This window comes from Lathamus discolor, chromosome 1, assembly GCF_037157495.1.
Source record: "Lathamus discolor isolate bLatDis1 chromosome 1, bLatDis1.hap1, whole genome shotgun sequence".
In the NCBI taxonomy this organism is placed as follows: Eukaryota; Metazoa; Chordata; class Aves; order Psittaciformes; family Psittacidae; genus Lathamus; species Lathamus discolor.
This window is the reverse complement of record NC_088884.1, coordinates 32472383-32544471: the sequence shown is the minus strand read 5'-3', so window position 1 is coordinate 32544471 and position 72089 is coordinate 32472383. Positions and strand designations below refer to the sequence as shown.

Sequence of the window (72089 nt, the reverse complement as noted above, 5' to 3'; positions counted from 1 at the left end):
TCAGCCTAATAAGTAGAGATAAACTTAGGCACACGGTCCCTTTTGGGTTATCTTCACTTCTCATGGGCACCTGTAAAGGACTGTTAGCAGCAGCTGCCTAAAAGTAGGTGCAATGTAAATGCTGAAGCTGAGATTAGACTACACCTTTTGTAACTCTGTTAACTTGTTGCCGCTTCCAAGGCTGTTTTCTGTCTTCCAGATTTTATGCCAACTTGATTCTTTGGGATCAGTCCAAACTCAGTGCAAATTCTCTTCATTTTCTGACAAGTTGTTACTGTTCGATGTTCTTCCTCATCATTCTCAGGACAGAAGCCCATGACTGCAGAATGCAAATTCTTCTTATCAGTATTTTCTACTCCATCATCAATATCCCTCCTGTATTCAGTTCTTCCTTCCTGTGCTTTTATCTTTGCCAAGGACTAAAAAAGAATCATTCCTGTTCTGTGGAAACATTAGGTTTTTTCCTTAGTGTCTTGCAATACCAAGGAATTATTGTAGCCTTACATGCTCTTTTTGCTTGCATGTACTTTTTATTAGTTACAAGTAGAGATTTTTTTTAAATTTGTAAACTAGCATGGATAGTAATTTATTTCCACTTCTATCTTCATTTTTCTATGCATTTTCTGTGTATCAGTTACATTTTTATCGTAAATTGCCTTTTTTTTGAACAGAAATGCATCATCGGATGTTGTTTCAAATATCTACCCTGAATCTCCTTTGCTAATAATTAGGTTCGTTTGTTTTTCTCTCCTCTTGTAGACATGGAGGAAAACTGGTCACCATCCTTTTACTACATTACACAGTACCATTCTTTTACATCTTTCTTAGTTTTCTTGATCAAACAAAGTGCATTCAACCATTCCATAGTGATCATGCATTCCTGTATTTGTCTTAGTCTCTCCTCTGGACTTTCTCCAGTTTGTCTGCATTCTTCTTATCCTGTTTACAGTGTTCCTGTAAAAAGGAAGACTGTAACAGCTTCCTGTAACAGCTTCATTAATACCACATAAAAAGCATATAACTTTCATTGTAATACAACCTTGTTCTTAAAATATCCCAGATTAAGGGTGGTTTGGGGTTTGTTTAGTTGTGGAGTTTTTTACTTCTGTACAAAAGTCTTAGATTATTGAGCCATATTGAGATACTTAAATTTTTCATAAATATTACACTTTGCTGACTTTTTAAGATTTCAAATAATTTCTGTAGTTTAGTAGGATTTTGCACTTCAATCTTCTTTTCTATAGTCCTCTAGAAGGTGAAGTGCAGTTATGCTGTTGGATAAGATGATAGATAAAATTTTGCTATTTGTTTGCTGCAGTGTTAAGTTTACAACCCTTCTTTCTCTAGTGAACTGATCAAACATACTCCACTACTTATTTCTCCTTTGCTGCTCCTTCCCCATCTTAAAACACACACATATCACTGCCTGCCGTATTGAATTTAGCACCATGGTCTTTCATATCTGAGCTTTGGCTGGGTGAAATAGTGGTTGAGAAGAAGGCAACAGGGCCCCATCACCTTACCTTAATGTCTCCTCTTTTCCTAAGCTGTTCAGACTGCTCAGGGTTCTTTTTTAACCAAGCACTTGCTCTGCTCAATGTTCTTGTTCAACCAAAGAAACGTCTTCTCACTTCAGGAGTCATTTAAGTGTTTGCAGGTCTGGAGAGGTTGTTCTACAGTACATTCCTGACAGCAGAATTCAAACCTTTCTAAATCCTTAAACTCATGAGTGCAGGTCACCTTGCAGTCAATATCTCCTCATGAGGAACATGTTCCTTCCCTCTCTACTGTTACAGACTCACTTAAAACTCACCTGAATTCAGAGACTGATGGAACAACCACCCCAAAATAAGATTATCTTTGCAGGTGCTACCTTTGCACAATCCTACAGCTTTGTGCATTACACAATTCTATAGCTATCTGTACCAAGACTATAGCCCACAGAGAAAGAATTGAATGCATTTTCCCAAGGATTTATCTAGAGTTTTAGTTTTCTAAAATGCTACGGTCAAATTATGAAGTCAGAAAAATATTTTTCTATTGGTACATACACCAAATGTTTAAACTCATTGCTTCTGATAGAACTTCAAGACTATACTCAGGCAGAGTTTTTTTCTGGACCTTGGGCAAGGGATTTATTCTACAAATTTAATACTTTTAATCAGTAAAAAAAAAAAAAAAAAGTAATGTCTTCCTCCAAACCACACTGATGTTCTAAGGACAAATTTCATAAAAGTCTTTGTAACCTTCTGTGAGATCTTTAGAAAGAGAATGTTTAATTAATTAATTAATTAATATAATCATATGTTTACCTGAAGGCTCAGTGAAGAAATTATAAGTACTTTTACAAACCAGTTTCTTTGAAGGGAATAAATTAAGAATGCTGTCTTCTAAATACAAAGCCTAAGCGATCACAGATGTAAAGAGCCCACAGCACAAAGGATTTGTCTCTAAGAGGCAAGCTGTTAAACACGTTGCAGCTCTGTGTTACAAGCCTTTAGATGACAATGGCTGCACATTGCTTAATTAAATGGTAAGACAACTTACATCAGATGTGAGCCTGAACACCATTCCTGGGTGATGAAAGCGTCCCGTTGGCTGATGGACAGCTTAATGATTGCTGCAATTCAGAACTGAAAAATGAGCTTCTCCTGGGCAGCAAAGGGTTTCTGAACAGGGAGAAGGATATTGAAGTTTCTGTTCCGTGACAGAAGATCTCCTAGAAAACTAGTTCAGCACATACATAACAGAAAAAAAAAAAACCAAACCTTGAGTGTTCATTTCTTCATTGGCTGTGTTATTTTAAGGGTAGTTGCTCTCAACCCTTGATCTGTCCCTTCCTCTCGGTCATTTTAGTTAGTTTCCAGCTGGATGTGTTCTCTAATGCAGTGAACTCAAAGCAGTGCAAACACAGAGAACATGTCGAACGGTAAGCATGTAAGAGCTGCTTAATTAGTTTAAATGCATATCTAATATTTATGCCTAATATCTAATCATGGCCTCCAACAGCTGGTTAGGCAAGTTAACCCCATTCTCATAGCTAGGTTTGTGACATAATACAAATAATTGTAGAGCTTCTTCAGAGTCAAACAGACTCAATAAGGAATTTCTAGCATCTCCTGGGAGGATACCCATATTCTGACAACTGGTTTCAAACATGACTTCATCACTCACCATTGATTAAACCGCAGTTTTATCACAGCTCAGATAAATGGCAACATTTTTTGTAGAGCTAAGGATCAGATCTAGAAAGAGATCTGGATCCAAAGCATCACCATCTGTTTCCTATCTCTACCCAGGGAACAGAAAAAGCCATACCTGTAAATGTAGGATATTGTCTAAAGGACCATTTTCACAAGGCCATACTGCTGCTTATGCTGATATGCTGCATCTACCAGCTCAGATTGCTCAGCCCAAGTATGTCGGAATTCAGGATTGAACTCATTTAGCAATCATTTCTGTCAGCTGGAATACAGCTGCATGAGCCGGAGTCTGTTTCAAATAGTAAAAATTAAAGTCCCCAAAACTGTTATCTGCATAGCAAAAGTATTTATAGTTATAAATAAATAAACAAATTAAATTAAATTAAATTAATGGAAGAATAAATCAGAGCAACTTACAAGAGTGCTCAAAATAACAAAGACTAGAAGAGAGGATAAGATTGAGTTGCTAATAGTATATTAGCAGGTTGAGAGAGCTAATTCTCCCCGTCTATTCTACCCTACTCTCATGAGACCCCACTAGTAGTACTTCATTTAGTTCTGGAGTCTTCAGCACAAGAAGAAGGTGGATCTGCTCAAGCACGTCTAGAGAAGGGCTACAGAGATGACCAGAAGGCTGAAGCACCTCTCCTATGAAAACAGGCTGAGAGAGTTGGGATTGTTCAGACTGGAGAAGGCTCAGGGGAGACCTTATAACAGTCTTCCAATACCTAAAGGAGGGGCTACAAGAAATCTGGAGAGTGACTTTTTACAACGACATGAAGATGTCCATGGAGTTGGTCTTTCCTCTTTCACTCCACCATGACACCAATAATGGGAGGGTTTCACAGAGGCGTTGGAGGGGTTGGTGTTATTTAGGCTGATTTTAAGATTCCAGGAAATACAGGTCCTTATCTTCAGCATGAGGGCTGCCCCACTCCTTGCAATGAGCTGGGGCCCTTTAGTTATGCTGACTTAATCATAGTGTAAACAATATATCTCTCAAGAAAAATAATACAATTTCATATTATTAAGAAACTTCATACAATTTCAAACTAGAAAGACTAATTGGTACAATTTTTAGGGAATGAGATTTTCCTGACGTAGATCTGTCTGGCTTCTATAACTTTTATACACCAATGGGATCTAAAGATTTCTTGTATTGTTTGCACAGAACTATCTTCCTCTCCCACAGACAGCCTCCCATAGGGACATGAGTTTGTGATGAGGACTTCTGTACTAATTTTGATGACATTTTACTCACGTTTCAATTCAGACTTTGAAGCCTATGAGGATTTTCAGTTTAGGTACATCTAATTCTGTCAGGACTGTGTTAGGAAGGGCATGGATTATGCTGACAGCTAAAAACTTGCAACCTGATGTTGCCCCAACAGAGGCTCTTGATGGCAAGCACCCAGTCAGTACTACTGCCCATGACAAAAGTCACGAAAACAGAGGTTTGTGGAATCAGATTTCCTGTTTCTAATGCTCTTCCTTTTTCTTAGGGATTCAAGAAGAGTGCCACTGTTTTACAACATATTCTCCACTCTGTGGGTAGTGCAGTACAGCACAGCTACACATTTAGTTCATCTGAGTGGCATATAGTTGCTAGCTAAATTTGCCTCCATATGTTTTCATAATTTCATTGTCAGTCATTTCTCTCTGCTTAATGTGCATGCCTTATATAATGTATCACCTCAGTCTTTAGCTGTAAACCAAGCCCTATCTCAAAGCCAACCCTCAACTAAAAAGCTGGCTATACTTCATTGGTGCCCTTGCACTGGATCGCTTCAAAGTTGGCTTCTAGCCAAAAATATGTCTACTCCACTCACCACTGGATTTTTACTTCTGCTCTAATCTGGCAACCCACATTTAAAGATATATACATCTTAGTGAAAACCAAATACGTTCTAGTGAAGCCCAAATTATTCTGCTGACTTCAAGAGTAATCACATTAAATTCCACAGCTTGCAATGTGAAAGGGCTTGGCTAATCACACCTCAGGCTCACCAGCGTCTGCCAGGACCTCTTTCTTGGTCCAGAGACCAAACAGCTGCTACCAGAATTGAAAGCAAATCTGCAAACTCCTTCCTTTTATTATGACACCGGTGTACCCCATCTTTTCAACTGATTAAATGTGTCGCTACATAAGGAAAAATAGGTAGCTTTAAATTTTACAATGGCACAGAGAACATGATAGTTGTCCCCGTGTTTTATCTCAGGTCAGAAAAAATAATCTAGCAAGGAGAGTTTCAAGTGAAACTTTTTTAATATTTAACTAAACTTATCAGGAATAGGGGAACTGACAAACAATAAGGTGCATTTTGAATATTGCTTGTTATTTTTACATGACCTTTGTTACTTAATCATATAAATGACATTTCAGTCTTGGATAAGAAAAGATATGTGAGACCTTTTGTGTGGAAAATGGGTATTACATTCTATTATTAGTTATTTTATGGCTGTCTTTTATACATATGTTTGTATCTGTTACATAACGGATGTGAATTATGCTTTATGTTCTCCAAGAGCAAAAAAGAAATATAATTGGTTTATTATTGTTTGTCAACAACTGCATGTATGGTATGGAATTCTGAGATTTGTTTGACAAGATACTCTAAAGAGTGCGTATGCAATACTTCTGAGCAAAATCATATATTTAGAAGTACAAACTTATAAGACATTTTTTGTTATTGAAGTTAATGATTAAATATATGTGTGATTCAACCATATCTATAGTAAATTTCTGATAAATATACTGTGGGAGAAACTATGCTGCAGGAAAATGTTGGGCTGAGAGCAAGGCAGCCAGCAAGCTGGGCAGCCTGAAGGCAATCCCAGCTGCTCACCTACTTGATAGGTAACTGGAAAGCATTTCATTCTATAACACCAGCATTTTCCCAGTGTTCTGTTACAGGAGAAAATTATCAGGTGCTATGAACGGTTCCTTTAAATTATTAATCCAGTGCACTGTTTGCTTTGCAAGGTGACATGCATAGATTACTCAAAAGTTATCTTTAGATATTGTTTGTGGTAGCAGAACATGTCCAGAAAGACCCCTTTGCATTGAAAAAGACAGAGTTGATTATGTGCTGCTACATGGACTGAAATATTCTAAATCAAAGTTTCCTAAGTGAATTATTTAATACCCAATGTGTGAGGATAAAGAACTCTTTTTTTCTGTTCCCCAAGCATGACAATCTTCTTCTGTGACCTTCTGCAATTAGCAAAGCCTGTTCACAGGCCCAGTGATTTGCTCATGAATTGCCCACTGGCTGTGGTAGTTCATACCCAGTAAGAACTATTTTCATGAGGAACTGCAGAGAATGTAACATGAACTTACTGTGAGTGAGAGGTTTCGAAATGCGTAATCCAGCAGTTGCATAAGTGGCCTTTATTATATGTTAGGAACTATTTCAAAGAAACTCTGGACTGAAATTCTGTTCACAAAATGGAACTATTCTTACTACCTTTAAAGAAAACATGATAAGTGGCTGCTGTGGCCATTAAAGCAGCCTGCTTTCTCTAGTGCTTGGTAGAATCAGGTTGTCGTTATGAAGCCTCCAGCTGCGCCTCTGGGAGCAGCACAGAACTGCCAGCTGCATTTCATGTAGTGCTGTCCAGAACAGTGTGCTGATATTTGGGTAAACAGTTTGTCCCTGTTGTTTTACTGGGGAGAAAAGAAAAAAAAAAGTCATGCAGTTTCCAACTGTATCTAAATTTGAGCCTTCCTGCATCTTGAAGGATAATCACATTTTTTAGTTTAGTAAGCAGGAAGTGGAATCTAATCACAGAGCAATCAGGGGGGAAGGACCTGTGCTCTAGTAACACGCCTGAGTTTTGCTGAGCTACAGTTGTGGGAAATGCAGGGATACCAGAATAACTGCTGCTCTGAAACACTATCTGTGGTACCATGTGACAGCAAGAATTTACCACAAAGAACTCTCTGCTTACCATGCTATAGTAAAGTAATTGCTGCCAGAGCTTACAACCTCTTATACCCACCTGTAGGATATTAAATTACTCAAATTCACTCTTACAGTTTCAAAGCATGAGGGAGAAAATAGAAACAACCAAGTACTCTATGGCTGTGTTCATTACGTACAAGTAGACATGTTAAGCTTAATTAAATACCCTATGTTGCTCTTGCACCTTTGGTATTGAAGACCCCTGGCAACCCCACTGATGTTCTTGTTCCATAACATTTAACTACACAGAAGGATACTCTACACTGACGCAGAGCAGATTTGGAATAAATTCCATAGAGTCAGTAGAATAACACCAGTACAACAGTAATTCAGGGGTCAGGACCAGGCTCCCATTTTTCTCATTTATGAAAACACTGCTAAGTTTTCCTTATGCATCTTTTCTGAATTTGCTTTCCTGACTTCACAGACACAGCAATGAAAATTCATTCAGTTAAACCTGGCAAATTAATGGATAAAAAAGCATAACCTTACACCCTCCAGTATCTGTTAACTGCAGTAAGGGAGGTTTCAGAACTCCAGTCTAGGAAGCACTAAAAGATTAAATTCAGGAACTGTGACCTGATACATCAAAATGAAAATGTTCCTAAACAGCTTGTTCAGAAGAAGACTTTATACCAACTCTGGTTTTGCCTGTCAATAATTACCATAACATCAAAGTTTCAAAATTGTTTTGTAGACAAGCACCCATCTACATTGCTTATTAAAAAAAGCTCTTAAAGTCAGATTGCTAAGAAATAAGATTCTTACACAAAGTATGTAAGGTCTACATAAATTTTGAATTACTTCACTGGCTTTTATGGTAGAAATCTATACAAATAAATCAGAGATGAACCAACACTAATTACCCTTTACTAGTTTATATCCAGTTGTTATACAACTAGAACATTAAAACTTGCTAAAAATCATACATATACATCATTTCAGCATAGTTAATTTTTTTGTCATTTTTATGCTCTTTATATGAAATATGAAATAGATGTGAAATAGGAAATTTATTTGTATGAAAAATGAAGTTATGAAATATAGAACTTACTCAAACTAAAGGCACCAGGAAAATGGTGTTTTTCTAAGTAAAAGCCTTTCGCCCTCTTTCAAAAGAAGTCAAATATTCCACCATGAAATTGCACTGCTAATAGATACAGCCACTGCTCAGGTGAAAGAGTTGAATGGAAGATTCAGGCAAGAAGCATTTCAAATTACTACTTTCACAAAGCATCTCAAGAAATACCTAAAGTTATTCATTATGTCAACCAGAAAATCCTAATGAGAAGGAGCAGCCAGAGACATTCAGTCCATTACAGGGAATTCCCCATACACTTTCCTTTGAGAAAGCAAAATCCAGCAGTTCAGAACGCGCAAGAAAATTTCAGCAGCAGCATTCACTGATTGAGAGGATCACAAGCAAGGTAAGAGAAAATCATCGCTGAGAAGTGGAAGCCTTTGACCCTGTTTACAGCCTCCAAGAACCAAGGCACAGTATGTAAAGTGTATTCAATATGAGGAAATGTACTATTAAAAGAGGTTGCTAAGCATTCCTGGATGGATGCCAGCCATGAATGGGTGCCTATGGATGTCAGCTGTGTCCATGACAATAGCCATGACTACATTACCCAGTCTTACTAAAATCCATTTAAGTTTTAAAAGAGTGGGGGAAAGGTACATTCTGGTTTTAAAAAATGTGCAGTGGTGTGTCATCTCGGTGACAGCAATGAGCTGTGAACACAGGACATAAATTTATCTACTTCTACTAGGAAAGGGAAAGAGGGACCTTCTGACCATTCCTGGGTAACAACTACTCCCATTAGTGGCATGTCCCTATGCTGATGAGCAAATTTCAATAAACCTTATACGTTATCTCTGTGAATCCTTAGAACCCTTTCTTATAATACACTCGAATCTCAAACTCCTGAGCTTGAACCTGAAGGCCAGATGACGAGCATTTGCAAATCCAAACAAGGAAGAAAGGTAACTTGGCATTTTGGGAGACAGTTGTTGAAAAGAGGTGTAGCAGGAACAGGTTCTAGACATAGGCTCCACAGTACTTAATGTTCCAAATGAAGCAGCACAATGGTTTTCAGTTTTTATAGAAATACCTGATGAATTTCCCAAAAGGAAACTCTCATCAGATTGGACTAATACCAATAAACATGTTACTGATTTAAAGAAAGGTAAATTGGGTCATGATGATCTTTGCCTTACCAGAAATAGATTGTGCTTGAGATGTATCAGTGATAGCTTGAGTAGCTGCCCACAGCCATTTCTGTCAACACTGCTCTGAGAAACTAGACTGACATATTCTTCTCTCCAACAGAAAGACTTAGCAATCACAGTTAAGGAGCAAAGCAATATTAACTCCTTCCTATAGATGGTTGATTTAGTCATAGACAGTTACTTTGGAAAGCAGACATAGAAAAGAAAACAGCTGTCCTTCTCTCCTACCCTGGTTTTATGGTGCTAGAGCCTTACAAAGATGGTTTGTTTTTCTGTGGTGTGTGGGCTGGTACGTACTGCTGCAGAAAGAAGGAAGAAGAGCTCCTCCCAGGCACCAGGCACCATCCTTTTTTTTACCCCTGTGAGATAGCAGAAACAGCAAGCCCAGCTCCACACATTTTCCCACTAGCTTCCTCTTCCCTCCTTATAGTGGGAGTTTCTAAGCTCCAGCCAACCTCCACACTCCCTCCTCTTACCCCAGTCTATTTCTTGGATTAGCAAAAGTCAGTGTTAGCTCCAAGGTTTGACCTGTCCTGGTTGCCCATATGCACGGTGGCAAATCTCTGTGCCAAGACCAGGGTCCAGGAAGTCACTGTGAGATAACCCTAAGGAAAAATATGCAATAAACAAAGATGGATCTTGTGATTCAAAGTTTAATGCCAGAACTCTTCCTATGAAATGTTTTGCATAACATGTAAAAGGGAAGATACAGCACAGCATGTAGTGAAGGACAGTGTAACCTGCCCTTCTCTGAAATCTCCCCTGGAGGATTATATTACCCTTACCTATATAAGAGTAACTTTAGGCTTTTTATTTAATTTCATATTTCCATTAGAGGACATAGCTCTTCTCTTCCTTAGAACACTAGTTCTAAAACTGACCCTAACAGAAAACTTTCTTTATATTTAATATAGATGTGCTTGTATGGCTGGTTTGGTTCTTTTCCAAACAAGTGAAGCAACTAGGCTTGGGCATTTCAAAACAGCCTTCTCAGTCTGCATACAGAAATTGCTTTCCCATCTCTTTCTTACTGTGAAGTGTGTGGTTTCATTTCAGCAGTGTTTTTATTTTATAGCAATGATGTATTTGTTTTTTTCCTTTAAACTTTAAGCTTCAGGCCACTAAAAAAATCTGATTTCAGGTTTAAAAAAAAAAAGAAAACTTTTTGTTTCTAAACTCATGCCTAAACAAAACCCTCACAGGCAAAATGAGGGAAGAAAAAGTTTTTTTAGGGGTGTCTTGGGTTCAGCAGTAGCAGTTATTTTTCTCCTTCTTAGTAGCTAGTGCAGTGCTATGTTTTCATTTTTTGGCCTGGGAAGAGAGCTGATAACACCGATGTTTTTCGTTGCTGCTCAGATGTTTGGTCTGGCCAAGGACTTTGTGAGCCTCATGCTCTGCCAGGGAGGAGGGGAGGCTGGGAGGAAGCAGAGACAGGACACCTGACCCAAAGTGACCAAAGAGGTATTCCATACCACAGAACGTCATGCCCAGGATGTAACTGGGAGTTACCCGGAAGGGCTGGTTCACTGCAGGGTTGGATGAGGTATTGGTCAGTGCTTGGCTGGGGGGAGTGGGGCGAGTTATTGGTCGGCTGGTGTTGAGGTGTTGTATTCTCTTCCCTTGTTATTTCCTTTAGCACTATTATTATTGGTGGTAGCAGCAGTGATTTGTGTTATACCTTAGTTACTAAACTGTTCTTATCTCAACCCGTGGGAGTTGCATTCTTTTCGATTCTCCTCTCCGTCCCTCCAGGAGCAGGGGGAGGGCAAGAAGGGGGGGAGTGAGTGGACGAGCTGTGTGGATTGGTTTAAACCACAACAAGGGGAGAGGGAAAGAGACAGAGAGACAGACAGAACACATTTATCAGTTTGGGCCTGGGGGTATGAGGGTGGGTTGTGGTTTCAGGCATGGGCATACATGCTCTTCATGTTATTCAAACATAAAACTGGAAGGTCTTTGGAGGAGCTGCACAGTGTATCTTGCTAAGAGTTTTGTCATATATAAACTTTGTCCTCTTCACTGTCTCTGACTGGGAGGGTCCCATACTGAGTTCACTTGAACAAGACACTAAGGAGGATGTGGAGAGCTCATAATCGAGGTGACAATAGCATCCCAAATTCTGCTGCTGCATTGGAGCTCTCTAGTGAAATACTTGATGCAGGGCAGCTTCATCCTATTTTGACTGCCTGGAAAACTACACCAACATATTGGGCTTGATTGTTATTCTGAGCCCCTGTGAACATACATGATGTACAAAGAAAGCTGGCATGTTCCACAGCACTCTCTTTTTCAATACCTATTATGAGTTTAACCTAACTGCCCTGAAACACTCAATGGCATAATCTGGCAGAAGAACAAGGGGAAAGGTTTCTGTTGGGATTGAAGGTAGGGCTTCTAGCTGGCCAGCACATCACGTAATGTGACTTACACTTTTCGAATTTGGTCCAGCTGGCACAGACAACCCATAGGATCAGATTGAACTTGAAGAAGATTCAGAATTTTCTGTTTATCACGTTTTTACTGGTTGTTTCAGTGTTAAAATCACTTAAATGGGCACCACTAATGGTCCAGACAGAAATGAGATGGAGCTGCTGTGTTTTGGATATAAACTGTAAGTGGTTATTACTCTGTCAGACATGGAGGGGTACTGTAGGCTGAAACTCTTCTATCTTTCCTGCTGTACCTTCTTCATAATAAGAGAAACCCACTTTAGTGGGATTAGTGGTAGAAGGAGTCAGAGGGTGGACTGCCGCATTTTCCATCTTACTCCCTTTTTCAGTGTTAACTGGATGCTCATAAGCACCAAGTCCCCATTTCAGATCCAGCACCAGTACAGGGCTCCAGGAAGCCCCCTGTCCAGTTGCAGTTTAGCTTTGGACCCCTCCATTTCCTGGGTAATGCCATGAAATTAAGGAAGAGAAACTGAGGAAAAGATACAGGATATGGAGGAAAACATTAAAAATTAGAACGAAATGGTATGTGCATTTCCAATGCTTGAGGAGAAACAAGACAGCAAAAGTTCTGCTCAAAAAGTTTAAAAGTTCAAAAAAATTCTGATTCATGAGATCATGCAAGGCTGGATACGTGAGATGTACAGCAATATGCTTCATAAGCACTCAACATCATTTCTGAAAGCTTTTTTGGAAGTAAAGCGTGTATTTATGCTTATAGCTTTTCCTAAGTAGTTAGTTGCCATCAATATAAGAAACCAGCTTCTACTTTCCATGAGCTGTTAGGAACCCTGACATACATCACTAATGCTGCCTTTGGACCTGCTGCTACCATATATAGCTTTTAAATGCACCAAGTGGGCATCAGGTCTTTTTCTGTTTAGAGCGGAGCAGAAATGCAATAAAGCCAGCCCAAACCTGACAAAGTTAGTGCTATGCTGTGATTATCTTTTCTGACTGTCTGCATAACACGAGACATAGAACTTCCCTCAAACCTCATTTGAACAGCTCCACTCATGCAAAACTCTCTCCAAGCTCTTAGAAATTGTCATCAATTAATGAAACAATTGGAGATGAGATGGCAGGAAGATTAGGAACAATAGAGTGAATACAATGCCATAAATACAAGGAGGTTTCAGCCCACCACCCAATCAACATTTAATTTTTTATTAGAGGCTCAACAAAAGAAGGAAGCAGACAGAAAGCAGCTAAACAATTTCCTTACCTTAATAACTGTTCCGCAGCTTGGAGACATAATTAAAAAACAAAACGGCCTGGGAATTTCTGAAGTTAAGTTGCATTCATAGGTAATAAGGTAATAAGGCTCAACCAAATTTATTTGCTCTTTTTGTGAAAAATACACAGGATAAGATTCAGATCACCTACTTTGGTGCCAGGGATAAGCCTGAACAGCAAATAAGAAGCTTGAGATGATTAAAGAGAATTTTAACATTCACTCCCCAGCATGATACAACCCTGAATGCAGTCAGGTTTAAATGATATCTGTATTTTATGCCATAAGGTCCTTTAATTATCTTAACCAGAACAGCCATGGAAGTCCCCATGTAACTCTCATCCCAATTCAGACCTGAAAAGGCAAGCATAACTTTCAAAAAGGAAAGGAAAAATCCTTCTTCTACTGTTTTTACTAGGTGGTAAGTACTAGATGTAAAGAAAAAATATATGTATATTCTTGAGTGCATTTTCACTACTGAGTACCGAACCTTACAATACTTACAGAGCCATCTTACTTTATGATCTCCTTGTTACCATCTTCTGGTGAAAATTCTAAGCTAAATTTCACACCGAGCACCTCTTTGGAGAGTTCAGCATCTCTGTCAGAGGTGATGGCCTCCTACCACTGATTGTACCATGGAAACTGAAGCCCAGCTTCAGAGCTCTGACTCATCTCACAGGTCCAGGCAAGCCCTTCTACACACTAAGGTGGCTACTTCAGATGGTTGGAGTGTGCGTTTTGAATCTGGATCAGATCAACAACTGCATACTGAGGTAACTGGACAGTCCTCTGCTATTCTGAATTAATTTCATACACAGCTTTCTATTTCTTTGATACTGTTCTGTTCAGCCTGAACTCTCCTTTGGGCCTTGGAATCCTGTTTAAAGCAATGCACAACCACATGATTGAAAGCTGTAGGAAAAGCCCTCAACCTAAAAAAAGTTTCTGAAACCCTTGTAATTTTCTTAAAAGGAAGTAAAGAGCTATGGTTTTAATCTGGCATACATCATTATGGCATGTGGTATAATATTTCAGTGTAACATTCAGGAAGAAAAGGGAAACTATCCTTAGCGTGTTTGCAAGTAGCCAAAAAGACTTTGAGGAAAGAGATCACTGAGCAAGTTAAATATGCGTAAAGGCACACTAGGAGTCACTTGAATAAGAGAAATTATGATGTTGAAACTAAATCTTCATATTTGCCCTTACTCTTATAAAGACACTAAAAGTTATGAAATGTAGGAGTACACGGGTCATCAAAATCAATTCCATTATTTCTCCCTGGGTTAAATATGGCTGTATTTAGTGTACCATAACAGTCCCTAATAAAAGATAATCCCATTTGTTACTATAAAATAAAGGGATTTCCATAATCTTGCCCCAGTGTTTAACCACCAGTATACATAAAGACTTTCATGAGATCTGATATAAAACTTCTTTGTTATAAATTATGGTGATTATTTTTTTACTAACTTGAGCATCTGATCTCCATTCTTCTCAAAATGCATATTTGTTATTCTTAGGCTACCATGACCCCTTCCGTACTTCATTTGCTTGGTAGTCTATTTTCCAAACTTAAAAAGAAATCTGACTTTTTTTTTCCCCTGTGACCAATTATTTCCATAACCTCATTGTTTTCTCTAATGCTTAATACAACTTGTCCTTGCTTTGTTAGTTAAACATCATAATTCCCTTATATATTATTTATTAATTAATAGTGGGAAAATGCATACAAGCTGTCAGAACTATTATAAATAAAACAATTTTCACATTTGACATTAGATAAATGCATCAAAATAATTTTGCTCTGTATTTCTTGTAAAACTTGGAGCATAGTAAAGTTTTGTTGCCCGTTACATATACCTGGTATTTACTTGCAAAGTGACAAGGGGAAAGCATACAACGTTTTTCTCTAGAATGCCCCTGACATTTTCAATGAGAAAATGTGCAACAAGGAGAAAGAACGCTATTTCTAGAATTTTGTTTTCCTGATGAGCTTCCGCACTTGGCTCTAAGAGGCTTCTCTAAGGAGACGATGGAACTGAGCAGTCTCATGTAAAACTCCTCTTGTATTTCAACAGTGTAATGTTATCTCTGGGAAGAGCTCTCCTTGACTATGTTGACTTGGATATTATCAGCTACGATTCCTTTTGGGTATGCCTGTTATGACGAATCTGCAACTCTAAGACAGGCATCATATTCATAAGACTATCCACATATATCCACCTCCTTCTTTCCCTTACTATTTATTCAGAACTGAGGCTTTCAGAACTTTCCTGCCCCTAGAACTGTCTTATTATTTTTTCACATATAATTTCCATCTATACCTACACAGATGAAAAACAATTCAAAACTTGGTCCGTAGCAAAATAAATGTTTTTCTATAGTAGACTATAAGTCACTGTAGAAATCAGACACACAGTAGCCTATTTTGTTTGCCTGTAAAGTTCATTTCTGTTTCTTCCTCTGCTGGAGGAAACAGTTCTGTATTATTTATGGTGGTTTTGTTTGTTTTTTTTCCATTTTGAACGCTGTGAGTTCTGAAAAAATATTTTAATATTCAGACTATAACCAGCGAAGCGTGTAGAAATTACTCCAAAGATGGATTTCATTCTTAGGTATTAATTAGATTTAACCTCTGACATTAAAATGTTCTTTCAAAAGTGAGACCTAGATGGATGTTTAGACTATACAATTAACCTGGTAAAGTGAAATTAAATGTGGTATATTGCATGCAGAACAGGAAAAACACACAACCATCTTTCCCTCCCCCTCCTCCCCCCCCACACACACCAAGAGCTCTTGTCAACACAAAGATGCATGTTGATCTCATCACAAAGACACTGTCTCCCATTGTTCTTGATCACTATTTCTTCATTTTGTGTTCATAAACCACTGGACTATACTAATGAAATACGCGTTTCTACCAGAAGAATTATTTCATCTTGTCACTCCTATTCCAGTGTGTCGGAAATTATCACTAGTTTTGGCCGTTTTCCAACTTTCTGTCAGTTTTCCAAATGTTTTTGGAGCCACTCAGGAGATCCACGTGGACGGTTTGTTCAGCAGGTTTTGGAGTCTACCAGGATTTCTCCAGAGTTACTGACACTAACCTCTGCAAGTTAACTCCAGTAACAAGTCAAACATGTTTGTGCACTGAAGTCTGGAAGGGGTCCTAAATTCAAGATCTTTACACAGTGTTTTCCTAAAATGAGAAACTGAACTTTGGCTCTTGGAGACTCTCTGGATAGTGATAACATTGTGATTAGTCCAATGACTGAGAAAAACAGTTCATCCTTAGATTCTGTAGTTAAGAAATCTGTCACCAGATACATGCATGGGAGAAGAACGCTGTTCAAATTCTCCCTGGAGAATTGCTGAATTTGGAGTAATGAAAAAATGCATGACAGTTATGAGGAAAATTATATACTTCTAATGAGAACCATGCTTGGAAGAACCTTTGTGAGAATAAAAGTGAGAGAACTGCAGATGGAGATGAAAAAGATTTTAGCGTTCTGGCTGAACATTTTTAACAGCAAAAGTATAGTATATATACTATATACTGCAAGTGTGAGAGGAAACTGAAGTCTGGAAATGTTTATTATTTTTCACTGTCAATAAAAAAACAAGGTGACTAGTCCAGATGTACACCTATACTCCCCACTATACCCTGTAGGCATCAGCAGGCAGTTGCAACTAATGTCAACAAATACGTATCAACATTGTAACAGTGGTAACAGATTGTAGTTTGACTAAACTTTAATGACTCTAATCATTTATCAATAAAGAACACACAACATAAAAGTGAACAATAAATTATTATTTATATATAATCATATTTATTTTTGTCGCCTCTAGGCAAATGTGCACTTTGAAAAGAGCATTGTTTTGTTTTCATAGATACAAACTTGTGCAAACAGGATGCTCAGAATGGCATCTTGGGCTATCAAATGGTGGTAAAGTAAAGGGAACTTTTAGTTCTTTTTCACATAGTGTCACATAATTATAAATGCCCCTGGAGAACATGGTGAGCATTCCCCAAAGTACACAAATGTCAGAGAAATAATATTTTCTGTCTTTGGCTATGTCTTCGGGGAATCTTTCAAAATCATAGAACCATACAATCATTTATGTTGGAAAATGCTTTTAAGATCATTGAGTTCAACCATTAACCCAGCACTGTACAATCCACCACTGAAACAAGTCCCTAAGTGCCACATCTACATGTCTTTTAAATACCCCCAGAGGTAGTGACTCAACCAGCGACTTCCTTGGGCAGCCTATTCCAGTGCTTGACAGCCCTTGCAGTGAAGAAATTTTGCCCGATATTCAGTCTAAACCTTCCCTGGTGCAGCTGGAGGCCATTTTCTCTTGTCCTATCGCCCATTACGTGGGAGAAGAGACCAATCCCCACCTCACTACAACCTCCTTTCAGGTAGTTTTAGACCCTCCCGTCCCTCAGCCATTCTTCATCACACTTGTGCTGCAGACCCTTCATCACTTTGCTACCCTTCTTTAGACAAATGAGAAGTTACATTCCTTCCTCCTACTCTTGCAGGTCTCGTAGAACTCATGACATTTTTACCTTTGAGCACTGTAACATTTCTCATACCAAAAAAAAAAAAATGGGAAAGGACAGTATTGGCCATACTGTCGGTGTCTCCACAACTGTTTATCATCTCTTTTCCCTTGTTATTTGGTGTTCTTTTCCCAGAAACTCTGTATAGGATGTGGAAGTGTCAAGACATTTTCACAGTTTTACCCTTTCCATATAGGATTGCATGTCCCAAGAGGATGATACAGGGAGGATGCCAGCCATGATCAGCTGATTGGCCATCATAGAAGGCCACCAGATTGGTCAGGCAGGACTTCACCTCAGTGAAGCCATGCTGGCTGTCACCAAGCACCTTGTTGTTTTCATGTGGCTTAGCATGCCATCCAGGAGAATGTGCTCCAAGATTCTGCTAGGCACAGAGGCGAGACTGATTGGTCTGTAATTCCCCGGGTCTTCCATTTTCCCCTTCTTGAAAATGGGGGTTATATTTCCCTTGTTCCAGTTGTCGGGAACTTCACCTGACTGCCATGATTTTTCAAATATGATGGACAATGGTTTAGCAGTTTCATTCGCCAGCTCCTTCAGGACCTGCCAATGGATTTCATCAGTTCCCATGGACTTGTGCGCATTCAGGTTCTCAAGATAGTCTTGAACCAGATCGTCTCCTACAGTGGCCCCAAGGTCTTCATTCTCACAGTCCCTGCTTCTGCCTTCCAAGACTTGGGTGGTGTGATCAGAGCATTTGCCAGAAGATCCAGAGAGTCTTATCATGGGACAGTTTGACTTTGTCCTTTACATCATGTCAGCTTCAGAACATATGGCTTATACCTACAGTAACCGAGACAATTATCACAGTCTGCCTCAAGACTATTAATAAACTTTCACAACCTTCAAACCAGACAGGTTGTAAGTAATCTGCCTTTAGTTGTGCCAGTATTCTTTGGCAAGCCATGTCATAAACACACCAGATTCTTTACTAGGACTGTCCTAAGCACAGACAATCCAGTTCCAGGATAATTGCCAGGCATTCTTGAATTTACTAATACAGCCGCTGCCTATAAATTCAACAGATAACTGAGGTTAGGGAGCAAATATTGAGTCAGAACACTTACTTATATCTTTCTGTTACATGCACGAGGTAATTCAGAAGAGCTGGTCATCTGGCAAAACAGCCTGCATTGCTAAGCCTCAAGGGTTTAACTACGAAATGGAAATCAGAACAAAATACGGGGGTGTGTATATATATATATATATATATATACATATAAGATATATATAAGGAGTTTGATCACAGATGCTGGAGTCCAGCAGTGCAGTGTCTGTGATTCAGAGGAACTTAACAACTGAGCAAGCACAAATGAAATGTAAGACTTAAGCAGAGTACCATTCTGAAGCACGAGGGGTGACTGCTCAGCCAGCAGCACCATGCCAGGTATGTGAGCCTTGCTCCATGGAGCTGGAATCACATGGGGCGATGGCATCCAGCCAACACTTCAACCCAGACATGACTTTCCATCAGGGTGACTCTGGAGCAGCAGAGGGCACACAGATAAATAAAGAAGAACCTGACAGAGTTGTGTGATATATCAGTAACATAGCTCGCCGGCTGCACAACGTTTACAAATAAGGGATGGGCATTACAGTGACTTCTGGAGGAAATCTCACCCTGGACCCCACGAATGTACTGCCACAGGAGGTTTAATTATAAATATAAAACCACAAAATCAGTTGCCAGAAGAAGAAAACCATTTGTGACACGAGACACTGTAACATAGGATAACTCGAGATATCCTACAGAGTATCTCAAATAGCTATAACCCTGCCTTGCAGAATCAATAACAAGAAAAATATTCAATTAGCAAATGGGAAAACTCAGTCACTGTCTAAAAAATTGTTCCGCACTTCACTTAGCAGCAGACTAAGATAAAGGCAACCTTAAGACATGACAAATGCTGGAAAGAGAAGAAACAAATCATCTGTAGATGCCAAGAGAACAAGACCTCAGGAGACTAGAAAGTAATACTACACAGCATTACAGCTTTGAGACTAAAACTGGAAGGATATTTAATTCTGGAAATTATCATGTGGTTTTGAAGAACAAAAACAACACTCTTGAAGGCATAAAATAATGTGCTGAAGGTACAGAGGCGTTTCCTATCTCAGCATGCTGTTCTATAGTTACCAAATGAGGTTCATGCTTCCTTTTAGGAGTCGAAGTTAAACACTGTCGAAGATGTAGACCGACTCCCAGCTGTGATCTGTTATAGAACAATACTTTGACACTCTTGGCATTCATAAAATGTCTGGCTAGTCTTGTAGGCTCTTCCATCTCCTTTGCACCTAAGTCATGACTTCATTTCTTATGAGACCTGAAGTTTCAGAGGTTTGCTTTTTTTCCCATCAACTTATTATATGTGGGTGGAGTTCTTAACATATGTGCTTAGGATCTCCTCTCCCAAATACCCAGGGAGTCTGATCTATGTTCACTGCATTCAGGAGTAGTAAAAACATTTTGTTTTTTGTTTTCCTTCCCTTTCTAAGAACAGAACATTTTTGGGGTGGAGGTCAGCCTAGCTCAGGAAGAAATGCTCAGCTTCTAAGTTCCTCTTTATGGAGAATGGGAGCTGAGAAGAATGAGATAATTTCCATTTTCCCAAATACCCAGGGAGCCTGATCTATGCTCACTGCATTCAGGAGTAGTAAAAACATTTTGTTTTTGGTTTTCCTTCCCTTCCTAAGAACAGAACATCTTGGGAGTGTAGGCTAACCTAGCTCAGGAAGAAATGCTCATCTTTTCAGTTTCTCCTTAAGGAGAATGGGAGCTGAGAAGAATGAGAGAATTTCCGTTTTCCCTTGAATTCTAGCTAGGACAATGCATATTTTTCTAAGGGAAGTGTCAGCTAGAGTTGTATTAATTAGAACACTACTTTATAAGCAGAATACAAGAATCCTGAAAAAATCACTAATTCATACAATCCCCGAAGAGTGAAAGTTCAGTATCTTCTCCACATGCTGCATGAGTCAGGATTAGACATGTCATGATGCTATCTCACAGCATTTCAGCATACCATCAAGACAGAAAGCTCTTAGGCATCTTGGTTGAAGACATTTAAATATTAAGCAGATCTGACCACAGAAGAAGACAATGTATAAGGCTCAATCACAAGCTAAAATGATTACAAGTCACAAATATAGCAACAGATTATTTTGCTCCTCTGGAGAAGTAACTTGCCTTGCAGAAGTTACACTGAGCGGAAGACAGATTTCTCCCAGGTTAATATCAGTATCATAGACATATTTCTCTAGGAAAGTTTTCTTTTGCCTTGCCACTTTTTACTGCCAAGCTTCATTCAAACCCATTATATCTGAAAAGTCATGGCAGTCAGGTGAAGTTCCCAAAGACTGGAAAAGGGAAATATAACCCCCATTTTCAAGAAGGGGAAAATAGAGGATCCAGGGAATTACAGACCACTCAGTCTCAACTCTGCGCCTAGCAAAATCTTGGAGCACATTCTCCTGGAAGGCATGCTAAGGCACATGAAAAACAGCAAGGCGCTTGGTGACAGCCAGCATGGCTTCACTAAGGGGGAATCCTGCCTGACCAATTTGGTGGCCTTCTGTGATGGGGCTACGGAACTGATGGACAGGGGTAGAGCAGTTGATGTCATCTACCTGGACTTGTGCAAAGCGTTCAACACTGTCCCACACGACATCCTTCTCTCTAAATTGGAGAGATACCAATTTGATGGATGGACCACTCGGTGGATAAAGAACTGGCTGGATGGCCGCACACAAACAGTTGTGGTCAATGACTCAATGTCTGGCTGGAGACCAGTAATGAGTGGTGTCTCTCAGGGATCGGTGTTGGAACCAGTCTTGTTCAACACCTTTGTCAGTGACATGGACAGTGGGATTGAGTGTGCCCTCAGCAAGTTTGCCGATGACACCAAGCTGTGTGGTCCGGTTGATACGCTGGAGGGAATGGATGCCATCCAGAGGGACCTTGACACGCTTGTGAGGTGGGCTGATGCCAACCTAACGAAGTTTAACCATGACAAGTGCAAGGTCCTACACCTGGGTTGGAGCGACCCCAGCACAGCTGCAGGTTGAGCAGAGAAAAGATTCAGAGCAGCCCTGCAGAGAAGGACTTTGGGATGCTGGTCAATGAGAAAATGAACGTGATCAGGCTTCAGTGTGTGCTTGCAGCCTAGAAAGCCAACCGTATCCTGGGCTGCATCAAAAGGAGCATGACCAGCAGGTCAAAGGAGGTGATCCTGCCCCTCTGCTCTGCTCTCGTGAGACCTCATTTGGAGTATTATGTGCAGTTCCGATGTCCTCAACATAAAAAGGACATGGAACTGCTGGAACAAGTCCAGAGGAGGACCACAAGGATGATCAGGGGACTGGAGCACTTCCCATATGAAGATAGGCTGAGAAAGTTGGGGCTGTTCTGCCTGGAGAAGAGAAGGCTGCGTGGAGACCTAATAGCAGCCTTCCAGTATCTGAAGAGGGATTCTGGGGGAGACTCTTCATTAGGAACTCTAGTGATAGGACAAGAGGCAACGGGTTCAAACTTAAACAGGGGAAGTTATATTGGATATAAGGACGAAGTTCTCTACTTTGAGTGTGGTGAGGCACTGGAATGGGTTGCCCAAGGAGGCTGTGAATGCTCCATCCCTGGAGGTGTTGAAGGCTAGGTTGGACAGAGCCTTGGGTGACATGGTTTAGTGTGAGGTGTCCCTGCCCATGGCAAGGGGGATGGAATTTGATGATCTTAAGGTCCTTTCCAACCCTAACTATTCTGTGGTTCTATGATTTTATGATTCTGTGATTATTTGAGTTAACCAGGTATAACACAGTGTTACAGTGAAACATATCACTAAAATCTAGCAGCACCATCCTATTTAAAAACCTACCAAAAGAAGGATTGTGTTTAGTTATTATTATGGCCTGGAGTATGAATGAAAGAAGAAATATCATGCAGCAGATGCTAGCCAGCTTCCTTTAGAAACTTTCTTTCGATATGGTGCATTATCTCAGCAGCAGAACAATCTCTTCTACAGTCTTTTCTATAGGGATTATTACAATACAGCAACAGCTCCTATGGAAAAAAAAATTGTGTGCACACACTCCACTTGGATATTGCTCCAAGCTCTGAAGCTACCTACTTACACCCTCTTCAGCATTCAGAAATTAGATTTTATCCAGCCACTGCACAGCTGTGCTACTCTTCAGAGTTGCTCATATTCCCAGACTGGCTTAGCTGGAACAAGTCTGCCAGATAAAAGGGGAGGAATGTTGGCCTGCTGGGAAAAACATCTTTTTGTCCTTCACATATTTTTCTCTTCACGTTAGTTTCACACCAAAAAGAATGGTTAAAATACTTGTTATTCGAGGAGTTTTACAAATCAAATTAGAATTGTGTTTGTTTTTACTCTATGTTCATTTCTGGCTTTGCAAGGCTCTATGGGACTCGGCAGCTATTAACGTATGGGTCTAGTGGGAATTGAAATAGGATGTTGACAAAATATTTCCCCATTGTTTTAAGCTTTTTTTTTTTTTTTTTTTACGCACTATGTTGACTGTTCACCTTGTACTAGAAGCTAAATCCTTTTAGCAGAGATAGCAGGCATCGCCCATTTTCTTGCTAAGATACCCTTTTTCTTTCCTCCCCCCTCAAAAAAAAACATATAAGATGCACCTCTTGCAGGAGTCAACAGGAGAGAATGTCAGGCACTTCAGTGGAAAACAGATGCAAATCAGTTCAAAGACCTCAAAACATTTATTCATTACAATGCATTACATTCTGACTGCTCTTTAATGAGCAACAAACTAAAAGAAAATTTAAACCCACAACAGCAGAGAGAGCATTTTAATCTTTGTAGAAAGGTCAGACCCTGAGATATTTGCTGTCTGCATGTGAGAAATTGGGGGAAACCAGCAGTGCTCAGTGCAGTTCATGTATATTTACAGACATCCCATAAACGTGGAGTCAGTGTCAGTTCAGGAGAGACTCAGGGGTTTGGGCTTCTTTTATAGCTTTGCACTAGATGTTGCTTTTTTCACTGGTAAGTTTCAGACTTTTGGAGTGACCAGTTCTTAATCTGAACACAGTAGCTCAGCCACACATCTGCTGTCACAACATTGGCACAGGATCACTGAGAACGCAGCCTGTGTTCAACTGCAGTACTGGTAAACTTGCCAGAATTATGTGAGTCTTATCTGGACCTATACTCAGTCAGCAAGCCCCCACCCAGAGCTGAATGTCACATATTCCATTGCATCAGCATGTGTTGCAATTATAGAACCAAGGATAATGAGTGTACTCAAGTTAGGACAGTTCACGTATCTCATAGCGGGTCTGAGATTTTCACAAAAAGGGAACAGAATTATTGCATATGTCAGTATTTTGGGGGGAAAAAAAGTCTGTTTGACAGGATTGAAAATGTAACAACTCTTTATTATTTTAAAAGTATTTCCTCTTGACATTCGTAGCGTTGTTACTTTCCTTCTACTTCTTTTTAACCTCTGTGAGCAGTAGAAATTAATGACTGCACCATTCCTTTTCCCTTATATAACTACATGCCTTTGCAAATGTTACAGTATCATCACAGTGATGCTACTATAGAGCTAAGGGACAAGAGTTCCTTTTTATTTCTACTATCTAGTAATGTTTCCTTGAGAGGAGATGACAAAGGGAGGAGGGGAGACACACCCTAAAAATCTTAGATTTCACTCACTTATTTATATCCAGTGAAGAAAAAGGAAGCAGAAAGATTAGGAAGGAGAAGAGCAAATAAAAAGAATCCAAATTATATATTTTATTATTATTTTGGAAAAAAAAAAAGAAAAAAACAACTTAAGGAAGCTATCAGTGTATTCTTTGCTTTTGAATGTTTGTCATAGAAACAGTATTTTCTTCTCCACGAAAAACTTGTGTTTTTTTTTTTTTTTTTTTTTGTTTTCAATTTCAGGAACTTGATATTTAAGAATAATATTACTTGTAAAGGAGGACACAGAGATGAAGACCCCAAAATCATACAGATTTCTCACAAGAATACAGATATTAAATCTGCAAAATACTCTTCTTCTGTCAAAATGTGGAGATACTATCAAAAAAGCATAGAAATGCAAAGTATTGATAAACAGACATGGAAGTCTGTTCTTGGCTACAGAATTGATGGACAAGGGTAGAGCAGTTGATGTCATCTACCTGGACTTGTGCAAAGCATTTGACACTGTCCCACACGACATCCTTCTCTCTAAATTGGAGAGATATCAATTTGATGGATGGACCACTCAGTGGATAAAGAATTTTTCTACCAATTATCAGTATATTAGTTATTCTTACTTTAATAAGGTTGTTTTTTTTTTCCATAGCGTGGAAAATACAGATGAGAATTCACCACAGAAACATCCAGGACAATATCTAGAACACTAAGTTCAGTTATGTGACCTTTCTGAACCAGCTATGTTGGAGTTATTTTCATTTCTGAAAAATCATGAGGATAAAGAGCAGGGTTCATCAGTAAATGGAATTTGAAGCAAACACATATGATTGCAGGCACCAGAACTACAAGAAGCTTACATTTCATATAACGTAATATTTAAATCACTGTGGAAGCATGCAGTACATTCAGAAAAGGCTTCACAATGGGTACATAAGAGGAATAATAGTAAGGAATTACTAGGTCACATAGTTGAGTTGCTCTGAGTTAAAACCATATCTTTTTATGAGGATATGCTTTCAAAAATGCTTGGAAAGACCCAAGCAACTTGTTAACTTTTTCCAGTAGCAAATAGTGCTATTGCCCAAACACAGAATATCAAGTCTGTTTGCATACTGCTCTTGATTAATTCTCTTACAATTAACTTTGAACAGTGCTTATTAATGGTTAAGCTACAGGGCAGGGCAGTCTTTCACAGTGACCTTGGTAAGCTAGACGGAATGGGCCAACCTGAACCTCATGAAGCTCAAGGGCAAATGCAAACTCCTGCATCAGGATCAGAGTAACTCCATGAAACAGTATGTGCCAGGAGCTGACCAGAGAGAAGAGTGGCTTTGTAAAAAAGGATCTGAATGGTGGCCAGTAAGTTGAGTATGAATAACAAAATGCCTTCACACAAGGCCAGCCCCATACTAGGTTGCCTTAAGAATACAGCCATCATATCAAGCAAATGCCTCCACTGAGCTCTCTTGAGTGCACATCCACAGAAATGTTTCTAGGTTTTTGGCCACTAACAAAAAAAAGAACCAGCAGATTGTAATGTATCAATGAAGAAGATCTGAAGGCTGAATCATATGGGAAATATTGTGCTGGGTCTGCTCAGCCTAGCTAAGGAGGGGATCTAACTGTAGTCTTCCATTAATAAAAACAGGAGTTGACAGAGCCAAACCCTCCTGAGAGAAGAGGCAACAGTCGTGTGCTCCAGCAAAGGAGATTCCAGCCAGAGAAATTCTCCACTCTGAGTGTTTAAGTGCTGGAACAGGCTACCTGGAGAGGCTGCAAAATTTGTATCTTTGGATACTTCATAATTTAGCAATGCTGAAAACCTTCCTCTTTGAACTAACCTCTGCTCTGAGCTGAAGGTTGGACTGGAGACCTCTGGAGATCCCTTTCAACCTCAATTGTTCTATTACCTTATTAGAGAAATCTCAACCTGTTTTACCATAACTTTAAGTTAAGAATCTGGTCTATGGGATTCTAAGGCTTTAAGGAATTTGACATAAATTCTACAATGCCTCTTTCTTAAGGAACCTCTTTAATATAAAATAATTTCAGCAAAAGACCACTTACCTGTGTGTCTGGAGAAAGAGGGACTAGGAAAAAATGAGCCATCCTTGCTGGTGAATGATATCTCAGGTATCACCTGTCTTTCATGTCAGTGTATTATGGTTTGACTCCTCCAGTATAGGTATCTGAAATATAAAAGGACATCTATCCATAACATATCTACCTTCTCTGTCAATAAACTCAATGATGATCCCCACTTTGTAATTGTGCACATTCACAAATAGGCCTGCTGCTCATCCAGAACAGAACACAGAAAACCAACCCGTGAACTTGATCTGTAACCATGAATTTCAATGTATTCCCCTGCGGGGGGGACAAACAGTCCAGAGAGGATTTTCTGGTTATGTCACCTTATCTCTTATACGTACAACTCAACAGAGGGTAGTAGCATAATCAGATCTAAACACTCATCTCTCCACTGGATCTTGTGGCCAAATTCTTAAAGGTAGTATGCCAAAGAAGTGTCTGTATTCCTCAGAAGGAAATGGTGGAAGCCCAAGCTCTGAATACCCTTGAGTCAAAAAAGTTGAGAATGTCACATATGTGCACTGGCAGAAAGGTACTACAGGCAACCTGAGAACAGAGAACATGGAGAACTTCCCACCAGTGACACTGGAAGGTCTGCTTCTATGATGGAGACAGAATCATGAAACCAGAAGTAATTCAGTCTCCTACTGCTATTTTTATAAACATTTACATTTACAGTAGTATGAAGCTGGCTGATAACAGCAGTTTGATGATTGTCACATTTTCTTGGTCTATGTCAGCTATCTCAATGTAATAATAGTACAGTTGGTGCTGAGATCCATACATTTTCTCTTTGGCTTGAGATGTCCAGATATGATTCCTGAGAGGAGGTAGATACTTATGTAGACATTCTTTTCTGGGTTTCAAGTCATACTCAAGCTTCAACAGTTTCAGTTTTGTGACAGAGTCACAATACCTTGGAAGATCATCAGAATGGCAAGAGGAGATGGGTTGAAAAGCCTTCCACTGCCAGTCTACTACCCAAAGATTCTCCACGTATTATACTTCACTGCTAGGCTAGTTGGCCAACTCTGAAGCCAACACTACCAGCTTCTTCCAGATCCATCTTACATACTTGCAAGTTTAAGAGATGAAAAGATCACAGAAGGAATAACATCCATCTGGTATATGACTTCTAGCAGTCAAACAATATGGGTAGGTTTACACTGTATGAGGCAGATGGCAATCCAAACAGCCAACACCGCATACTGAAACACAGCCCTGTGTGGAGATACTACCTCGGATTCACAAACATTTCAGCCCTGTGATTGCGGCTGAGTGCCAAAGATCATAAAATTTGAATCTTAACAGGTTTCAAAAGCTCTGGCTTTGTGCCATGTTAATGCAACTTGCCATGGATCCAAGCTAATACCAGTGCTGACTGGGAACGTATCAGGGGTCTCTGTACCTGCTTTGTTATGTCTTTAGGATATTTGCCATTCAGTAGGTACCTCCTCACATCAGTAGTAGCAGAAGTCTAGATGGGCTTTCAATGTTCAGGGTACAAGGGAAACTTTCCCCACTAAAATGTTGCCAATGCCCAAAAGAGTAATTCCAAGATGTTTTGTTTCTTGCTGTGCATTGGAAGAAATTCAATAGCCAACTGATAGAGCTGAAGGGTTTCCTTTGGTTTTAACAGTCATTGTATTGAAGATTTTTCACACTTCCTTTATTTAAGAGCTTACTGAAGGAATTGAATTGAAAGTTCCTAAATTTAGAGAATTCTATTCTTACTAAAACTTCCTCTGTTTTCATCAATGTCATTTCTCCAGATTTTATCAGGGAAAGAGGAAAACATTACTTATGGTGAAAAGTGGAGACTCCAGTCTGATCAGTTTGTAAATGCAAAGGTCTAGAAAGAAAATAAGAGAAAAAAACTTAGAAGGTGTGAATTTCCTAAGCTATCCCTCTGACGGGGAAGAGCACAGTACTTTCAGAAGAAATGGAAACAGAAAACCTAAGTTAATTGAAAGACTCTATTAACAGAGCAATCTATATAATTTGCCAAAAAATACCCTAGACCAGTACACTTTTATGTTCCAAGATAAGCATTTGTAGTTGGAATCCAGGATCCCAAATCCATGACTTATGAACAGATCACTGGAAACAGCCTTAGAACTACTCACTAACTACAAAATGCCTTTAGTGTACACTCTACATTATCAGCGCCACCTTGAGTGCATCACTAGAAACTACTCCAGTAACATTAATCCTCTCTAAAGCACGATTGCATTTCAAAGAAGCATTTTCCAGACTTATTCTCTTTCAAACGCTTCCATATCAAATACACATGGCTGATGCAATAGAAGAGAGGCAGGGAGAGACCTGCCTTTTATTTTTGTTGCACCTAGAAGAGGTGGAGAAAAGGTATACAAAACAATTGAGATTCAGCTGAATCCTGTAAGGCAGTGCCTACTGCTTCTGGCTCAATCGTCAGCAGAAATTTCCTCAATCAAAATATAGTTAGTGATGATGATGATGATGATGCCCAAACCAGAACAGAATCCTGTTCACTCTCCAGAGAAATAGAAACAGGTTGCTATGCTTTTTCCATAAACTCTTTAGCTAAGAGTTCGAAGGCAGAATTGAGCAAAACAAATGGATAAGATGTCATAGATATTGCATGATGATTAGGTAATTGGTTTTATCTCTGTTTCTATACACATTCTGTTTACAGCCTGCTTGTGTCAGACCCCTACTCATTTAAAGCAAATTCCTGTATGCAATCTTAATAGCAACAGAGAATATCAGGAAATTTGTTATGGGATTCACACCTGATTTTCCATTGCTTTCCATCAAGGAAAAAATTATTTATTTACTCTAATTTTCTTCTGGTAGAGCTGAATAGGACCTAGCTTACAGTTACACTATTTCAGTTCAATATTGTGAAAATTAAATGCAAACCAAGTAGAGTTATACGAGTATGTGCCTGGAAAAAAATCAGTAGTTAATCGGGCCCTAAATCTGAAGATGATGTTCCTCTCCATTATTTGTGTTTGTATCAGTAAATTTGTAAATGCTGGTAGTGTTCAGAGCTGCTCAGACATACTTTTCAAACCCACTGATATCCATAGGAACACTGTACTTGTCTATGGTTCTGATAAAGAGACACCTGACACTGATAGCACACTTCCGAAGCTGCTTATTTTCATTTTTTAAACAAACCAGTTGTTACTGTGGTTGCATATTTTTTTCATTATGACCTATATTAAAGAATAAACAAAGTAGGAATATAGGCTTAACAAAACAGCATTTTCTTGCATTGTAAATGTATATGCAAAAATTCAGCTGTTAACAAGTACTGATGGACTCCTTTCTGGCAAAGCAGTGCAAAGAGGCTGAAAACAGGGTGTCCTGCTCTGCTGACTGAGAAGCATATGCTGAAAAAGCAGAGCTTCGGATCTTTATTACTGTATGTGGTCTTAATTTTAAGTCTGAGAAGACACTCACTATTGAACGGGACAATCACAGCTCCCGTCTTTTATCAGAAGACAGTTCTCTCCACCTCTAATGGCACAGAGCTCGTTACTACCAATGGTGATCTTTGTTCCTCTCACTCCCATCTTCCATATCCAGTACCAGTTGCCTTCCTGTTACATCTGGGGTCCACCTGCTTCTGCTGTGGGAGTTCTTTTCAGTCTCATGGGATGAATTAAATGCTTTGCCTCTGGCCCTCTTCCGTATTTATCTTCTGTCTTAAAAATGTGTCTAATGTCACCCAAACTGACCTGCATGCTTATATATCCCTTAAACATTGAACATTGTTTCCAGCTAAGCATTGTGAGTTTCTATACTGTAAAGTCAGAGTGTCATTGACTACTATTAGTCAATAATTGTAGAATTGTAAAATAATTTCACATTTGTATGTTTTATATAACCAAAATACTTTGTAGGTGAAAAAGTATAATATTAAAATTAATTATAGTGTTGCACACTAGTGAGATTTACAAATGTCAGTAAAGTACCCATTACCATTACAAGAAAATAAATATACTTACCATAATATGAAAATGTAGCAAACATTCTGCATGTTAATAACTCAAAATGTGTCTTAACTATATAAATACAAATTCTGTCATTTCAAAAAAAGATTATATATATTTAGAGCCATGACCACTAAGAAAGATAAAAAATAATATATGTAAATTCTTCAAAGATAGTTTTCTTTCCTTAAGCAGAGTTATTCCCAATTTTATTGTTTGAAGACATTCTGCACAGTTCTTTGATGCATGTGAAGTTGGAACCTGTCCAGATAAGGACAGAGATCTATCCATACCTTGGTTTTGCTATTGAATGGATCATTTTAATTATATGACGTCATAACAGTACGTTTCTATGTCCTTATATAAAGCCTTGATTATAGCATCTCCAGATCATGAGAGAGGTGAAAAGGGACCTTTTTATTTGGAGGCTGAACACAGAGTTTGAATGAGATATTTAGATTTCTTTAAGCACAGGCTGTTGTCCTTCTTCTGAATTAAAGCAACTAGCCTGAGAAGAAGTAAATCAGCTGGACGAACAGAAGACCTTTAACGTCTCAAGATGGGCAGTGGAGCCAGTTCTGAGAGCAAGGAGTTGGCCAGGAGATCCAGAGAACTGGAAAAGAAACTCCAGGCAGATGCAGAGAGGGAAGCCAGGACTGTCAAACTGCTACTGCTGGGTAAATAGAATAAGAATTGCTTATAATTCTTTTCCATTGGTTATTTTGCTCTGGAATTACATTTCAGTACAGTGAATTTCTCACCTCTCACTGTTTTATTTGAAGACAGCCTTGTAACGCACAAAATGTCTTCTTGTGGACACTCATGTAGTCACAACGAACAGGCTGGAAATGGTCATGTTACTGCATGTATTCCATTTTAAATATTATAAATCCTTGACTTTGAAAAGATTTGAGAAATGAGAACCTACTGCTAGAATGAATGTTCTGATGCCTGTTTATAGAGAATGTAGCACAGGCTTACCTCCTTATATTTTTAATGGACCTATATGCATTAATTTGCAGGAGGATTAAATGAAATAACTGGTTTCATAGAAAATCCACAGGTGTCGTAGATATTGATACTGTTTATTTCCCAAACTGTTGCACTTAATTTCTTACAGAAGCAAAAAGAGACACAGAAACAGGTTTTTTGATTATAAAAATGGTATTGTGGATGGTGGAATGGAAGGTAATGAAATGAGCTGAATACAGATGAATATTCTCACAGACTACCACTTCTAATCCACGCCATAATCAATTTATTAACAGACAGCAGGTGTAATGGCAAAAAATATCTTTTTTCTTGATGCAGCTTTAGACTTCTCTCATTTTCCCCATGGTACAGAGTAGCCTGCAAGAAATATCCAAGAACATAATTAATACTGCCACCGTCTTAATATTTTTCTAACAGTATGATGCCTGCTATGAGAGTTTACATTGGTTTCTCAAAATGAATAAGAAAACAGCCTGTGATCATTAAAACATATCTTTTTTTTTTTCCTGCCTTGTAACTGCAATGCTCAAAAGGGTTTTTAAACGGATGTTTATTCAGACTTAGTGACATCCTTTATATAAAGCAAATCAACTTAACTCTGTTGTTTTGCATCTTATGCAAAAGGTCTATTTATACCTGTTGAGAATCTAACTACTACTATTAATAAAGAAACAAGAGAAAAACAAAACCATGTTGACTTCTCAAATAATAATGGGAAAGCAGCCGTTTGATGCACCTTATGTACATTCAGATTGCGGTTTACAAAGCTTTTCAGCCCAGTGGAGAATACAAAGATCTTCTCTGCCACAATAAAACAAAATATTCCTCCTACTGAGGCAAGCTTGGTTTGGTCAAACAACAGAATCATATTTTCATTTAAACTTTCATAAAGTTTTGATATTTTCAACCTATTCTTACGAAAAGGAATTGGCCTACCAAGTTAGAACCAGGGTCCATCTACCTCAGCATCCTTTCTCTGGCCTTATCCAACACTGATCCATGAGGAAGATGTAAGAATTCCTTTAAGAGGAATTCATATGATAAAGAGGACTTTATAAGATGAAGATATATTTATAAGGGAAGAATTTTAATGATACATTTTTACAAGATTTCATGCCTTGGCAATAACACTGAAGGCTGTCTTCCACCAGGACACAGACTAAATTACCCCTCCCAAAACTTATGCATGTATTTAGTATTAAGGATTTTAATTTTAAATGTTTCCTAATGTATATAACCAGTCTGCTTCTGACACTATTCATATCGGTCTCGAGATACCTTTAGTAAAATACTTGGAGATAAACTGCAAGCTATATGAAAAACACTTCTACTTCATTCATTTCATATTCCAATTTCATCACCTATACAAGCACTCTTTTCATGAGACGAGATGATTATCAGAATCTGAAATGCCTTTACTGAAGTTTTCTTCATAGAATGAATTTCTACAGTATCTTCTTTTACTTATGTCACACATGACAAAAATTCAAATTTGTCAGCAGTTAACACTTCAAAAAGGTTTTTTTCTCCTAGGAAACTGTTACAACAGATCATAAGGACTTAGTAAAAAACATGTTGAAGAGAGAGAGAAAAAATATTGCATACTTAACAGCTCGAATCTTCTTGTTCTTAAAAATGAAAAGGGTGGATAAAATGTGAGTGTTTTGAGCCAATTGCACAGCTAGAGTGAAAGTGTCTCTTGAACACCTGGAATCACAGCTGCTGAAGCAATGTGTATAAGGGGCACGATATAATCTCTTACAGCCAACCAGTGAAGAGGCCAGATAGGAGAGGATAAAATCTGCTGTGTTCAGATCTGTACCTTTCCAAACCTCTGAGGTGATCTCAGAAATTATTAAAATTTTACATTTCTTAAATCAAGGTCAGCTCTATTCTGAGCCGATCAGCCTAGTCCTAGATTTCTGTTCATTCAGACTATATGTCACCTCTGTATTACAGACAAGATGTCACAAGTATTTCTCTTGCAGTAGGCAGATTGGTAGAAAATACTCAGAAAAAAATTCAGTGGGATCATTATGCTTTTATCTTTTCTGAATACAAAAACTACGTATTCTGACCATTTCCTGGGAGGTTTATTTAATATATAGTGTGGTCTCTCTGCATCCTCCAATAGGTCCTTTTGTAAAGAAGAAATTTTACCCAGAAAAATAAGACACCGTGTTTGTTTAAGTCCCGTGACCTGGGCAAACACATTATCTGTTTTGCGGTGATAATTTACAGTTTATATGGCATGCAATAAAAGCTCTCATGTAAACTGGGGAGGGGTAAAATTATGCCACTTCCTGAGCTTCCTTACAAGTTGTCAAAGAACCAGGAGAGTTAAGTCCTCTGAGGTAGGTGTTCCTATGCTGTCAAGGCCATCCCCACGCCCACACCTTGTCCACAAATCTGGCCTTAAGCTTCATAAAAATGAGTTTGTTTTATGAGTCTGGAAAAAACTTCAGGGTGAAAGTTTAATTTCCTCTGAATCAGGGCCATATCTCGCTTACCACATCACCCGCAGTTTATGTTCTTCATAGGAGGGCAGCTTGCGATTTGTGTGTGTGCAAAGTACAGCACACATTCCAAACATGGCCAGAACAGCCTGATGCTCACAGTGATGTCTTGCAGAAACAGGAACCTAGCTTCAGCTTACATAATCATTAATACTTTGAACTTATTTATTTTCAAAGCATTACTCCGTGGCCTCATTTTCTCCAGTTTTCAGTGGCAGGACAAAACTCACCCTCATTTAAGCTGGCCATCTTCAGCTCACTTTACTGAGAAATACTCATTTTTAGGGCACAACTTACCCATTTTAATTTAAATATCTGCTTCAGGGTGAGAAAAAATGAAGCTGTTTGTTCATTTGTTTTAGTAGCAAATATTCTTCTCCACTGAATATAAGGGGTCTCTGATAAGTAGTCTGGATGTAGAAGTTTATAGTATAGGCATTTAAAATCAGTTAAATGAATCAGTTACCAGAAGTCAGGTTAAGTTCCTGTTATTAATACCTGCACTGGAAACAAAGACTGAGCACTAAGATGGTCCAATAGTCTTATTGATTGGAATACATCTTTTCCTTTTTGGGGGGGGGGAGTATGAGGCAGCATTTAAGGAACTTATTCCCTCAAGAGAGCTAGATCTTAGATCTTTTATCTAGTTTTTTTCTCTCGTGGGGAAAATTTGTTGAGTTTGGTAAGAGGACCAGGAAGATACAGTTTCCAGTCTAGTTCGGTTTCCAGAGCTTTGAATGGCATAGACAAGGCTCAGCCAGCAGTTTGGAACCTTTTCTGATTTCAGCTTGAAGATTTTATTTTCCTGCCTTTTGCTGTTTTATGTCATTGCCAGCACCTTTTGTGACAGGTTTCGAACAATATATTCAGGCGGTAGGTTTGGGGTGTTTTTCTTACCTTTAATTCTGGAAACATTTCTAAACCAAAGCTATACTTCCACATAAATAATAACTGTAAGAAGATAATAGCTTTTGATCTGAGACACAAAAGCAGCTTAATAAAAGAGAAAACCCTTCTTCAATGGCTCAGCAGATGCTAATCTTGAAAAGGGCTTAAACCCTCCCCAGTTTCCACAACTATTCAAACACATTCTTAGAAAAACAGTAACATCAAGTTACAGCTGAGGCCCTAGGCTCTGTTCTTTGAATTTGAGAGAGTCTCAGCAGCTTTCAGGCACCTCCAGTTTTTTGTCTGTTTCTGCTCTGTCGATATACCTTGGTGGCCTGCAGGGAAGAGGTTAGGCACTCCCAGAGCAACAGGGCGATTAATGTCAGACTGTTGGGTAAGGTTCCCTTGCAACTCAGTTCCTGCTGCCACACTTCATGGCTCTTCTTGAGTCTCCTCTGGAGCTCCAGTGTACCCTGAGATACAGTGGGCTTGGGACATGATGTGGTACAGTCTGAAATATCCAAAGCAAGAAGAGAGACAAGTTACAGCTTGCTAGAGCACTGTCTGTGCAGAACCCCACTAAAGATGGATGTGACATGTCCTGGGGCACAGTGAATGTGCTCTCTGGGAGAAAGTGTGGGAGCAAACACCCACTGACCTTACTAGAGTCAGGACATCTTTCAGTTCCCAGGAGTGGTGCCAGAGTTTCAGGCATTGACCGAGATTTCTATGCCTTTATTTTCTGTGCTTTTATCCTGGCATCCAAATAGAGACAGAGAAATCAGAAGTAAATTAGTAAAAGCTAGAAGATCTTAAATATGTGAAATGCAAAATATTGGCTGTGGTGTTTTATTGCTGGTTTATATCAGGCTGAGCTATAAATCTTCACAGTGACAGAGTTTTTCAAAAGCCAGTTAAACTTTCCAAGCTCCAGGACAGGATGGAGTTTGGCCTAAGTTCTTGTTTTTTATTCAGAAAATCTGGATTTGATTATAATTGCCCTTCTTACTGCCTACCAAAGAGAAGCTGCCTTCAGCTCTCCACGCAGTCATGTAAGTGCTGTCATGATGCACTTTCGCCACTGTTTCTGCAAGAGAATGGCTACCGTGGGGGGTGGAAACACCCTTGTCCCTGCTGTCCCACCACGGGGCCCTGGCTCAAAGAGCAGGATGCACAGGATGTGGAAGGAAGAAAGGAAGCAGGTGCAAAGTAAATAGTTTCTGACTTATTTCCTGGCATGCAAATGCTGCTACAACTAACACGACACTCCGGAGTGATGCCAATGTCTGAAAGTCATCTGTTGTGTAGATAAAGGCATTACTGGATCATAAATTAAAGAAGATCAGAGGTAGAAAAATGTAGCCAAAACATATAAATTATGCCTCCTGCTCTATTTTAATTTTTCCTTTCAGATCTGGAAGAGAGCTTTATTTCTATATTAGGTTTCCTGGCATCTTCCAATGGGGTGAATGTATGCCTTCTCAGCACAGCCTGCTCTGTTTCCTACAAAAACTGTAGCAAATGCCACCTTGCTGACAGGGCTTTACAAAGTTTTTCAGAAGGGCATTGAAGGGATAATAAATGATCTACATCAAATTTGCATTTTTTCCAAACTGTGGCAGATGGCAGCATCATCCCATTTTGCATAGGCTCGTTTTCTCTCGTACTTTCTGCTGTTCACATCAGAAAATGCTTTGCTTATGGTTTGCTGTCTGCTGTGATTCATTTGAGTAAATTAATCCCTGTCATGTAAATTATATTAGTTTTTCAAAATCTGTTTATGAAGTCTGCAATCAGTTTGTTCCCTTCACTGAGAAGCCCTCAGTTAAAATACCTATGCTTCAGATTTCCTTTTTTGTCAAAAGTATTTGACACCATCCGGAGAGGTAAATCATAGCATGCAAAGAGAAAAGCAGAGCAGTGATGAATGCCGTCCAATGGTTTCATAAAAAAGCTAAATCCTCTCTTGGGGTGCTTTTAAAATCTAGTTCTTGTCTGGATGCTTTTGCTGAGACTCAACTCTGACTGACATACGATGATAGTCACTCACACTGATTTCCAATGAAGGCTTTTGTTGATTATTCATGTTCCATGAGATAAGAAGGACAAATTAACCATACATAATCTGACCAGGCTTATGCACTAGTTTTGCAACTGGCTGATAAAGCAGATGCGTGTGCCTCCCTGCCCATTCTGGAGACTTCCTGCAGAACCATTCCCAAGCAGGATCTGTTGCATTGCTCTACAGGTTTCCCACTTCCACCTGTATTACTTCCTAGCATACCAGTGTCAAGACATTTGCTCATGTGCTGCATCTGCATCATGAGCTAGTCCACATGCAAGTCTCCATACTCTTGTTTTTCCAGTTGCTCATAAAGGCTGGATAGAGAGCTTGGACCTGTCTGGTTTGGCTTCCAAAAGGTCATGATACATATTAAATGAGCAGCTACAAATCACCTAATGTCAGAAGCTGTAGTTTGTTCATGTTTTCATGATTCTTATCTGGCAGACATGAAATCAAAATATGACCCATATTTTATTTCCTTGCTAATTAAAGAGTCTGTATTTTTACCTTATTGACTGAATGTTCCTTTATTTTCAGACATCTCTTTCCTTTTTATAATTAACACTTTTACCAAGATTTCAGTAAGTCTGACACTAACAAGGGTTCTAATTAGTACAATGGGGATCTAAAACATCCACATTTCTTCATAGATACAAAATTCTGTTTCGGAGAGTTATTTTTAATACTTGCTACTTAACTATCAATCACATCTTCTCACCATTCCCCTCCTGCAGGTGCTGGAGAGTCAGGAAAGAGCACTATTGTAAAGCAAATGAAGTAAGTACATGAATATTCATGCCAGTTGTCAAATTTGGCATTTGTAGTATAAGCTATGTAGCTAATGTCTTATTACAATATTTATGCTCATTTGAATAAAGTGCAAAGAAACATCATTCAAATCAAGCTCTCATTCAACCACATAAAGAATAACACAGTGACTATGACACACGGCTGGACTGGTAATCAGATCTGTCTGATCAAATCATGCACCGGTCCAACTTCTTGCTGAAGATCAGGGAAGCTTCCTCCTTGGCTTTGGTAGGAGTTACAGTACTATAGTGAGAATATGAATGAATGAGACAACCAGGCACAGCAGATCCACCTAGCCTAGTGTCCTGTCTCCTGCAGTAGCTAATGAAGGGTGCTTAAAGAAGATCATCAGACCAGACAAGCAAACACACAGTAATACTTGCATTGGATAATCTGACAGTATCTGCTGATCTGTGGCTCAGGCACCACCCTGAACCAGATAGCATCATTGTGTTCAGTAGCCCTCAGCCTCAGCACCCATGCCTATATTTCTCCTGAATCTTTTCTGAACTAATGTAAATAACATCCACAATATTCTATGGCAGGTAGCTCCACAATTTAATTACATATGATGTGATTCATCTTCCTTTGTTAAATTTGAATTCATTCCTTATTAATTTGATTTGATTTCACAGTACTGCAAGAGAAAATACTGAAGCATTCACATTGTATAATAGGGCAAAGTCTGTTTGTTGAGGTTTTTTTTCAAACTGGTCTCTGTAGATCATTGTTGGTCACAACAGTCTTATTCCAGCTCCTGCCAGAGGTTAAAGATGGTTCTTAGGTCTCCCACAGGCAACGTGTGAACATATTTAGCCACCAGCCTACACAGTGAGCAGCTGTTACCCACCATCTAGCACGAGAAGCGACAGTCATGAGAGCTGCTTTTAGCAAGGAAATCATCGCCCTAAAAAGTTTTCATACAATCATCAATTGGGGGAAATCAGGCTGTACAAGCTGAAATGCAGAAATCCCTGTTCAAATTCGGACTGAGTACCTGGTTAGGAAGAGTTTGTGACTGCACCATAAACCTACTGCAAGAATATTTGTAGATGTTCACCCACAGTGCACATGGTGCCACACAGATTGAAGCTAGCAGCTTTATTTGCCTGGCTTCTAAGTAAGGTCAAATATGCCCTTTTACAATTGTTGTTTTACAATGTACTATCACAATATTTTCACATATAGTCAAACAGGCTAAAACTAAATTAATTCATGTTATTCTTTCAAGGGTAACAGAAATACTACTCATGCACCTGGTTTAAGCAGATAATCCACCTGAGTTCAAGAGATTATATTTACACAGGCAGCAAAGAGCCTCCTTTACTGTGTAACCTGATGAAATATTGCTGTTGTATCTAGCCCTGTTTTCATATACAGTGTTCAGGTCTGCTTCCTAGACCTATCCAAGTAGACTGTTTAATGAAATCAGTAATATTATTCCAAATTTAAGCTCTCTTAACTTTCTTATGTCTTCACCAATGCATTTTGAAGAGTTAAGTAAAAGATGTTATATCAAAGACCAATTTTCTGTATAAGCAGTTTAATTTGTAGTAAGACAGATACAGAACCATCCACCAAATTCTTTACTAACATCTTCTGTTCCAGTTCAATGGTGGATTATTTTGTCTCTGATTGTGTTCCAATCAGGAGACGTTCCCTATTCAGACAACCATTCAAATGCATTGTGTTAAAAGCTTCCTCAAGTAGGAGCCAATTAAAGATGTTCCTCTGAATTATACACTCTAAGAAGGCTTATAATGTTAACAGCAGTGAGGAAGGGGCAGAAAACTGCAAAGCTGAGTGTTATCTTTAAAGCCCTATGCATTTATGAGCTGTCAACCTTATCACAAATACGAATTATTTTACTGGAAAACTGTTCATGAAAAATTTAACTTTTTCATATAAAATGTCATCTTCTGTCACAATCAGGGACTTTTTTTCCAAAAAAAAAGGAGATTTTTCAGTAAAAACCCAATTTTAGTTATTAATTTTTTCATTAAAATATAACATTTTCTAGAGAAGACTGATAGCTGCTTACAGAAGCAATAATTTTGCTGAAAATACAACTTAACTTTCTGCCAAAATCAGGGTAATTTTACTCCTATTAATATAATTTTCTAATACATAAACTTCATTCTTTCCAGACTGAAGACTTCAATCAAAGTTAAATCCTTCCACTTAGCTTTGCACACTATTTTCTGATGCTCAAAATATAGACATGCTGCAAGGCCCTTAAAAGGTTTGGATGGCTACAAGACTTAATTGAAAAGGGAAAAAGAGAAAAGCTTCTCTGGAGGATTGTGCCTCTGACTAGATAATTTCCAATGCGTGATCTAACTGTTTTGAAGCCAAGTTGAATATTTCTATGCTATGCTCTAAGATAGCATCACAGACCTAACACAAATAATTCATGGAATGAAGACTATGACCCAAAATATATGACAACTCGTCAAGCCTGTTGTGACTGAATCAACTCTACCTATCTGGTGAGAAGTCCTCCCTTCATGAAAGACAAAACAAAACAAAACAGGAGACTACTGTCCAGTAGAAACACAATTTAGATATTATGACTTGTAGCCTATCACCTCATGCCTTCAGCATCCTGCATTAACTTTTTTAAGTTGTTCATTTTTTCAAAGGAGCATCAAGGAACAAAATTTTCCATCTGCTAAAATGCTCCTTCTGGCCTTAAAAGATGTCAGCCTGCTTTACAATCCTTCCTTGAGAATGACAGATCTTTAACAAAAGCAGCAACATTCCCTGTTGATTTAAAAGGCTGGTGAAAATGCCTTTCTCCAGAAGACATAAATACAGTATTTAAAGCATCCTCATAGATAAGCTAAGGAAGTGTGGGCTTGACGATCAAGTAGTGAGGTGGATCGAGAACTGGTTGAAAGGAAGAAGGCAGAGAGTTGTGGTCAATGGCGCAGAATCTAGCTGGAGGTCTGTGACTAGTGGAGTTCCTCAGGGGTCGGTGCTGGGACCGGTGCTGTTTAATATTTTCATCAATGACCTGGATGAGGGAACTGAGTGCACCCTCAGCAAGTTTGCTGATGACACAAAACTGGGAGGAGTGGCTGACACACCAGAGGACTGTGCTGCCATTCAGCGAGACCTGGACAGGCTGGAGAGTTGGGCGGGGAGAAACTTGATGAAATTTAACAAGGGCAAGTGTAGAGTCTTGCATCTGGGGAAGAACAACCCCATGTACCAGTACAGGTTGGGGGTTGACCTGCTGGAAAGTAGTGAAGGGGAAAGGGACCTGGGGGTCCTGGTGGATAGGAGGATGACCATGAGCCAGCAATGTGCTCTTGTGGCCAAGAAGGCAAATGGCATCTTAGGGTGCATTAGAAAGGGAGTGGTTAGTAGGTCAAGAGAGGTTCTCCTCCCCCTCTACTCAGCCTTGGTGAGGCCGCATCTGGAATATTGCGTCCAGTTCTGGGCCCCTCTGTTCAAGAAGGACAGGGAATTGCTTGAAGGAGTCCAGCGCAGAGCCACAAAGATGATTAAGGGAGTGGAACATCTCCCTTATGAGGAGAGGCTGAGGGAGCTGGGTCTCTTTAGCTTGGAGAAGAGGAGACTGGGGGGTGACCTCATCAATGTTTACAAATATGTGAAGGGTAGGTGTCAGGATGATGGAGCTAGGCTTTTTTCAGTGATATCCAGTGATAGGACAAGGGGCAATGGGTGTAAACTGGAACATAGGAAGTTCCACGTTAACATCAGGAAGAACTTCTTTACTGTAAGAGTGACAGAGCACTGGAACAGGTTGCCCAGGGGGGTTGTGGAGTCTCCTACACTGGAGATATTCAAGGCCCGCCTGGACAAGTTCCTGTGTGATGTACTGTAGGTTACCCTGCTCTTGCAGGGGGGTTGGACTAGATGATCTTTTTAGGTCCCTTCCAACCCTTGGGATTCTGTGATTCTGTGATTCTGTAAAACAAATACCTAAAAGCAAAAACCCCCCACCATACAAAACAAAACCATCATGAAAATACTCAAGCAAAACCAAGTTTTCTGTCTGCAATTACCAAATCTAGTTTTATTTCAGGGTCTTACATTTTCTTCCTTTGTTCTTCAAAGTGAAAGCATGAAGATATAAAATAGTAATTTGTGTACTGTTTCAGGGCCTTTCCTTCTCTTGCGTCCCAGATTTTTGCAGCCAAAGGCAAAACACCCATCTTCCCCAGAAATCTTATTATGGCCACTAGTGTGAGACACGCAAAGTAGTTAAACCAAGTTCAAATAATTCCTGGGGTTTGAGTTTCTATGTATTTAATTCCATTATTTCTAGAAAAACTGCTTCATTTACAGGTAGTAAGGGGAAGAGTGACAAGAATATGCTTAAGTACCAGTGCAAAGGTACCAGAGTGCATAACATGGGTCCCCTTTTTCTTTCCCTCAAGTTCAATAGGATTCCTTTGAATCTTGGAGTTTCATTTGAAATTGTGCTGAAAACAACATTCAAAAAATCAAAGCTTCAAAGCAGAGTTTATAGATTTGCCTGGTCTAGCAATGAACGGGGAAACATGAAGGGAACCTTTTTTTTCCTACAGATCCTATTCCTACAGACACAAGAATGAAACTTTTGGGTTTTCTGACATTCATTCATAAGTTATAGAGATGTTAAGACACACTGAGTTTGATCTGGGTTTTAGATGTGTGTGTGGGAGCAACTTCTTTTCTGACAGGGCTGACTTCTCCCTCTGAAGGGAAAGTCTCCCCAAGACACACACCTATGCTTATTCTGGGCTAACCTGTCAGATCCTTTCACATCAACCCTTTATGCGTATAGCTCTGTCCAGACTGTACCCCTGGCAAGAGACAGGGAAAAACCCGAACTCCAATTATGTAATTACCTGGCCTTCATCTCTGAATAGCTGAAGTGAGGAAGAACAGACCCATGGTTTCAGCAGCAGCCAAAGCACTTTGGGTGTATGTTCATTCACAGAATCATAAAATGGTTTGGGTTGGAGAGGACCTTAAGATCATCTATATCCAACCCCTCTGCCATGGACACCACACACACAAAACCATGCCACCAATTTGTCATTGAGAGCATGCTACTCCAAAACAGGCGAAGTTTTCATCCTTCTTCCTAAGTTCAGGAAAAAGATATCTTTCAGTCATGGTATATTCTGCACACTGATCTTGAAGAACTTTAACTACATGCGCTTTTCCAGTCAAGGAGGTTTATGAAATTATAGTTCCTCTCTCAGATGAATTTGCTATGACTGCTAAGGTTCTTTGTCCTCTGGAATACAGGCTATATTCTCTGGAGTAACATGCATGCCCCAAAACCTGTAGATAACAGTAACACATTTCAGTAACTAGAAATAGTAGCTGATATACAAAGAAATATTAAAGATTTTTTGGTCTGTTTTCTTGAAGAACTACCTCACAGGTCTTTGTAATAAGATTTTACTCTATGTAAAATTCTGGGTAAAAATGATTGAATAAGCAATGTGACAGCCCATGACTAAATTGTAGATTCTAATAACAACCTCGTGAATTTAAACTAACATAATTGCAGAAACTGCTGTTTACCTGTTTCAGCAGAATAGGCAGATCAGCCATTGATATAAGCTTTTTCAAGGGCCAGGCAGATTCAGTTCTTTCTCACACTGACCACAAAAGCAACTGAACCAAGTTTTCATTATTAATACATCTCTTAAACCTTATGTTTTCTATTTTTGCACCAGGATAATCCATAAACATGGTTTCACCCACGAGGAACGCATGGAGTTCAGACCTGTCGTTTACAGTAACACAGTGCAGTCTATCCTGTCTATCGTGAAAGCCATGACTAAGTTAGGAATCAGTTATGAAAACCCAGCTAGACTTGTGAGTATGACACCCTTTCTCCTGCAATTGGCATTAGAATGCGGTTTTTGTAATATAGTAGAGACTATAGAGCAAAGAGGGTTCATATTTGCTTTATGACAGCAGAAACTAAGTATTGCTTGAATTGTATGTGACAAGAGGCCCTAACTGATTTTTATTTTCTCAAGGCTGATGCCTGGGGTCAAACCTTTGCATGAACTGCCATTTTGCTTGTTATAAAAGAAATATTCAACTTGCAAAGACAAAAGGAAGGAAGAAGGAAGGAAGGAAGGAAGGAAGGAAGAAAGGAAGGAAGGAAGGGAGGGAGGGAGGGAGGGAGGGAGGGAGGAAGGAAGGGAGGGAGGGAGGAAGGGAGGGAGGGAGGGAGGGAGGAAGAGAGGGAGGGAGGGAGGAAGGGAGGGCGGGAGGAAGGGAGGAAGAGAGGGAGGGAGGGAGGGAGGGAGGGAGGAAGGAAGGAAGGAAGGAAGGAAGGAAGGAAGGAAGGAAGGAAGGAAGGAAGGAAGGAAGGAAGGTAGGAAGGAAGGAGGAAGGAAAAAGAAAGAAAGAAAGAAACTTTTCTTAGCTCCTTTGTCATTTATTGCTGTTGGGAAATATAATAAATATTACCCTTTTATGAACAAGCCTTAGGGCTCAGCCATATAAGGAACGGTCATCCACACATGTTGGGAATATTCCAGTTTGGCATTGCTCCTGGAGCAGGTACCTCCCTGTTGTATGGATGCAGCACTAGCCCATTGCAATAACGTGGAGTCTGACCTTCCTAATAGAGTTAGCAAGCTTATGCACAATCACATAGAGGAAAAGCCATAGTCAGAAGACCTGCTATTCTCTGACAATCATACTGAATTTTCAGGGACAGAAGAAAGGAAAAGCACATACTTCTCAGTGTAATGTTTTAATCTATTACATGTAATTCAAACCTTGCTGAGAATTTCTCAGAATATCAGCTGGTTCCAGTTTTGGTAAATTCTGCCTATTCCCTAGAGGTTTACCTTAGAGGGAATTATATCTGCTTATCTGAAAGAGATTTTTCTGTTCTGGAATTCTACATTTCATTACAATGACATGTGGTACTTTGACCTAAACAATTATAAAGGAATGTTTCAGACGTTACTAAAGCTCTTACAGTTGTTCCACAAAATAGAAACTGAGTATTTTCTCCCTGTATTCTCTTAAGGGTCCATGAATGCAAGTCATTCAAACAAGTGCAACAGTGGTCAAAAGCAGCATACAGAAAATATGCCCATGCGAATTTACTGCAGCTTGGCCCCTCTCCTCAACTGCGGTAGACAGATATATCGCATAAGGTCCCACCCGCCAGTCTACATGGCCTAAGGCAGCTGAACCTTGGAGCACCTAGCCACAGCTCTTGGCTCATCCTCTAATATCCACTGTGTAGTCCAGACTGTTTGCCATCTGTAATTGAGATATTCTGCCTGTGCTTTTGTACTTCAGCCTCTTTTCTCAGCCTTGCTAAACTTTCTAAGAGGCTCATACATGTTCACACACTGTCTATCATCTACATCAGTTTCATAGACATTGTTTTACAGTTCTGGTGTCCTCAACATAAAAAGGACATAGAACTGTCGGAACGAGTCCAGAGGAGGCCACAAGGATGATCAGGGGACTGAAGCACCTCCCATATGAAGACAGGCTGAGGAAGTTGGGGCTGTTCCGTCTGGAAAAGAGAAGGCTGCGTGGAGGCCTCATAGCAGCCTTCCAGTATCTGAAGGGTGCCTACAGAGATGCTGGGGAGGGACTCTTGACTAGGGACTGTAGTGACAGGACAAGGGGTAACGGGTTAAAACTTAAACAGGGGAAGTTTAGATTGGATATAAGGAAGAAGTTCTTTACCGTAATGGTGGTGAGGCACTGAAATGGGTTGCCAAGGAAGTTGTGAATGCTCCATCCCTGGTGGTGTTCAAGAGCAGGTTGGATGAAGCCTTGGGTGGTATGGTTTAGTGTGAGGTGTCCCTGCCCATGGCAGGGGGGTTGGTACTCGATGATCTTAAGGTCCTTTCCAACCCTAACTATTCTATGATTCTATGATTTTCAAGGGATTTCACAGCCTGAGGAACTGGGAATTGGAATTATTTTTGTTTTTATTAAATATCTCAGTTCATTTCTTAGCACTACATAAGCATCAAAATCCACGGTTGTTGCCTTTTGCACAGCGATCAATAAACGTTTACTGTGCACCTGGAGGCTCTGAGCTCAAGGCTTCTTGTTGTAGGCTATTCAACCAACAAATCCAACATTGTAGGACGATAGCTATAATCATTAAGTGATATGTGATATCTAGGAGAGAATGTTCCAACCCTTATCTTCAAGAAGTGTGTGCCATTGCGAGCAGCCCTTGAGACAGATGGGGGGTGCGCAGGAGAAACCATGACTCAGTTCTGCTGATCTCGCCACCCAGTGAGTTCACGGAGTGTAAACATAGCCAGTGTTGTTTAATGTAGAAGGGAAACTGTATGGCTGCTCGCCTTCCTTTTTAAAGTAAAGGCAACACCTTAGTGATTATTGCCCTCCCCCTTTTTCTTTATATCCATGACGACTCAATTTCTCCAATATTTTAGAAAACCTGCAGCATTTCAGTTTTGATCAGTCTCTGGGTTTTACAAAGTTTCCATAAACTGCAATTTCCACTGAAAGATAAAGATACAGAACATTCCCAAAATAAATTTGTTACAAATTATTTTGAAGATGTTGCCTATTTTTGTATAAAACCTACTCCCTGCCAAAATAGTGTCTGTCAGAATCCATTTATACTCTTGCAGCTATTGACTGCAAGTCACTTCATTTGTCTACTTATAGGGCTAGGAAGGAATTGCATTCTAAAATTATCCACTGCTGTAACAGTGTATCAAATGACCCTATTTTAATAGTGCTTTTAATTTACAGTACATTCTTAAACTCTTAACCACTGAAAGACATATTTTAATGTAATAGGTTGCTTGAAGTCTTTTTGGATTGACTGCGAAAGGAAAAAATACAGAATAAAACATTAAAATTATTTGGGATTTTATACAGTTATATGTTTCTTCATTCCCAAATTAAAGAACATACGGGAAATACATTCATTATTTATATTCACTTTGCCACATTTTTCACTGTGGCCAGAAGCTATAAATTTTATCTTCTAAATACATTAATTAGATATATTTAGCTATATATTTCTGCTTTGATGTACTTATAACAGGTTTAACTTCTAAATATCCTTTTTAATTTAGTTTTTGATATCCATCTACTTTCACCATAAATGCCTTCCATCCAAGCTGGACCTTCTGTGAACTCATGGTAAGGTAAAACTAAGCCTTTGTATGAACAAAAACAAGAGCTAAACTCTGTGTATCACAATTTAAGTGTAATCCTGGCACTAACTAAAGGGACGCGAGCTTGTAAAAGGATGTTTACAGGCACAGGCAAGTACAGGTATGTAGAAAAATTAGGGAAAATGATAAATTTTGCACCTGCAATTCTTTGTAAGCCAAGCACGTCTTCAAGGAGGTGGAGGAGCACAGTCCGCTTGCACGATACTTACTGAAATTTCCTTTTAGGAAGATGAAAGGAAGCTGTGTACCATGGCAACAACTCTGGAGGATGGCGACATGTCTTCTGAGTTGGTTGAACTCATCAGACAACTGTGGAGTGATGGTGGGATCCAGGCCTGCTTCGCAAGGGCAGCAGAGTACCAGCTGAATGACTCGGCAGCCTAGTAGGTGACAACAGCTGAGGTGGCCACTACCATGACAACATAGGAAGGCTTGTGACGTCCCTCGCATGTGCAATAGCCTAGGGAAATTAGCGCTCATTAACCTGAAAAAGAATTAGGGGGTTTTCAGCTAATGTTTATAACAGAAATGTTTAACTAAAGGAAACCAGTTGAAACAAGGAAATCTTTTTTCTGTGAGTTTGCTTAAACTGTAAAAAAAAAAACCCAACCCAAAAACCTGTTCTCTTGCCACGTAATTATAAGATTGACAAAATGAGGCAACAAATGAATTGAAACAGCTTAGGTTTTACCTAGAGTTGTCCTGTGAATGTATGGATTTCAAGCTGCTAAACATACATCTGGAGAAAACTAAAACCTTTCTTCTAAACTAATTTGGCTGCATGGGTGGGTATCCCCTGGGCTGTTACCATCTCAACATCCAGCAGGTGTTGGCCAGCCATGCTGCAGCCACTCTCCAACCTGACAGCCCTCTTTCTTCAGCCTGGGAGGTGGCAGGCAGATAAGCAGGGGACTAAGGCTGCACAGCTTTGGCTTCACTAAAGGTCACCATTCAGCTGGGGTACATCTCCTAGTTTACGTGGAGTCAGTAAGCTTAGACTTTTCAGGATTTCGTGGTTTGGTTGCTTCTACAGCTGTTCTTGCAGGCTACAGCAGTCCTGCTCTGGTGTTCTCTCCCTCAGCTCATACAGGATGGAGCAGGGAGGTGCCGCCTACATCAGAGTTTTCCTTGAGTGCACAGCAGTGAGTCTGACTCTAGACCTGGGGCAGAGGTTGTTCCAGCTCAGGACCATATCCCAAGGTCTGCAGTTGGAGGTTTCCCCGCTCCTGCAGCTCCTCCTACAGGCTGAGGGCACCACACCAGATGCTGGGTGTCCTGTTCAGCAGTGAAAGTCATAGTCGAAGGCTTGGCCAGGAGCCCTGGGTGCTGAAGGCAGTGATAGCTCACTAATAGCAGATACTAGAAGGGCTTCCATGAAAAAATGGGCTATATTATCATTATATGGGCTATTATATTAATATTATATATTAATATTATACAGGCTATATGAAAATACGAGGTACATAGCTAGAAAAGCTATACCATGAAAATATTAAAAATTCTACATCCCTTTATATCTTCAAAACAAGAATGAAGACCTTTATGTAAGATACCTGAGCAAAGGAAATATTGCCTGTGTTGATTTGTGCTTGATTTAGCAGTATTTCGATAGGAATGGCACAGAGCAAACATTTGTTTCCTTTCTGACAGGCCACACTGCTGTTCCCAGCACTAAAATCCTCTAACAAGTCAATCATCATAATTAAAAGGAAAAATACTTATTGAAATTTAAAAAAAACCCCACAAACAACAAACAACAAAAAAAAAAAAAGAAAAAACCTAATACAGTAAAAAATACATATTACCTTCATATATATATACATCTATATATACATATATATGTATGTGTATATATATATATACATTCTAGTACACTATGCCTTGCAGATTAGGTTTTGTTGCCTAAAAGAAAATAAGATAGCCTAAGGTAGTTCCTTCTCAGTGTTATGGGCTGTGTCTTTTAACCTGCAGTGGTTTTCAGAATTTAAGGGAGCTCATATAGACTGCAAAGTAGACAATAATCTTTATTTATCGCTGGTCACATCAGAAACAACAGTGGTATGTTTTTCATCTGCCTGAACTCTTCCGAAAATCCTGCTAATCCTTTGTCTTCATTTCATAGCCAATGCTTCTAAAACTCTAGCCTTGGGCTCTGAACCATTAAAATCAACTTAATTTATGCTCTTGCTGCTAGGCTTCTAATGATCAGTGCAAAACCAGCTACAGTCAGTCAAGAATCTAATGCTACATTTCCATTTCTTTTAAAACCAAACTCCTGTTTCTCAGTCCTGTGAATTAGCTCCTACATAGAGTACTGAATTATACTGTATAAACTCTGATTTTCTGAGGTTACCTTCTCCGCGTCTTTTCATTATTAATTCGTGCTAATGAAGTTGGATCACTGTCTGTCCTCTGGGTGTTTTAATTGAAAAAAAGTGAGATCTTGTGAATAGAAAATCCCTTGTATGTCAACTTTAGCTGGGATTTCTTCCTTAGACTCACACAGATTTAATCATCTTCTAAGACAGAGTGATGAGTAAGGAAGGGAAAAAATCAGGATTATAAACCATGTCATTGTATAGTTACCAGTAGTACTTCTGCTTGCTTGCTTCTGGCTTGCTCCACTCTTGCTTGCTCAGTCATTTGCTTCTCTCAGAGCAAGTCTTATCACCTGAATGAAACCAAGGAAACCATTTAAAGTAAACTACCAGTTTGTGTTCCCTCTTTTGTCAGTGGAGAGACAGATTGCAGATCATTCCCTTAGAGCTGCCTACAGCTCTAAGAAGAATCTGAAGATGCCTCTTTTGCTCCATTGACTAGAAAATTAACTTGGTCTAATTTTTTTTATACAATTGGCTGTGTTGAACTGGACTTAGGTATTTGTGACTAAGAACTATCAGATCTTTATAGTGAATTTTATATTCTAGTGTTTATTTTAGTGTTTACATGTTTTATAAATTGCAAAATTACTTTTGTGTCTTCTTCCCACAAAGGTGAGATGAGTTTGCCTCAGACCCCACTCAGAGAATCAGAGCTATATTGCATGTTTTAAATAAACCAGATTGTTTCCTGGACTTAAATAATGGGCAAATACTGAATTACTCAGATCAACTGCAGCACTCCTTGCTCCAGTCTATTCAACTTAAAATGGAAGAAAAACCCATTCCAAGTATTACTTAGAAATCTCCACATGGAAGACTCTATTTAAAAATAATAAAAAAAAATTTTAATCTACTTTAATTTTTTTTTTTTTTTTTTTTTTTTTTACTTACAGAGATATTAAATATTGCAGACAAGGATGATGAGCTCTGGGGCTTGTTTTGGTAGTTGTCTGGTTAAACTGAACAGCAGAAACTTCATGCTGGGCAGACATTGTGTTAGAGAATTAAGTAAAAAAGGCGTGAAGCCTGATAAACATTAGCAAGACTGTGTTTTGCTTGTCAAATGGGAAGGTACCAACTGGGACACCAAAAGGTTGAAAATGCTTCAGCCATTGTATGTGGATTCTTGCTTTTGGCTTTGTTCTTTATTTGAATATTAATAGTTAAAAGGTAGGAAGACACTTGGACATCACATCTTCTTTTCCTTATATCAATTCATAACCTCTTGACGCTGATTCCTAGACCAGCTAGTAGGATTCATAGGCTCTCTCCAGTCATTTTAGGACTGCTGCATGCCCCTGGAAGTGACAGGAGAAATGTCTCTTGACAGGACAAGGACAGGATTCAAAGATCTGGTCTGGATTCTCATTTCATGTAGACTTTATCCCTGTATGCCAGACAAGGCAACCAGACAATCTACTCTTTTCCAGGGTGCTGAGAGAATACGCAGGGGGTCCTCAGCTTCACTGAAGCTTCCAGTTTTGATTACAAAATATACATCTTTTATCTATCATTTGCCTTCTTGTAAACTGATAGATCTGCAGAGGAAACATCCCTCTAGTGTGAATTCCTCCAAAATATTATGCCCTCCCTTTCACTTAGGAAGGAAGATACTGTTACAACAGGTCTGATAACAGGCTGCGGTTGCTTCTGGTCAATCTACTTATGAAAAATGCTTATGGTTCTTCCCCTGTGGTGGCAGTTCCTGCTTCCAGAAAGCAAATGGACAAAAGCCCATTCTGACAAGGTAGTTTTCCAGCATCCCTGGGAAAATAAAGATTTTCTTGAACTGAAATTCTCAGAAAGATGTTTATTATAAACAACTAAATTACACTTCTATATAAAAGGAAAAAAAAAAACAAAACAAAACAAAAGAAAGAAAGAAAGAAGCAAAGAAAGGCTCTGAATTGTGGATCTAGGTTGTATAAAAAAAAAATATTGTATTTAAATGTGTAATTTACATAAATATTTAAAAGCAGCTCAATATGAAGTGATCTTTCTCATGTTCATTTCACCTTTTGAATTCAACAATTACAATTTCTTTTCTCCTTAGTTACCTCAATGACTTGGATAGGTTAGCAATGCCGGACTATGTGCCTAGTGAGCAAGATGTTTTGCACTCCCGAGTGAAAACAACTGGGATTATAGAGACTCAGTTTTCTTTCAAGGATTTGAACTTCAGGTACGAAAGCCATATTTGACAGTTTTCTGTGGTTTTATCTTTCTTATGCCTTTGCAAATGTATTGACCTATTATCATATTGGTAATCCCATTGCAACAGCTTTGAATCCACTCATTGAATATTTTGCAATAGCCAAAAAAGCAAGCTATTTTAGTACCAGTACTCCAAACTTAAGTACATCATGGACTGTTATAAAATATCTCAGAATATCAGGTCCTAAGAGGACATTTTTGCATATGTATGTGTCTAAAAAGCATTATTTGTATCCTGCCATTTGAATAATTGTTTGTGACATTTAGGAAATTTGCCTACCTAAATGCCCTTACCAGCATGCAAAACATTTGATGACTACTAATTTGCATGCACTCTCCACCTTTCACTCTCTTCTTTTGAGAGTGGAAATAACTGCTCTTCACATAGGAATGCATTACATTTGGCAAAAAAAATAACAATTTCTGTCCCATGGGAAATTTCAGTATTAGCATTAGAAAAAAATCTTTAAAGTGATGTCTCTGAGAAATTTGACTGAAAGTAATTGACACTTTGAGATACTCAAGATTTTGTTATGCTTGGTTAACCAATTAAAAACATTTATTTCCACATGAAAATGTATTTGAATAAATTATGATGGTTTAGCGTTCTATAATGGTTTTCTTTATGTTTCATTTAATTCTTAATTTAAAGTCTTAGGTGCATGTTACTGGAATGCTGTCTGGACAAGAAACTGTAGCGATAGACACATGTATAAAGCCCCAAGATTATAACTTTTACATTTTTCTTTTGGTTTTTTTTCCCTGATGTGGCAATTAAACATTTCCTAAACCATCTATGGTACCACACAGATGTTTGACGCAATGGAGTTTACATATACAAAATAAGATTCTGAAATAGATGCCTTAGAAATGAATTCTTGTCACCTCAATACACTGATCACTCTGAAAATTCAGCACTTACCCACAAACACTACTGTGCAATGTCATAGACATCATCTTCTTATTCTCTGATTAACGTATTCCCAGACAGCTTTGTATAATGGAAATCTGAGCGCCTTCAGTTACAATCATAGTTTATGTAAGAACTAAAATCAGGATGCAGACAGAAATCATCCAAGTCATGTCAGGACTCTGACATGCATGCTGCCAGTCCTGAGGTTAGATCGGTATTAGAGGCTTAGTCCAACTGAAAAGCAGCATAACTGAGAATTAAGTTACCCAGGTGTCCTTAAACAAGAGGAAAGCTCTTGATGTCATCACAAACACAAAAACGCTAGTGTGTTTGGACCCTGTGCTATGCATCACAGTAGTGTTATATGAGTAAATCCATTGGTGGTTTTAGGCACTTTAGTAATATAGGGTAGAACCACTACAAAAGTCTGAGGGCTTTTAGCTGCTGTAGGGATGCAGAGTGGCTATAAATCCATTCTAACCAGCCAGTTACTGCTACTCTGCTTTGCCAGAGCAATACAAAACAGCTGGCAATCCTGATGACTCTGCACTCAGTTTGATAAGTACCATAAAAACATTTATAAAGAGAGGAACACTTCCACATTCAGAGTGAGTTTTGGTTGATATACTCAGCTGAGGCTTTGGGTCACAAGCTATCCATGGATAAAAGGAAAACTTGAACAGATGCCTCATTCACTAAATGCTTGTCCTCTTCTGAACTGAATGAGGCAGAAAACATTTTGTATCAGTGCAGTAAAAGTCTAAATCCCAGTACTGTAATTCAGGGAACTGAATTACTGTTGCACAGATAACGTCTCTTGTTATTTGCTGTCTTCTTAGTGGTTACTTTGCTGGTTTAGTGTAATTTAGCTTTCGTGTGCTCTTTGATTTATTTCACCAATGTTGACTTTGATTTACAGATCTCAAAACATACTTTAATAATTTTAAAAGAAGATCTGATCTTCATAGGTCATCTCCTGCTGTCATTTCCGTTTATGTGATAGGAACAGTTTGACTGAAATCTGGCAAGCTTTATTTTAGTCTTTAGGTCTTACTACATGTACCATTAGGACAAATAAATATACAGCTACTCCCAGGTCTGTAGCTAAGTTTTCCAAGCACAGTGCTGGGAAAATATAGAGACTGTTTTGGTTAAAGAAGATCATCTCAGATAAACATCTACCACTCACAGAGACGCTTCAACTTTACAGGCGTTTATGTTAAACTCTGAGCTGGCAGGAGCAAACTAAGGTTAGTATAACAGAAAATGCCCATCAACATTGCCTCTGGACTTGCCTTGATCTTCTCCTATTTTAACTGACTTATCATGAATATTCACAGGGCCATATGCTAAAAGCTTGCAGGAATGAATACAGATTCATACAATTCTGTATGCTTGTGAAACTGTACTGCAGACTAAATTTTGAAGCTTTTTTTCCCCTATAATCTTTATTTCAGAGTTACATGCCACAAATCAAGGACAGCTCCACTTCAGTTGAGCCGTAACTAACTAGGTCCCAGGTAGTTGCACTCAGTTGGCTTTGGACCGCATAGAAAGAGTCCATAAAAAGCTCATATGACTCTACACAAAGGTAGCAATTTCTGGCAGATACTGAAGGAATAATGCAGAAGAGGACAGACATAAAGTTTCCTCTCTATACACAAAGGGATTCCTGCTCCCGTGAATTGCTGCTTAAACAGCAACTAATGAGATTGACAGAACAGAGACCCCCACACTGCAGGTTATACAGCTAGCCAAGTGACTATGATAGGGCAATGAGTAGGTGACTTAATATTGATCTACACCAAGGGCAACCTGTGACCAGCTTCCAGATATATGTTTTATTGATCAATGTGTCAGTTCACTGCAAATAAAACTATGAACGAATAACTGTGGATTTGAGGGGGGATTTGTCAATGTTTGATGTATGAATTCTGTCCTGAATAAATCCTTGCCTGAATGGCTGAGTCCTTCACTGAGCTCTTATGCAGAGCCCCACTTCCTCAATGTGGAGTGTTACCTGAAAGTATTTAAGCCTTTATGTTTCATTTTCTGTCCACTACAAAGCTGTAAATTATGTACAGTACTGCTTGACCTTTTGGAATGGAAATGGACAATAAAGTGGATGTTTGGTTGCAGTCCAACTCTAGTTGCACTCAGCATATTAACAGCATGACTACATCCTTACAAGTTAGTTTTTTACATTGTACATATGCTATTTTTCTGCAAAGGATGTTTGATGTGGGTGGACAACGATCAGAGAGGAAAAAGTGGATTCATTGCTTTGAGGGAGTCACTTGCATCATATTCTGTGCTGCACTCAGTGCCTATGACATGGTTCTGGTGGAAGATAAAGAAGTGGTGAGTCAGAAGAAACAAGCAACCATTTTTGCTGCTAAGTTTTAATGTACTCTCTGATGGCATATCAGAAGTATTCCTGTTCCCTGATAACCATTTAAAGGCTATTATGCTATATTGGTTCTTATCTGTAAAGAACATTACAGTAAAACTGACATATGGGGATGAGATTCGTCAGTCTCTCATGTTTACCTTTTGCATCTCAACAGAACAGAATGCATGAGAGCCTTCAGCTGTTCAATAGCATCTGCAACCACAAGTGCTTTGCAGCCACTTCCATTGTGCTGTTTCTAAACAAAAAAGACCTCTTTCAAGAGAAAATAGCAAAAGTTCATCTGAGTATCTGCTTTCCTGAGTATGATGGTAAGTTTGAAGTTTTCAGAAGAAAATACATTCAGATGATGAGTGTAGGCCACACATTAAAGACTGAGGCTTTTACTCAGGTCACCTATATTTAACCATTTAAATCCTAAGCACCTGGCCTTTCTCTCAAAAGAATGGTAGGCGTCACATGCAGGGAATCCAATTCATCTCACCCACCCATCATGCTTGTCCTAGGAAGGGGTCATCTGTCTCTCTGGAGATGCTTATTTCTCTCCGTTGGCAGTAGAGGAAACTGAAAGAACTAGAAGTTTCAGATAGCTGAAGCTAGCCCGCATTTCAGCACAAGTAAGTGCTTATGACTCCCAAACCATAACTGAATCCAAGTTTTTTGTTCCTTTTCTGAAAACCCATTCCATAAAGGAAGTCTGCCTCTTTCTGTATGTCACAGTAGTGTCTACTGGAAACAAAACCCAGCAGCTGTTCCCAGCTGATGTAAGAAAATATACAAAGCCATGCCAATAAGTGCCAGAGAAAATCCAAAACCTGTCAGTATTTTAGTATTGACCTAATGTGTTTGGGACAGGGAGTGTCCAGAATGAAGCATACTTAAAGCAATATTATTAGAAGATAGATTCTGCTCACTTCCTGAAAACCAGCTCCTTCACTCCCTTTCTCAGGACGTATCAGCACAGCAACTTAAATTCCACAATGCTTCACTGAGGTATTCAAACATTATGTCCTAAACTCAGTGGAGCTCACCACTTTGCACTGTCTGAGGCTTCAGACAGGACGGGATCCAGCAAGGGCTTTCAGCAGCAGCCTGCCACCAGGAGTCAAAGCCTGCTCCAGCCCTGCAGTGATACTAGCGTCCATACCTGCTGCTGTTGTAAAGCAGTGGTACCAACAGGCAGAAAAGCTGCATGAGAAAATTGTGACTGAATATACAAACGTGATTTTTTCCCTTTCTCCATTTATCTCTTCATTTTTGTACCCCCACCAATTTTGTCTGCTGTCTGATTCCCTTTGAATTTATGCTCTTTCCTTTTTATTTCTTTTCCTCTCACTTTCTGTTCTCCCTCTAAGGTCTTTAACTGTTTCACAATGACTGACTCAGGAGCAGTTCACTTCAGAAATGAGGACTTCTGGTTAAGCATTGATATTTAAATGTAGGTAGGCAGTTTAGATACAAAATTTTCATAGCTACTGCATGAAGTTAATTCTCTTTAGGAAAAAAATGATAAAGAAAGGGGAAGAAAAGAAAAATGTCAGAAAAAAGAATTCTGGTTTCTTAGCAGCTGTGAGGAAATTCCAATCGAAATGTGTTTTTCTTTTACTGTTTTCTCCACTAGGACTAAATACATTCGAAGATGCTGGAAATTACATCAAGAAACAATTCCTAGACCTGAACATAAGGAAAGAAGATAAAGAGATATATTCTCACATGACATGTGCCACGGACACCCAAAATGTCAAGTTTGTGTTTGATGCAGTCACAGACATAATAATCAAAGAAAATCTGAAAGACTGTGGGCTTTACTAGCCATTCATTCCCTTGCTTATAGCCTGACTTCGTCTCAGTTCACTTTCCTTTCTTCGTCCTGTGTGCTGACTGAAATAAAACACTCTAGGGAAGAAACAATATCAATTAAGCTTTTGTTAGCGGTCAGATGAAGCCTTGGGTATAGCCTGATCATTGCAATCAACACTGACTTTCTGTATCTCATAAGACTGAAAAAAATGTTTCTGCTCCACAGAGGTCCCAGCCACTGATAAATCCTGCTGGAATCAAAGGGAAATTCCTATGTTAATCAATATGATCTTTAGGTAATCAGCACTTCTTAGGAAATGGCAGACACATCAGTATCCTGTATTTTCTAGTGATGGGAGAAGAAAGATAATATATAAGAGAAACATTACTTTTATTTACATTTGAAACCTTAAGAGAGCTATAGCATTAAACAGCATCAATGCATCATTTCCATTCAGTACTCTTTTGTTTTCATGTTACATACACAACTAAAAATTGCATACCATTAACTCAACAAAGGCGCATACACACACGCACACACACACCCCACCACCACCCACGACTTAACTGGTGTACAACAAAGAGCAGTGCAAATCTGACTTTAGAAGAGCTGAGGAACATGTACAAAAAAAGTGCACATGTGTAAAGCTGACAAAGGATGTTACCTAGTTTGGAGAAAAGAAAACACAGTAAGATGTAGGCAATTTATCTGGATCCCTAAGGAAAAAAAATGTTATAGTAACCGGCATTTCCTGCACAGGCCATAAAGGCAAGTTGAAACATTATTTTTTAACAAGTAAATATAATACTTTTTTGTTTTAATAATAATTAGCAGCCTTGTTGCTGGACAGCTTCTCCAGTGCCCTATGACTGCAGCAGTGATTTCTACCAGAGCAGAGCAGGTATAAACCCACCAGTCCTCATGGCAAAAACACATTGTTGGGCCCAAATGGCTCCTAGAGCAAGGGGGAAGCAGCCATCAGCAGCAACATCATGCTCCTCCCAGCAAAGAGGAGAATAAAACCCTACCATGAATGTTATATTTCTCCCACCAAGTATCTGAGGAGGACAACTTGCTGTCACATCTCTAAGACAAAAACCATCAGCATTAACAGCTAGAGGAGCAGTGGAGAGGTAAATGTAGCACCAGAGAAAATGAATTAGAGACTTGGAGGGAGGTTTTATTACAACTTTTAACTATAATATTTTTTACGACATATATTTTTTTAATCTGGTATTTAAACTGCATTTAAACTGACTAACATCAACCGTTTTCTGTATTTTGGTTATACAGTCAGATCTTTAAATTACATAAACAATAAAATTTTGGCTTCTGGTACAAGAAGTGGCCCTTCTTTTGCCTATAATGAGATGCTTAAGAACAGCATATGTGGCATATATAAATACTCTGGTATAGTAGTGGTATCAAAATGGCAATCTCATTGCTGCCCTTCTACTCCAGAAATGTACACATTCCAGTGGGATAAGATGGCAAAAGATTTGCTATGTTTGACATCACACCTCTTTGTAACTCTCTCTGAGCTTCCCATTTCAAGAACTACAGTTCCGATTCTGTAAATTGCACTTCATAAGGGTTTTTTTCTGGCATTTATTGTGGGTATGGATTCTTCCAGGAAGCACAAGAGAAAGGAATAGATTTATCACAAAGACCACTGTTGCTTTTGCTTACTTTGCAAACTCTTCAACAGGAAGGAATGCCCAAAGCTGGCAGCTGCCAATTGCCATTAAGTTGGTTTTAGTTTGCAGCATCATTACAACATTGTACATGTGGTTTTGATAGTCCATGAATGTTTGAATGACCTGTCTTTACTTTGAAACTGGCATCCAAAACCTTGCATAGTGGCTTTACTTCCTATAGCACTGCAAATCCAGTTCAATGGGCTGTGTGAGATCATTCTGTTCATGCGTTGAACTTGTACTGATGGTGTGACCCTCTGTTAGATAAAAGGCATGAAACACTGTGTATCAACCTGAAACGCTGCTAAGAGGGCTTCTATATAGGCAACGACACTAAGGTTTAATTTTTTTATGTCTGATTGATTACTAATATTATGATACCTACGATTTCAAGAAATGGGGTAGACCTTGACTACTTTCACCTTTCCTGAAATTCAGAAGTTACAAATGAAAGATCCATGAGGTCTTATATGGGATGGAACACTTCAGTATCTAGATATCTCTATAAGCATTCTAGATTTCCCTTTTCTAGGTTTCTTTCAGCTTCTTCCTCTTCTCTTTTGACTAAATGTTTCCTTTTAATGCATTCCTATACATGTTTTCCTGCATCTAATCACAGGAAGCATTCGGAGACGTTAAGGATCAGAGAGTCATAGAATGCTTGTGGTTGGAAGGGACCTTTAAAGATCAGCTAATTCAACCCTCCCTGCCATGGGAGGGACACCTTCCACTCAAACAGATTGTTCAGAGCTCCATCCAACCTGGCCTTGAACCCTGGCCTCAGAGTTCGGGTATCCACAACTCCTCTGGGCAACCTGTTTCAGCATTTGATTCCTTTTATCGTAAGAGGGGGAAAAATATCTGAACTCTGCCCTCAAGAACTGATGATAAGCAAAGTCTTAGGGAAGGAAACAAGTAATCCTGGAATGTTCTTACTTTTGCGCTGCTTTATCTTTGAAGATGAAACATTTCCCAAGGGCCTGATTTAGCAAAAATGTCATGCATTGAAAAGAACGGTTTAAGCAAGTGAAACTGCTTAAACTGTACTATAGAAACTCTGCACTGGGGCCAAAATGGCTAGAAACACCACTCAAGAAACACCCAAGTCATATTTTTCTCCCTGGTGAGTACAAGGAGTTTTTCTGCATTGGTGCTCGGAGCAAACGACTGATGTGGAAAGGTCATGCTCCTTCTCAACTCTGAGTCAGCCACTCATTCTAATAAATTAAATTAAAGACTCTGCAGTCCATTATTTTGCCCACTGGGACATGTAAATCTTATTAGTGTCAATGAAGGTCGCAAGACACTCAGAAAAGATAATATACCCTCGTTATGATGTCTACCTGTAAGATACATTGCATGTCCTAAACCCACTCTCTATAACATTGTAGAAAACCTGCCATAAATACAGCCCCATTCTGTAACATTTTAAAAGCATAGGATGACATATAAATCACAGCATGATGAGCATTGTGAAAGCCTCTTATCTTTGGCACAGTCCATTAAAAACAAAATATAAATTCTGAAGAAGTACATAGGAGAATCCTCTGAGACCTAAGATTCAAGGGCATTTACGTGCTGAACATGCATTGACCAAATCCGCTAACTGCATTTACCCATGGGTGTAAATCCTGTCCATGTAGGAGCAAGCAGCTGTAAAAATAAATTATATAGCCAGGAGATGCATTCCTATGGGATCTTACTCAAAAGATAGATACAAAACTACAATTTGCTACCGAGCAGCACTGTTCAGTGGCTGGTTTTGTGATAGCAGGCTGTCACAGAGAGGAATGAGATGGACTGTTAACTCTGTTCTGTTTATGAGGGAAAGAACATAGTAGGGCTGAGGATACTTTTACAAGTTCTGTGCATTGATTGAAGCTCTGCTAAAGAGCTGCATCTTAAAGGCACATGATGTTCATTCGTATTACAAATAAAGATTTGTAGAAAAGAAACCTTAATGTCTCTCTTTAAGTGTATTTTTTCCCCTGTAAAACAGGTTGTTAGGTAGTTTGTGAGCTATACCATCTGTACTTACAGATGCATCGTGTCATGCTACTGAGTTTTGATCAGAGCTTATTATGAATTAAAAGTCAGTGGATTGTTCTGCTTAACATCAATAACATGATGTACTATAGGAGATATTTTTTCCCTGTATTTACTTTGATCTGACAACTTTTTTCTCCCTTACTGTGCTATTATCAAAAAAGCCAATACAAACCTTGTTTAGGAGTTCTTCTTAAAATTAATGTTCACTTTATTTTACATTGGTAATAGAACGGCAATTAGCAATTAGTTTGTAGGTTAGGTTTGTGAAAATTTCCTCTAAATGTTTATGCATTTGTGTGTGTCACATTATTTTCTTCTCTCTTTTCTATTTTTTTTTTATTTTACATGGGATCAGTAATGACCCTTTTGGATAATGTCTTGTTGTTTAGTCTAAGGTGCTTTAATTCAGTGCTTAGAATAAATAACAGTTAGAAAAAAACAGGGTTTCTTCCATTGAAAAAAAAAAAAGAAGACTTTAGTTAAAGACCATAAGTAGATCTCACAGGAAGCTAAAATGACAGGTAGGTCTTAATAAACTACATTGCACCTCTCCTTTGGAATAAACAATAATTTACTTTAAAGCTGATTTACAGTCAGTGTTTTTCATATTCGAATTAATCTGAAATTCTAAATAAGTGTATCTCTGAAAAGCCAGATGGGGCACAGAAAACACTTGTTTAACAATTTTGGAGCTTCAGAGAACAGGAGCTAGAGAAACAAGGCGAAGGTGTCCAGGCTCAAAGGAAAGGGAATTAAATGAAGGACAGAAACATTCTCAGACTAAATAACACCCATTTTCTCCCTTTCAAAACCTTTTTTTGTTTGGTTTTTTTTTTAATTTTGTATGTTATAACTGAAAAGCTTCGAGGCTAAACAGTTTTGTTGAAATAAAATATTTTGATAGGTCCCAACTATTTCTCTCTTCATGTGTGAAGAACGAGCAGTATCTGTTAAAAGAAAAAGACAGACAAATGCTGAAAATCTGAGATTCTTCCCTGATGGGGAATGCCCATTCTCTGTGTAGCTCTAGACAGCAATATTCATTTTCCCGTAGTTGACGCGCTTTCAGAAACGTCTGACTTTGCACCAGCAGAGAGCAGTAGTCCCCCCATCATGAAGGGCTGGACCCTGCAGTAGCTTTGTGGCTTTTGTTTAGTTTATGCGTGCGATGGGGCCTATGGTCAGGGTCTGCACAGGTGATAGTGCTCAGTATTTAGCTGTTCTTCTCTATATATATTTTTAGGTTGACAGGAACAGTGAGGAATTCTGCCCACAATATTAGCTTAGACTAATCATCTCTGAGCTCATGAGCATTGAAAGGGCTGCTGCTTTCCCCTTTCAGTATTTTATACGGAGCTGCTTTTAAGTTCTGCTTACTGAATTTAGGTTTATTAAATTTTCTCCCATAAAACGATGTTTATATACATATACCTCAATGTTTATATTGTAACAAGGTTTCTACCTCTTAAAGAGACAGTTCATGCAAGCAGAAACCTTCTACTTCCACCAGGCCCCAGTAAATGCTTGTTTACATTATCTCTATCTGTAACAACCAAGCACCCAACTGAGCCCCTGCAGATTTACAAGTCCAATGAATCCCTGATGTTGAGATATCAAACATCCACTTGCTAATTGTGACATTAATCTCACACTGTCTGCTGCTGAGATGTTAATGCTGTGCTAGTGCCACGTTGCCATTTAAAGTCATTTCATCCTGTAGTGCAAGTCATGTGGTTCTGACTGCTGGTACAGATCCAACAGATGGATGGTGAAGCAGTAGGAGGCAGAAAGCAAAATGCAAACACACTCGCTGCTTTTAAAGTACAGCATATTCAAAGGTTGCCTTTGCTTTTAGATTTCTCGGTTCTTAAGCACCTGAAATAAGGTGGCAGCTCTCACTGCAACATAGGTAACTGAGACACACACCCAGACCTGGGTGCTGGGGAAAATGCTTCTGCCCTGCAGTTTACCCAGGGCGAAGGGATTTAGGCACAGACAAGCAGCTCTTGAAGCAAAATTAACTCCCCTGAGTACAGTGGTGAAGCTCCTTCCAAAGTGAGATGGGAGAGCTCAGCAAGTCATGGTGAGGTAGCAAGAGCCAGCATGCTGCAGGAGCTCAGTGCGGTCAATAGGAAATCCTGCAGAGGAGGTTTTGCTGCAGGGACATTGACTTTTCTAAACATAAGTAAGTGGGAACACAGACACCTCTTTGAAGGAGAATCTAATGCCAAAGCCAACCTTGCTATCTAGGTGACTTTGTGAAGGGGCTTGAGCACTTTGCCAGAAGTACTCACAACTTGGTAGAATTGGGCCCTGATATGATACTTGCTTCATAAATGGGTTCTGCAATGAGAACAGTGTATAGGATTTCTGAAAATAAGCACAATTGCCAAAAGTGTAGATGTGCCTCAGTATTTCCATTTACTTTATGTTAATTGAATGCTAAAACCAAATAACATCCATCTAATGACAAAGAATAGCAACATATCATGGAATTTACTCATACAATCAAAATTAGTTAAAAAGTCACACACTGAGTAGCTACAAAGAGAGTACATTATACAAAACACATTTCTGAGGCAATGGAACATGTGGTAGCTTTAAAGATTATTCAAGAATATTTTCATAACCAAAAAGAAAAAAAAATGTCTTACATACACTTTTTAGTGAGAGTTTGCCTAGCAAATTCTGACAGACATGATGGCAAGAGGGAGAAGTCAGGAAAGCTGCAGCCCATTCTAGGGAAGCAGCTGCTTTCATCTGGAATTGACTGAGAGCTGTCATGACTCAAACAAGGCTAGCCAAGAAAACACTTGCTCTTTGCATCTTGTAAAAGGTTCAGCCTGTTCTGCCTCTCTTTCTTCCTGTCTCTGAATAGTTTATTAGGAGGTGGATCTTTCCTGCTCAAGTTGCAGCAGCCACAGGTCAGACTTTTTTGGCTTGTGGAGTAATGGATTCTTCTTGTTAGCCTCACTCTTCAGCTTCTGTCTCCTCGAGGTTTCAGTGTTATATAGTATTGTACAATACAAAAGAATAATGTTAATGTAATCAGTGCCATGAAATGAGATTAATAATGACTATTCCATCTGGCAGGCTGAAACTGAGGGTTTATCATGCATAGGAGGGAGTCTGTATGGCTAACACTGACTTTACCTTTCCCAGGTTCATTAGCTTTGCTTTCTTCCTTTGAGGAAAGGGATTCGCAGTGAAGCATTCTGCACTTCAGCAACGTTGTTTGATGAGAAGAAAAACATGCAGTGTAACAAGGGCAGATCTTGCCTTCAGTTTCTCCCAGACAAGCCTGCAGCCTTCAGCAGGACTGTATGAAATCTCCATTTCATGTTTCCAAAGCCCTGTACAAACATTTGCCAGGTAACATTTTGTGTTGTCTGAGGAGTGCTCCAGGTCAGCAGCACCAGCTGACCATCAACAAAGAGAAGCTCAAGCAGAGCATTAGAATAGTGTTTTCCTGCATGCCTTGTGACAAGCAATCCAAAGGCTTTTTAACCTTCTGGAAAGGATGGGGTTTAGTATTTATTTTTGCCTTTTCCAAATTTCCTGGGTGCAAGATGACCTGGAAAAATTTGCTGAAGGTGACTATACTTTGGCACTGATTATAGAGTCCCTGCAAACTATACTTCTAACTTTGACCTCTCCACAGGCTAGCTGAATACAAGAGATTTGAAGATGTTAGGCCAGCTCTGTCTGGAAAAGAAATGGCTAAGGCAAACTTGGCCCCCAAGATGAAGTGCTGTCACTAGGCATAAGTCAGAGCGAAGTGGTGTGCCAAAATGTGCATGTGTGCATACATGCAAGCGTCTTTATGAGAGTATGAAAAGTTTATGGGTTGCTTTTGATATATTCCATTTCACAGAGCCTTCCTGGGGGTAAAAATCCTAACCCCTCCATCTGTGTGCAATAGACATTTTCTCCCAAACAGTTCTGATTTGTAACGTGCCATTTTCTTCAGCTACAAAAATTACAGCACAGTCAGGAGGCTGCTAACCCAGCAGTGTGAGCAACATGAAGCTTTAAACTATAATGATTTGAAGGCTTTTCTTAGCTGTAGCAAAGTGTTTCTTGTGCTTCTAGTAACCTATAATAAACACTCAAGGTTTATCCCCTAGAATTGTGGGACAGGCATTTAAAGAGACAAAGCCATCATTTGCTGTAGAACTTTCTATTTAAGGCTCTGCTCTTCAGCATTTTCGAAGACCTGCATAGATTCATGTTTATCCTCCAGCTCCCTGAAGACCAGGATTTTGTATGAACTTGGGCTGTTATGAGAGGTATTGTTTATGAGCTTCTCTAGCTGCCATTATAAACACAGGCCTGCCTTTGTGCACATCACATCTTTATGCAAAGACTATGAAGAATGTGGGATTCTCCTGCCCATGGCATCTCCCTTGTGGGAGATGGGTCTGGGAAAGTGATACATGATGGTGGATGTGGAAAGAGTAAGAGTAATCTTTATTCTTTGAAATCAATAGGCTTTTGAGACATCAAGATGACACCATCTTCCCTCCTTCCTCCCTTTCACGCCCAGCAAAGTTTTCCTGTCATTACATTGGCTGTCCATAGAAACTTCCACTGTGATACTTGGGCGACATGGTCTAGTGTGAGGTATCCCTGCCCATGAGAGCTAGATGGAGAACTAGATGATCTTAAGGTCTTTTCCAACACAAACCATTCTATGATTCTATGATTCAGCTTCCTTTTGGCTTCAAAGAAACAGCTCATGGCACAGGAACATGGGGGAGTTGTAAAGGTGGTGACTGAAGAAATAGCTCCCTTCAAAAGAAAGGGCAAAGAGCTAGGAAAGACATTTCTCCTCCCTACCAATTATGCTGAGCACACACACACATACTGTAAGAGGCAGTAGAAGCAGCACAGTGCCTCAGGGCCACTGTTACATACTGTCTCTTGCAAACTCCATCAAAGAAGGGGTGCTAGGAATTGAGCCTGTGGGGGTCACAGCAGCCATTGGAGGATGGCCGCTCTCGGGAGCTATGGATTGCAGAACAGTCCCTTAGCTGATCTTTACAGCCTGGCACAGAAGAAGTCTTCTCACAGAATGGCTCCTCCAGATCAGCGTCTGGTCGCTAACTTTAAATGACTGATTCAGGTATGTTTATTCTTATCAGGGTTCCATAAAGCAACAGCAGTAGGTAAAAGTTTTCACAGGGCTCCCCTTACGTCTAGCACTGGATAAGGCTAGCCATGTTGGGAAATCCTCAGGAAATGTCCTTGACATAGAGTAGACTGCTGACAAAAGAAGAGAGGCATCCCCTGCTCACCCTCCCTCTGTTTCAGTGAAGCACAGTAACTTTTACCGTTGCTGCTTTGAAGAACGGGAGACTGAGTTCACTGAGTTGTCTTTCTTTTAGTGACTGCTTTTTAGCCCGCAGTGCTGGACTCAGTGCCTCTCAGTGACACAAGGTTTTATTTTAGACTTCAAGAACTACGTTGGAGTGATGTCTTGGGTAACCTCTGTTCTGCCAGTTGGCGTGACCCCTTATCCCAGAGCACTGGCCAGTGCCTGTCCTGTGCTGCAATAACCACCACCGCTGAATCTCATCCTTTCAAGCCAAGCAGAATTAACACTTCACAAGTGGTTTTAGAGAAAGTACAGCACCTTTCATCTTCCCTGACAGCTGAGTCCAAAAAGATTTGGTACTATGTGTGTGAGTCCAGATGGACAAGAATTACAGCAGCACATCTATAGCACTGCTCTGTAGCTCTGTGGAGCTCAGAGAAAATTATTTTCACAGCAAAAGACTGGTATATCATTTGTCCAAAGGCAAGATTAAGTAATTACGTGTTTTCACTTGAGCCTGGCGGGTTAAGATGCAGTGGATGAAGTTTTTAACAGTGCACAACGATCCTGTCTGCTCATGGGAGCTGGTGATAAACAGCTCCTTCTGAAAAATAGTTTCCCTGAACCTACTTACAATTCCCTTAACATCAGCATCCGATATGAGGAAGCAGTGAAAGTCCAGGTTAGTACATATGCCAGTAACCACGAACCCTGCTACAGATCCCAGCAGTTCTGGAGGCACTACATAAAACATCAAGGGTATGTAAGCTGGCTCTGAATGATAGACAGTCTGAGCTGGAAGTGCTTTTCACTGATACCAGTAATCAGTGCTATTCCTGTCAGTGATTATAGCCAGTGCTGCCATTACCAAATGCAGCATCCATAAAAAATATTTTTAAAGTCCTGATTTAGACTATTGCAGCTGGAAACATTTTAAGCAACCAATGCATTCCCTCTACAGATGAGCTGTGAGAATGGAAGCTGCATTTCAAAAGAATTTCAGGATTTCAGTGTTTGACTTCATCCTGATAGGGATCAGTGTTCCAGATTTTTCCTTGAAGATAAGTCTCAAAAAGACACAAACAAAAAAAGTTTGAGCCATTCTTAATGTTTACTTTTGTCAAAACTGAAATATTTTCACACTGACTTTTAAGAGATGATCTTCGGGTAGCTAGAAGTATAAGAAGAAAAGCCTTAGGAACTAAGCAGGAATCCAAATGTCTTGCTCTGAATCTGTCCAAATAAAGTGTCGAAACTCTACTGGAATCTTTCATTGGAGAACCTCTGGAGAGATCAATCTGATTTTACAATGTACTTTAGATCCAATTGAAAGCATATTCAAATGCAAAATCAGTCCATCAAAATTGCTCTCAGCAGTTCTACTTGGGATACAAAAGTTCATCTAATTGGCATCCCCCAGAATGGTTATTTCCTCATTCAAGATGAGAGACCAATTTTCAAAGCAAAATTACATCCTCCTAATGGAATAGGAACCCTGACATGAGACTCAGCTTTTCAACAGTGTTTTCAATGCAAATAAGGTTTCAAAGGACTGTTCTGAGGAAAAAGAAAAAAAAGGAGAAATAAAGCCCCAACAACACACAAAGAAGTGAACAAGCTCCTTCCTGTCTCATTCTTGGAGTATACTGTATGATACTTTGAATTATTAATACGAAAGTAAAATAAATGTTCATATAAGGACCTTTGCACATTACTTCCCTGTCTCTCCTCTTTACAATGAACACACAAACAAAGCACTGTCAGTAGGTTCATTCATTTTGAAATGTGAATGGACATAAGAGGCCTCTACTCTGTTTCCTGGTCAGCAGCAGAACAGGAGCTGAGTGAGTTGAAACTTTAGTTAAAGACTTATCAAGACAGCATAACTTACTGTAAGCATCTTTTTATGAGTTTTGCATCATATAAACCACAACTAACACATCTGTTACACAGTGACTTGTGATTGCTTTGTGGCTTATAGCAGGTCTCTGTCTACAGACTGTGTGAAACAAAACCACGTAGAAGGCAGACCTAGTACAGCAAGTCAAATGGCTAAGTATCTCACATTTTAGTGCCCTTTGTAATATAAATAAAGCAGATGATACCCTTCTGGGAGGAGTTACTCAGTTTATCAAAAGTACTTCTTGAGTTGCTACATCGCACTTAATCTTGTAGCTATAAGAACTATTCCTTACATAAATATCCTATAAATACTGCAGACATCGGCTTGTTTTCATTGTCACAGAGAGACCCAATGCAATGCATAAACAGAACAGAAAGCAGACTGGAGAATGAGGTGTTGCATCTATAATAAATCTCCTTGCTCTCCATCTTGGCACACTAACATTTTTAGAAGGCTCCATGCTAGCTGAGATAAAGTCCATATTTTGCTGATGGGGAGAAAAAAGGGGTAGTATTTCTTCTTGCTTGGAAGGCATTCAGATGCTGTGCTGACAGACATAATAGAAATGCCCACACAGATTAGAGCAAGAGAAAGAGAAAAAGACTGCAGAGCCAGAGCTCTGAAGATAATCACAACATAATAGGAATATTAGATCACTGCAAATTTTTCCCTCTGTTACTGTCTGCTGGACTCTTTCTCAGAGCAGAATTTTTTAGGATGTGATCCTGGTTTTCTTTTCCTCAGTCACAGAATGTGGTCTGAATCACTGGGAAGATGCCTTGGACAGAAAGATGCCTGTCATACCCTGTGGATCTTGTTTGTATCACACATACTGCATTGCCTTAGGGGAGTGTTCTGGAAATGGTGACGAATGTACAGCTATACACGCTGACCTGATTGCTGATGTAATTTCATAGCCAAACGGTAGAAAGAATAATGTGAAAACAACCTGGCACCAAAATATTTCAAGTCTATCCATGGTAGGATTTTCATGCAGTATAGAGGGGGATTTTGCTGTTGAGGTATTTTCCTTAATCAGAAGATGCTGTGTGCAGAGCCTGCTGCCTTTTCTCATCATGAGCAACGTGGGGTTGTGCTGGAGGCACAAAGCTCATCCTAGGGGCCTGCCACGGGGCTGACTGCCGATGCTTGCTCCTGTCGTTTCCCCGTGCTCACTGCAGTGCTGCATGTAGGCTCCTCCTGCCATAAGTGCTAGTGAAGTGCTGCCATTCCCTGTACCCTCTGGTGTAAATCCTCTATGATTCCAGTGGATTTAAGAGATTTGCTTTCTATTGACACTAAATTTGCTGGCAGCAGGGTGCTTTCCTTAGCCTCTAGCATAAAAGAACTGGCTATCTTGGATTTGGAGAAGGCTGAGGTTCTGAATGACTTCTTTGCCTCAGGCTTCACTGGCAAATTCTCTGATCACATCACTCAAGTCTTGGAAGGCAGACGCAGGGACTGTGAGAATGAAGACCTTGGGCCCACTGTAGGAGAGGATCTGGTTTGAGACCATCTTCAAAACCCAAACGTGCACAAGTCCATGGGACCTGATGAAATCCATCCGCGGGTCTTGAAATGAAATTGCTTAGCAAATGAAGTTGCTAAGCCACTGGCCATCATATTTGAAAAATCATGGCAGTCAGGTGAAGTTCCCAATGACTGGAAAAAGGGAAATGTACCCCCCATTTTCAAGAAGGGGAAAATGGAAGACCCAGGGAATTACAGACCAGTCAGTGTCACCTCAGTGCCTGGCAAAATCTTGGAGCACATTCTCCTGGACAACATGCTAAGGCACATGAAGAACAACAAGGTGCTTGGTGACAGCCAGCATGGCTTCACTAAGGGGAAATCCTGCCTGACCAATTTGGTGGCCTTTATGATGGGGCTAGAGAACTGATGGACAAGGATAGAGAAGTTGATGTCATCTACCTGGACTTGTGCAAAGCGTTTGACACTGTCCCACACAACATCCTTCTCTCTAAATTGGAGAGACATCAATTTGATGGATGGACCACTCGGTGGATAAAGAACTGGCTGGATGGCCGCACACAAAGAGTTGTGGTCAATGGCTTAATGTCTGCCTGGAGACCAGTAAAGAGTGGTGTCCCTCAGGGATCAGTGTTGGGACCGGTCTTGTTTAACATCTTTGTCGCTGACATGGACAGTGGGATTGAGTGCGCCCTCAGCAAGTTTGTTGATGACACCAAGCTGTGTGGTTCGGTTGATAGGCTGGAGGGAAGGGATGCCATCCAGACGGATGCTTGTGAAGTGGGGTGATGCCAACCTTATGAAGTTCAACCATGCCAAGTGCAAGGTCCTCCGCCTGGGTCGGAGCAATCCCAGGCACAGCTACAGGTTGGACAAAGAAGAGATTCAGAGCAGCCCCGTGGAGAAGGACTTGGGGGTACTGGTCAATGAGAAAATGAACATGAGCCGGCTTCAGTGTGTGCTTGCAGCCCAGAAAGCCAACCGTATCCTGGGCTGCATCAAAAGGAGAGTGACCAGCAGGTCGAGGGAGGTGATCCTGCCCCTCTACTCTGCTCTTGTGAGACCTCACCTGGAGTATTGTGTGCAGTTCTGGTGTCCCCAACATAAAAAGGACATAGAACTGTTGGAACAAGTCCAGAGGAGGGCCACGAGGATGATCAGGGGACTGGAGCACCTCCCATATGAAGACAGGCTGAGGAAGTTGGGGCTGTTCAGCCTGGAGAAGAGAAGGCTGCGTGGGGACCTCATAGCAGCCTTCCAGTATCTGAAGGGGGCCTATAGGGATGCTGGGGAGGGACTCTTCATCAGCAACTGTAGTGACAGGACAAGAGGAAACAGGTTCAAACTTAAACAGGGGAAGTTTAGATTGGATATAAGGAAGAAATTCTTTTTTGTTAGGGTGGTGAGGCACTGGAATGGGTTGCCCAGGGAAGTTGTGAATGCTCCATCCTTGGCAGTGTTCAAGGCCAGGTTGAGTAAAGCCCTGGGTGGTATGGGTTAGTGTGAGGTGTCCCTGCCCATGGCAGGGGGGGTTGGAACTAGATGATCTTGAGGTTCAGATTTCTGAACTTCAAACAGGTGACAAACTTGACATATCCAGGAACTTTGCCATTGATTTTCATGTGATGACCCCCATATACAAACATGGATGAATAGGCATATGCAGGCATAAGCCCTGATGTCTTAGCAACATAGCAGCAAGGAGGTTATACTGCATAACTTTACATTTGCAAGTTAGAAAACAGCTGAGAATTTCATTTCCAATCAATAAAAGCAGGGAATGTAATAAAAAATAACTGTGTAAATAAAGAAAATATTTCATCTTAAATTCCATGAAACTCTTGCAAATTATTTTTATATACTGAATTTAGAAATATATGGCTTCCTAGCAACTAAATTCCTCCCAAGCTTCTGCAGATCTCAAGGTCTGACCTTTGTCTTTCCACTTCAGTTATCATAGTTTCAGTCATGTGCAGTCCCAAAGGCCTCTATGTTTTTGGAAGAATCAAGGACTTTTTATAAATTATTTCCCACTTTCCGCAAGAAATTTGAAATCTTTTTTGGTGAGCGAACGAATTTTTCCTGTGTTCCTCTGTTTGGTTTAAGTCTATTTGATACTTGAGAAAATAACAATCGAAACAGAAAAAGTGACCCAACTTTACTTTAGTTCAGTGAACTTAAAAAGATACACCCTCTGTTAGGTGATTATTGCTGTTCTTAACACACGAAAGTGTCAGAATTCGGGGAAAGTATTATTTCCAAAATAACCTGTGTATAAGGGGTGGTATATTGGCTACTGAAGGAACACAATGAATATGAGAAAGTACATCATAATAGAATTTTTTCAGATTCAATTTTCCATGACCTCCAATCTGCACACACAAAGATACGCACACAGAAAAGTACAGGTCGTAGAGAGTAAAGAACAAACTTCTGCTCTACCTATTTTATAAGGGGAAAGCAATCAGTTCTCAGAAGCACCCTTCAAATTAGCAAGACATTAATCATACATAAAAGGCGGAACATTGAGTACTGTGTTCAGTATTCCAACATAAGAAGGACATGGACCTCTTGTAGCAAGTTCAGAGGAGGCCACAAAGATGATCTGAGAGCTATAGCTCCTCTGCCATGAAAACAGGCTGAGCGAGCTGGGCTTGTTCAGCCTGGAGAAAAAAAGGCTCAGGGGAGACCTTAGAGCAGCTTTCAGTGCCTAAAGGGGACAAAAAGAAATCTAGAGGGGCTTTTTACAAGGTCATCTAGTGGCAGCACAAGGGGTAATGGCCTTACACTGAAAGGGGAAATTCAGTTTAGATATCAGCAAGAAGTTCTTCACTATGAGGACGGTGAGACACTGACACATGTTGCTCAGAGAAGCGGCTGCTGCCCCATCCCTGGCAGTGTTCAAGGCCAGGTTGGACAGGGCTTGGAACAACCTAGTGTAGTGGAAGGTGCTGGAACTGGATGATCTTTAAGGTACTTTCCAACATAAACCATTCTACAATTCTCTGATTCAAA

At 39.6% G+C, this 72089-nt stretch overlaps 2 protein-coding genes across 2 annotated transcripts in view; one reads left to right on the top strand and one right to left on the bottom strand.

Annotated features, from left to right (window-relative positions):
* CD36 (CD36 molecule (CD36 blood group)) overlaps positions 1 to 2646 on the bottom strand; it is a 54929-nt gene extending 52283 nt beyond the window's left edge. The window contains exon 1 of the mRNA XM_065667088.1: positions 2548 to 2646. The gene's annotated coding sequence lies outside the window, so the exon portion shown is untranslated. The remainder of the gene's footprint in view (positions 1 to 2547) is intronic.
* Positions 2647 to 31003: 28357 nt separating this feature from the next.
* Positions 31004 to 56628, top strand: GNAT3 (G protein subunit alpha transducin 3). Its single transcript, XM_065665023.1, has 8 exons — positions 31004 to 31121; positions 37641 to 37683; positions 43422 to 43563; positions 47124 to 47281; positions 51333 to 51461; positions 54638 to 54767; positions 54974 to 55127; positions 56438 to 56628. The coding sequence occupies exons 1-8, from the start codon at positions 31004 to 31006 to the stop codon at positions 56626 to 56628; spliced, it is 1065 nt and encodes a 354-aa protein (XP_065521095.1).
* Positions 56629 to 72089: the final 15461 nt, after the last annotated feature.

What these genes read in the sequence shown, in the direction of transcription:
- GNAT3 (XM_065665023.1), top strand. Translation starts at nt 31,004, where the DNA reads ATGGGCAGTGGAGCCAGTTCTGAGAGCAAGGAGTTGGCCAGGAGATCC. An exon ending in TTCAAGGATTTGAACTTCAG is followed by an intron (nt 51,462 to 54,637) that starts GTACGAAAGCCA and finishes TTTTCTGCAAAG; the next exon opens with GATGTTTGATGTGGGTGGAC. An exon ending in TGGTGGAAGATAAAGAAGTG is followed by an intron (nt 54,768 to 54,973) that starts GTGAGTCAGAAG and finishes GCATCTCAACAG; the next exon opens with AACAGAATGCATGAGAGCCT.